Source organism: Heterocephalus glaber, unplaced genomic scaffold (assembly GCF_053883595.1).
Source record: "Heterocephalus glaber isolate CG9 unplaced genomic scaffold, H.glaber_assembly_v1.0 deba00001564, whole genome shotgun sequence".
Taxonomy (NCBI): domain Eukaryota; kingdom Metazoa; phylum Chordata; class Mammalia; order Rodentia; family Bathyergidae; genus Heterocephalus; species Heterocephalus glaber.
The window spans coordinates 23,575,274-23,647,362 of NW_028258351.1; the positions used below are offsets into that span (position 1 = coordinate 23,575,274).

Below are 72,089 nucleotides of genomic sequence, written 5' to 3' on the forward strand. Positions count from 1 at the left end.
ACTTCAAAAAGAGCCATTACCCATTAAGTAGTCACTCCCCATTCCCCTTCCTTTGAACCCTGACAACCACTAATGTGCTTTTGGTCTTGATAAATCTGCTTATTTTGGATATTTTATTTAAATGGAATCAGACACTATGTGGCCTTTTGTGTCTGGTTTCTTGTGCTCAGCAAAATATTTTCAAGTTTCATTCACCTGGCTGCAGTTATTAGTATGCCATTTCCTTTTATGGCCAAATAATATTCATTTATATGGCTATACTATGCTTTATTTATTATGCATTGGTTGATGGACCAACGCAAATTGGTCCAACTTGTGACTGCTGTAAATAGTTCCCCTATGAATGTGCATGTACAACTTTTTGTTTGAACACTTGCTTCCAATTCTTTGGGGATATATATAGCTAGGAGTGGAATTGCTGGCTTAGGTGACACATCTTGTTTTACTTTATTGAGGAACTGTTGAGCTGTTTTACTCAGCAGTTACACCGTTTTACATTCTTACTAGCATTATGTGAGCATTCTCGAGATCCTCAACAACAAGCTATTTTCCATATTTTTGATGAAAGCCATCTTAATGCACATGAAATAGTATTTCACGGTGGCTTTAACTTTCATTTCCTTAATGACTAATGATCTTGAGAAACTTTTGTGTACTAGTTGGAAATTGGTATCTATCAAGTCCTTTGGGGCATGTCTTTCTAACTTGGAAAAGACACCATTTGATTTCATTTTTGCCCTGTACCCAACTAGATGGTAGTGGGGAGGAATCATCCTTTATTGAACATTAAGAGACCCCTCTGGGACATTCCAGAAGAGCTTTCTCTTACACAGACATTTTATAGTTCCAGAAGACAGTGATTGCATGTATTTTCTCACCGGTCTCACACAATCTTATGAAGTTAAAAGGGCAGAGATGTTTTATTCTAGCTTGGTTGCATCCTTCTTGGACAATCCCTCTAGCACCTTCTTCTTCTTCTTCTTCTTCTTCTTCTTCTTCTTCTTCTTCTTCTTCTTCTTCTTCTTCTTCTTCTTCTCTTCTTCCTCTTCTTCCTCTTCCTCTTCTCTTCTCTCCTCCTCCTCCTCCTCCTCCTCCTCCTCCTCCTCCTCCTCCTTCTCCTTCTCCTTCTCCTTCTTCTTTTTTTGGTACCTGAGATCGAACTCGGGACCTTGCTCTTGTGAGGCCTCTAGCACTTTCTTAACCTAAAGTGTTGCCTCTAACAACAAAGATGCTTGGGTACCGATCAATCACAATACATATAAGTATTCTGGTGGCCCGCCAGGGGGCGCTGTCAATGCCACTCTTCACTGAATGGTCTGTCCTTCCTTCCTGGGGCTTCCTGGCACACCTTCTTAGTCCCGTGAGGTTGACAGCTTTGCTAATTTGAGTTGTGTAAAATTTTAATACTCTGATAGAAATGTTCGTAAAATTTCTCTTATATGCAGCATTAGAAATAAAGCGAATCATCTCTTCCTCCTTCCCCTGCAATACACAAAATTCATCATCAGTCCCATAATTTCAAAGCTGCTGAGCTGAGTGAATTGTAAGCTGAGTTTTTGCTATTGTGGTTTGGTGGGAGAACTTTATTGGGAAACTGAAATACCTACCATCCATTCAGAATATAAAACTGTTACTTTATCATTGATTCTTGCTGTAACCTTCTTTACAACCTTCTCTTTTTTCTTTTTTTAAAAAATCCCCTAAGAGTTGTCTCAGCTTGCATTAAGTGGTACCACTAGAGCTAAGAAAATATGCTCTCAAATTAAATAGAATTTATTTAGTATAAAATATGAAGAAGGCCAAATGACTACCAGGAGGCTAGCTAGTTGAGGAGAGAGCTTTCTGTAAGCTTTTAGATATAATGCTGAGAAAATGAAATAAATATAATGATTACAGCTATTTGTCTATCTACTGTGAACATACACCCTCTTTCTTATGTTTATTTCCTTAGGGAGTCTGGCTTGCAGGATACAGCTTTGACCTTATGCAAGGTCTTTGGGGCTGCTGTCATTACATAAAATTCAGTTGCCCTGAGCCTGTTTTCTGGCCCTTCTGAATTCTGAGTGTGTTACCATCAGTAGTGTCTGTCTCAAAGGTGAGTTCATGGACTCTGAGCCAGGAGCAAGCTGGCAGCACTGTGGTCTCAAAGAAATGCACCACAACACTAGGCTTCCCTGCTGCACAGCAGATGCTGCTCAGATTAACAGGACCTTTGTCCGCCCACGCCAATGGTCTATCCATTCCTCAGCTCTCACTTCGGGACAATTCTCCTGGACTGAACATATGCACGAGTTCCTGTGACTCTTCACAGGGTCAGACCTGACTGGGAAAGCTCTCTGCTTCAAGTTGGCACTTGGGCCAGAGACTTGGGCAGGAGTTTGAGCCTGGCTCATCCATACCTTTACAGCAGCATGCACAGGGAGAGAGGTGCCCAGGAGGCCAAGGCCCTGCTTCCCTATGTCTGATTGGTGGCTGGGCTGGGAGGCTGAGCCATTCTTATCATTTTCTGAGCCAGAAGCAAGATCCTGAAATGCAAATTTTAGCATTATTTAGCAGTAGGAATTAAGGTCACGTGACACAGAAATGTTAAAGGAGAGACCCTACATATAGTTTTGATGCTGGCATTCCAGCTTCCCACCTATGTAAATAAGCACCAGCCTACTCTTTCCAGGAGGATAACACCAAATCTGTCATCCAATTGAGCATACTTTTGATACAGATGGGGGCATTCTTTATAGTTTATGGTGCTGAGAGCTGAGCTACATCCCTAGTCAGTCTCTCTCTCTCTCTCTCTTTTTATTTTTGAGTCATGGTCTTGCTAAATTGCTAAGTTGCCCAGGGCGGCCTTGAACTCATAGTCCTCCTGTCTCAGTCTCCCAAATAGCTGGGATTATAGTCATCACCACCTAACTTTTTATTCTTAATGATTCTACAAGACAGGTGTAAGACTGGCTTGTTCTGGGACATCTTGTCACCCTTTTGGAGGGTTTTACCTATCTGTGACATGGTACACCTGTTGGACATAATGAGACTAACAAAGAAAGCAATAGGGAAGAATGAGTGTAGGACACTTAGGAAAAAAACAGAATAATAAGCAAAGTGGAGGAAAAACATGTTAATAACTAGAGGAAAAGTGTGTGTGTGTGTGCGCATATGTGTGTATGGGTACATGTCTGTGTAGGTAAATGTATATGTACGAATATGTATTTGAGTGTGGACATGACTGTATATATGCACATTTGCATATGTGGATCTCTCTATATGTTGGGCATATACATATGTGTGTATATGTGTCTGTATGTCTGTGCATATGTGTATATTCTACGTTTTTCTGTGTATACACACATGTTGGTATTTGGCATATGTGTGTGCATGTATATGAGTATGATGTTCCTAGTGTGTATACTTGCATGTTTGTGTATATGTATATGTATATTGGGTATATTATAAATATCTATGTATTGTGCATATATAAGTATATATATGTGCATGTCTCCATGTATATGGGGATATACATGTGGGTGTGGATAAGTGTATATGTATGTATAAGTACGAGTACATGTCTGAGTATGTATATATGTGTGTGCATACATGAATAAATGCATTTATATGTGTGTTGTCTCTATGTGTATATGCATATATATGTACAGGTGTGTCTCTGAGTGTATATGTGTCTCTCTATATGTGTGTGTGTATGTGTGTAAGGCCAGGCAAACCTCAGTGTCCTCATCTGTCAAACACTGTTCTTGGGTGAAACAATGTAAAATGACTTTTGCATTTCCCCCAGCATTGTTCTGTGTTTTGCTCCCTTTTTCCCTTTGCATAGCATTAAGCAGAAAATAACTTATCTTCTCTTTAAACCATTTAAAAATCAGAAGCTGAGGAATTTACTGTCAGAATAATATGTGCAAATGGTCTGATAGACTGTTTGATGTTATCAAAGAAGTTGGCTGCAAAGACCAGCTGTGGCATTCAGGGAAAGAAAAAATGCTTTGATTATAAACTCTTGCACAATAAACACTTCTTATGTCTCCCCTTTCCCTTCCATTCCACATTTTTTTCTTGGCAGCTTTAAGTTTGCTCTGATAGAGTGAAGATGGGAATGACAATGACCAGAGACTAGCCTGGTTTCGGGAAACAGGGCTCTAAACAATGAGCATTGTAATTATCCCTGATATCTGTATGGTGCTTTGCAGTGGGGGAGGGGGTTAAATGTAGTCTGAGCATCCTTAATCCAAAATTCCAAAATCTGAGATGCTCTAATATTCGAAACTTTTTGAGGCTACACAAATGATGCCACAGGTATAAAATTCTATACTATGAAATTTTTTATGTAAAAAGTTATAAAAAATGTTCTATAACAGTACCTTCAGGCTATATGTATAAAGTACATAAGACATAGATGAATTTTGTGTTTAAATTTGGGTCCCATCCCCAAAGTATTACTATATATATATATATATATATATATATATATATATATACATGCAAATATTCTGAAAGCTGAAAAAAATTCCAAATCAGAAACACTTCTGGTCCAAGCATTTTGGAGAAGGGCCACCCAACACTAAACTCTTCTGAAAGGGAAGGAGATGGAGATGGTCTGGAGAGTTCTCTTAGAGCTGGTACATGGCAGAACCAGAGCGGGAAGCATTTCTACATCTTGTGTCCACTGTGGCACATCTCCTACCCTCTCATGTGAGGCTGCCCTCCCACATTTCATGAATACCACGCTAAGCCGAGGAAGATTCTCATCAAGTTTGCATAGAGCTTCTGGCTTAGATTCTCCAGGTATCACTGATGTTTTGCTGTGATCCTGAAAATCATAGGTACCACACCTCATAGAGCTTTAGTTTCTCCTTTGTCAGAGTGGACATTATGACACCTACCTAGAGGGGACTGTGATACTAAATGAGAAGATATTTGGAACGCGCCTGCACTGTTCCTGATCCCAAGTGAGTGTCATGGCAGTAGCTGTTGTTTATACTCATCATTATTCTTCATAAATGTGCTTTATGAGTGTTTTCAATCTATGTTCCAATTTACATTCAGTATGCACTACAAGCGCACGTTTAAATATACATTGAAGATTTGTGGATTGTCCAAAAAGAGATGGCAGCTATGCTTGGATGAGGTGTGGATAATGATTTTGTAGTGGGTTGGTAGTCAGTCACTGGTTATGGACTGGACACCTTGCTTTGTACCATCGGCACTTTCTTCTCCCTGTTACCTGAAAACCCTAGAATGACTCTTTAGTATAGGGAAAACTGTGGACTTTGAAATCCATCAGTCCCACTCCAGCACATCAATCCAGGACACTGGTGGTGATTTAACCATTTGGACCAAGCCTTAGCTACTCCATTCATGAAAATGTACATAAAAGGCATCTACTTGGCAGAATAGATACTCAAAAGAATAAAGGACATAGTTCTGAGAGTTCGCTTTCTGTGTTTTCTGGAAATTTTTTTTATGACATACAGATTCCCTGGCTGAACAGAGTAAGAAAAGACATCAAGATGATGTATCATCAAGAGACAGCTCTGGTCTCAGCTGTCTTGGAGAAGGAGGAGGCAGAAGGATCACAAGTTAGCTCACATCCAACTTGGGTAACTTGGTAATTTAGGAAGAGTCGGTTTCAAAATTACATAAGAAAGAGGGCTGGGGGTGTAGTTCAGTATGAATGAAGGCCCTGGGTTCAATTTCTAGCACAGAAAACAGAAACAAAAAGAGAGAGAGAGAGAGAGAGAGAGAGAGAGGACATATTCTGTGGTTTCTGAGCAAAACCAACTATAGCAGTGTTAATTTTAAAACTATAAAGAGATGACAAAACTGATACTTTTTTTGTACCTGGATTGTCCCTAGAGAGCCTGCCACAGAGGCTTCACTGGCTTTAACATCTGGGGGAGATCCCACTGAGCTGTGGGGGTCTTTGCTTCGAGCCTGATCTGGAGAAAGCCCATCACTTCTGCTGTCTTCTTCAAAGGCAAATGCATCCGTCAACTTAGAGAAACTCACCTGGTTGCCTGGGGGAGTGAAACCAGAGACCTGGGTCAGTGGTTTAGAGGTATGGCTGTTTTAGAGATGCTTCTGTGCATAATTCCCCTGAGTGGCACACATTTCTTTCCTCAGATTTATTTACAGTTCAGGCAGGAGTGAAGATGTTTTTTAAATTATTAGGTTCCCCATATGAAAACTTGTGTTTAGGAAGGCGGTCTGTTTGGCAGGGAAAAGTGAGTGATGTGTTAAAGACTGATCATCATTGGTGAAACTTTATTTTGAGGCTTCTGCATTTCTCCCCATTTTCTCCCCCACATCTTGGAACTGGGGATTGAACTCAGGACCTTGCACTTTTGAGACAGGAGGTGGCACCACTGAGCTAAATCCCTGGCTCCTCACCCACATCCTTTTGAAACCAAGTTGGGGATGGTGGAGGAGAGCAAAGGGGATGTGGGTACACAGAGAGTGCAGAGGAGAATGACCGCCATCCCCTCAGGCTTGTAGATAGAGACAGAACTGAGTTGACAGCATGCCATTTGCATCAGCGTCAAACATAAAGCGGGGCACACATCAGAGTCAAACACACAGCACAAAATGTTTAGCAGGCTTTGTTAACAAGGACAACCCCAGCCAGCTACTAAGTTTAAATTCCTAAAAGTCAGAATTAGCTAATGTCATTGGAGGGTCCCAAAGAGCATTCAACAAAAGCCTGCTTATAAGAGCTATAAATGTGCCTCAGAAACTTCACCCTGATTTTCATTTTGATTATTTAGATTTTCTTTTTATTCCTCATAAGTTTGTTTCTATTTTGCAAGTCCTTAATGACTCACACACAGAGATTCTTCCTCAGTTCCCTGCATAGTCTTTCTAGGGTGGCAGATGAATTGTCTTAGGGACAGAGGCTATCAGACCAGATGGGACCATTGTGACATCCTCATACTCCCCTTACATTTTGTGTTGCCCACTTTCCACTGCTTTATTGTCCAATTGCATGGTACACACTGTGCGAAAGCTACACAGCTTTCCTGAGCCGATTCCAAGCACTGCTCTACCAAAGGAATTTAGGTATTATCAGGAAGTTTTCCAGCCCAGTATTCAACAATCACACTCACAAGAACTTTTGACTCTCTGCTTGCTGCAGATAAGGGAAAGGAGCTCTCACCATGGTGATTGGGAAGTCAATGAGGAGGGAGCTGGAAGTAGTGGAACAAATGTGGCACTGGGCCTGTCATCGCTGCCACTGCTGGCATCTGCCATGGAACTTGCAGACATCCAAGTGTCCAATCAGGAAAGAGGCAGGCAAGGACAGGGCAAGTGGAAATACAACCGTTGGCCCTATGGACAGCCCACTAACCTGGAGGGGCTTGGACACCAGCCTTTGGCTCCACAGACCCTTCAGAAAAGTCATGATTGCTTAGCTATGACTGTGAAACTAATTATGCTTCTCATAAACATTCATAGCACACAAAAAAGCCTACAGTACATAATATGCCTCTGTTAATAATTTGTTGTCTCTTCTAGATTTAACCCTATGCAGGTAGTAAGACATACATTTCCACATTTAAAAAGCATTCCATCCTGATAGGGCAGGGAAACTATACTATTCAGGGGCTGGGGCTTAGCTCAGTGGTAGAGTGCATGTCTGAAGCTCCAGATTTAATCGCTAGCATAGCACTGCACAAAAGAAAAGAAAAAGCAAAACTACTTTTTTTTCACTCTACTATATTTCTTGGAGTCCTTTCCATGTGAGAATAGAGGTCTTCTTCATTTATAAAGAATACCTGCCCAATATTCCACTGTGCTAAAGGGAACTTACTATTTTCAATTTATCCTTGCATGTGTTTTGACTGTAAAAAAATCTAAAATAATAGATGAGTATAGAGAATAGAAATATCTATTTATACAAAACTTGAAATGAATAAATATTATCATTTTCTCATAACTGCGTTTGAAAGATATTCACATAAGAAGAAGGAGATTTCATTGCACAAATGCTAATGTTTTCTTTGAGATCAGGGGTCTCTCCTTCCTCTTTCGTACTCTGGTCCCAGATGCCTCTCTATCTACTTTAAGAGTTCAGAGTCAGGGTATACTCTTCCTTTTTCATTTTCTCCTAGCTGCATCTAAGCTTTGCAAACAGCCTTTATATGTCATTTTTGTGTAATGTGAATGACTCTATACAGCATTTTCCTTTTTGAAGATCATTTGCCTGAAATCACCTAGGGAAAGTCCTTTAAGTTACTTCCATAAATATATGTCTATTGTCATATAATCCAGCTATTCTTTCTTTAATAATTTAAATCCCTATTTGTTTGTGGGATTAAAGGCTTTGTCCCTGTTAAAAGAATAGCACGTATGATTGAGGGGCAGGAAGGCAGGGGATATGTGGGTGGGTATCAGGCACCTCACGGAGATCTACTTGGCCTATGCTCTGAACCAACACTGTTCACAGTTGCAGAGAATCCCATACATGACCCCATTAGCCCTTCTGAGCAGCCAATCCTCTCTGCCCAACAGGACACCGACTGAAAGCTTCACTGTCTTGTGTCCCTTCCCATTTCCTTCAGTGTAAATAGGGTGGGTCTTTTATGTGTGATCTGACACAGCATTTGAAAAAAGGCTCCCACCCAACTCCAACAGAGCATCACATCCCAAATGTGTACAATTAGGGGAATAAATCAAATTGCAAATTTGCTCTGTATTCTATCATGTGAGTAGAATGTTCAATAAAATGGAGAGGAAATGATTTCTCTTCTTATCTCCCAATAACCCTACTTTAACGGTGTTAAGGAGAGAGAGAAAAATGACTCAAATAGCAGGTTGTCTCAGCAGTTTACCTAATAGTGGCAGAAAAAGCAAAACTAGTCAACTTGTGTAGGACCTGGGAATAGTTTAGGAAGTTAGAGAAGATGAAAGTTCTCTCATCTCTGTTTTGTAGATAAGGGCATTGCAAGGTCCATTCTACTCAGCTCTGTAGAAACTAAACTGGGTGTTAATTCTCAGCCTTTGACAGTTCTAAATTCAGAGCCACACTTCTGGGTGGGGGAGGTGACAAAACAGGGATCTCCCCAGCTGCTTTCAGGTGGAGCCATCTGTTGCTATGGAAACACTGGTCAACCTACTTGGCTGACTGGGGGCCAGGGAGGGCAGGAGAAGCAGAGAAAATGATCTCTTATCTGCACACATCATGTCCTCAGGACACCCCCATAGCACCACAGGATCTTTTCCTTGAGTTTTTGGGATTTGAGGGTCAGAATGTGACAGTGTAATGCTAAGGAGCAAATAAGGCAGAGTAGCCTCAGGAAGGACCTGGAAGGTCTGTGGATGCCTTGCAGTTGCCCGCAGTAAATCAGCATGCTCCTTCTACTCTGACATCTGGCCCTTATTGACCCCAGGTTGAGGTCCTAGAATGATGTGGAAAAGTCTGGAAGTATAGTGTTTCAAATAATGGAATAGATACAGTCAGCTCTCAGTATCTGTGGGTTCTGCATCCATGGATTCAACCAATGTTATATTAAAAATATTTGGAAGAAACATCGCAAGTGGGCTGGGGATGTGGCACAATGGCAGAGTGGTTGCCTGGCATGAGTGAGGCCCTAGGTTTGATCCCTTGCATCACAAAAAATAAAAAAAATTCCATCTGTGCTGAATATGTACAGATATTTTCCTCCTTGCCATTACTCCCTAAATAATCTAGTATAACAACTTTTTACATAGCATTTAAATGGAATTAAGAATTATAAATAATCTAGGGATGACTTAAGATATAAGGGAGGATGCACGTAGATGGATGAAAATATTGTGCAATTTTATAGAAAAGACTGGAATGTCTATGGTATTTGGTATCTATGGGGTTGGGGGCCCTGGGACTAATTTCCAGCTGATACCAAGGGATAAGTATATAAGTGGCACTATAATCAGTTCCATTTTCTCCAGAGCTTAAGAGAGTATTCCACAATTATTTCATTCATTTGCAGCCTCCAGACTTTAAAAGCATGATCAGATAAGACATGGTGCAGAGAAGAGAAGGCCAGTATGAGAAAGAGGTCATCACTATGTCTCCTTGGACACAGTCAGAGAATTTTTCAAGGGGTAGACTGCCTGGTGAGTGTTAGAGGTGGAGAGACAGAGGAGATAGGGAGTTGTTCAAGAGTCTCCTGGAAGAGGTAGGATTGAATGGAGCCTGAAATGACAGCCCCCTGTGGACAGGGGAGCAGAACGGGAGCGGAGGGTTGTGCTGGTGATGGGGAGAGTGAAGGAGAGATTATTGGATTTTGCAGGACTGGGGTGGGCAGGGTGAGGAAGGAATTCTCCCTGCCAGGGGAATTATGTTAAGAACCAATCCCTGGAGAGATGTAGCCTCAAGGAGTGCACTTTATCAAGTGACATGAACCATTGAAAGTGGCCCCCTTGCTTAAATCAATGTAGCAAGGAAGACATGAGTACATACAACCAAATACACAGCAGCTTTTTACATCCAATGCACAAATAAGATGAGCATCAGTGGCCCAAATACAACTCCTGTCTGGTATCTAAAAAGTGTGATGCTGTGGGTCAGAATATGCGGACAAGTGTATTGAGGACCACTTTTGGCTGTCCCCCAACATGGGGCTTGCTAATACTCACTCCTTCAGGGTTATGAGTGGTTTGGATGGGCCACTGCCAGGGCAGAAAAGAAGGGAAAGGGCAGGGGCCCACATGTCACACACATTGTCCAGTTCCTGTTGATAACAAACCCCAACAGTGGAGGAGCCCCGAGGATTGATGTGGTTGTACAGGGTGGTCCATAAGGGCTCTCAGACACACCTTTTGGTTTGTCCCCCTTTGGTTCTACCACATCTATGGGAGTGTGACTGTTGGAAAATTATTTAACCTCTCAAACCCTCAGTTTCCACATTTATAAAATGGAAATAATAATAATAATATAATAATAATAATAATAGCAACTACCGCTCAGGGTTTCAGGGATAAAAGACATAAATCTTTAAGCTTAGTCCCTGGGGGATATATGTCCAATAATTTCTAGTTGCTATTATTGTTGTTAGGAGCATCTGTTGGTCTCAAGTTTAACATTATCAAAAACAAAAAGACCACCCAGGATGCTGTTTAGTCCATGGTCAGCTTTGCAAAGGTCAGCAGGACTCTAGAGCCAAGAAAACTAGTTTGTCTTGAGAGGTTCATTCTGGGGAAATAAAGACCAGACTGAGCTTCCCCAAAGTAGGAGGAGTGTGGTTGGATATATGGACATGTTACTTCTCTCCTTCCTGGTTCAAGCCAGGCTCAGGAAGAGAGGGACAGAGGTCACCTTACCTGACATCCTCTGGAACAAGTGATTCTATCACTTGTGTTGTGACCCTGGGCCTCTGCTCCAATTTCCTACAAAGCGTGGTTGGCTGGGAGCAGCTGGAGAGCAGAGTGCTGGATATTGTCCCTGCGGGCACCAACCAGCGTGATGACAAGGACCTGCTTTGGGAAGTCCTGACTTCATCATTCAGCTATGCCCATGGGGCTGGCTCTGGCCACTGGCCCCTGGGGGATCTTGGGCTGGTGACTCTGAGCTTTCTCTCTCCCTTTTGGAAATGATTAGCTGAATGAGTCAATAGCACTTTCCTCTGCAAAAACATTTAAAATTCCAAGATTCAAGTGAGATAATTGGAGTTCTGGTTACCTTTCTGCTTAGACCCACACTAAGGGCTGGAAAGTGTGAAGTGGAATGTGAAACTACATCTCCTTTCTTATCTACTTGCAAGCTAGCCCAGGGCACAATACAAGAGCTATTTTAAGGCATGGACAGACCACCCTGAGATCCTTCGGGAACAGAATGGACTGAGGTCTCTTTACTTTCCTGAGGGAGAATGGCAAACATGTAAAATCAGGTATTGCCTAAATGTGGCTCTTCCTTAAAGATACTTAAACAGATCTAGCAGTGTCTACCATAGTCAGAACTTATTGCTTTTATGATAGAAATGCATATTAGTAGATGTTTGAATGTAAAACAGAGTTTTTCATCTCAGTTCACTAGCACTTGAGAAATTTGCCATTAGTTTTTTGACCAGATCCTAGGACTGTCCAAGTCAAGAAAAATAGTTGACCAGTGTAAATATTTATTCTCCATCAGCTGTTGAAGTTAAATCTCTAAGGACAAAGAATAAGGATCCTTAGCCCTGTCTCTCTCTTTTATAGGACACCACTAAGCCTTTCCTATTTCCTCAGATATCCAAGAACTTCTCTCCAGTTCTAGTCACTCCCAGTGATGCTGAGAGTACATCAACAAGACCAAAGCCTTTCACAACACCACATAGCACAAGCAGAGTCAAGGAGCTGCCTCCTGCTCTGTATTCACCCTTTCCTCCCCAAAGCTCGCACAAACCCCAAAGTTATTGGCTCCTGGATTTTCCAATCTCACCCTCATTTCCCAGAACTTTTCTTCAGAAAAGTATCTGCCATATATGCCTTGTGTTTCTTTCCCCCAAGGATCATTTGTACTCTGGAAGTGATTTCTCATTGTGGAATGATAGATTTTGTCCATGAGAAAGTTATACAAAAGCAAACTTTTAAATTTTTATGCCAAAGCAAACAATCCTACTATTTAGGTTAGAGCCATGGTTACTGTATGTCTGTCTTTAAAATGAATGATCAGTGTCAAGACTTCCAGAGTCTCTGAAGAGTGACTGGATCCTTAGTAACTAAGAAGGCTGTGTTGTAAAGTCTGAGCCTGGGAGACACAGATGAGGACAGATGAATATAGAATCTTTAGAAACATAAGTGATAGCTGGAAATGGATGACTTCCTCACTGGCTCTGGGGCCTGACATGTTGCCTTCTATAGCAAAAGGTTATAGTGACAAAAAGAACTAATTTATCTTTGACAATGGGGCTCTATGTTTTGAAGAATGTTTTGGTTAAATGTGTTAAAAAGTAGCTAAAAATCTGACTCACATAGGAGACCTGGCCCGGTGCAAGGACAAGATAAGAACAGGTTAAGAGGAGGTACTGGTCCTCTGGAGCTGAAAACTGGGACCCTTCTACTGTTTGAAGAGTTGGGATATCCAACTGGATTCTGTTTCATTCAAGCCAGAAGTCAGGCATCTGGAACATACATGGCTTCCTAGGCACTAAAGGATGTTCATGTCAAGGGAAGAAAATACTCCAATAACAAGCTAGAAGAAGACATTGGGGTCTCACAACTCACAAACATTTATGTAATAATGGCAGCTGGTAACTGAACAAGGCCATGGTAAACTCTAGCATATAGTCTCTGTACTTATAAATTATCACTTGTGGATAATATGCTGGCTGTATTCAGTGTTCTGACCTGATTGATAGTTTTTTAGAAAAGGGAGACAGGTAATCAATTGGGCATGGTCTCTGAGATGTGCTCACTAGGAAGCGGCAGCCACATATTCCTGCAGAGTATGTCACCCTAGTGTGATTGGTCTGTGTTTCCTCCAGCTGGAGCCTACAAAATTTTACTGATTCTGCCAATAAGCTCACAGGTTGAAAGCAGGACACACAGTTGGCACTCTAAAGGAGGAAAGTTTGGTGCAGAAAAATTTGGAGAGAAAAGAGCTGGTTTGGTCATTCATTGGACAGTAAGAGCAGTGACATGTGGAAATGAGAAGAAAAATATCAGAGGTGTGGGATTCTGTCCAAAATGTCCTTCCCTGTGTTTCAAGAGACGTTCTAGATTATTCTGTCTTAGGGTTGGGGAATTGTTGGTCTTTAATGAAGTTTGGAGGGAGGGAGATGATGACTGAGTGGTCCTCTCAGGCTTGGCAAAAACACAAAAGTACAGCTGCAGGGGCAGCTGGAAAATGTAAACACAACTGGGCCAGCACGTGAATGGAGGAGGGAGGATACACAGAGGCCTGATCACAAGCCCAAGTCTGCACCCTACAGTGAGGAGAGAGGATCACAGGAAGTGGCAGGTGCAAGAGTGAGCTGGGTCATCTTTGCCACGGGCAGGTTATTCCAACTGCTGCCGCCAAGCAAATCCCTCTTCCTTTGTAACCTTTTACAGTATGTGGGTTCTTGCCCATAAAACTCACATGCACATTTAAAAGATCGCTGTTAAAGAGATGGATGCATGGATTCAGAAATAGGTAGTGAATAACTCATAACTAGTCTCTACTACTGGCTATTTCTTGGACTAAGCCAGTTTATGTCCTCCACTTCCTTTTCTAGCCCTTTGGTTCATTCTGCATAGATTCCCAGCCTCTACATTAAATACTACTGTGTGACAGTATCATCCCCAACACTTTTCCTTTTAGATATCTTCCCATTTTCCCCCTGTAGTCTCTTCCACTGGGTGCGCAGGAATTCTTTGCATCCCATACTACTTCTGTTTACAACAAGTATCAACTTTATTATAACATATAATAATATTTACTTATGTTTTTGTTTACTGTCTATGTGTCCCTGACTAGAATTTCAACTCTGTTAGAGTGAAGTCTTTGTATGGTTTGGTCACTGATATATCCCAAGAACTTAAAATTAGGTCAGGCATACAGAAGATACTCAACAAATATTAGGTGAAACAAATGAATGAAAGGGAAGTGTTGTCTAGCCTCTCATCTTACATTACCATATACGCTGAAGATTCCCAACTCTGCAGCTGTAGGGAATCCTCCCTCCTGAGCTTTGCTTCCATAGAATTCAGGGTCTACTTAATCTCTTCCTAGGGGACCCTCAAATTCAACAGTTTGAAATGAGAATTTGTCATCTTTCCCCAAATCTTGCCTGCCTATCCTGATAAGTGATGGCATCATTTTCCCAGTTACCTGAAAGGAAAACTTGGATGTCACATTGCCAAAATTGGTATATTCTATCATCACCTAATCATGCAAAATCACCTCTCTCTCAGATTCTCTTGTTTGCATACTTACAGCCAAGACTCTCCTTCAGGACCTCATCCGCTCTCATCAATAAGCCCAACAGCCCCTCAGTGGACCTCTCTGGCTCTGTGCTGCCTCTTGCAAGTTGACTTCTCATTGCAGCCAGAGAGGCCTTTCTACACATGCTGTCCCTCACCCTATGCAGACACGCAGACACACACACACACACACACACACACACACACACGCACACACACACACACACACCACACACTAACAGAGCTCTGGCTCTGTCCAGAAAACCCTTCCCATGCCTCTCCAATGCTTTAAACTTGTGCTTATCCTTGTCAGGGAATTAGAAAAATGCTTATATTTATTTCCTGAAGTGATGAGAGCTTATCTGAAGTTGGAACCTCTCTGTGCTTTGAAGATACAATTTAAGCTGCTTTTATTTCCAAACTGGCATTTGCCTCTCCTTATTGCATCTCTTACCCCTCTTCTCTCAGGGCTCAGCCAATAAGCCAACTCCTCCAGGATGCCCTGGATAGGTGCACACATATGTATTCCCTCTGGGATACATATCTACTCTCTTGATATGATAGTTTTCTCTTGAAATGATAGTTTTCTTCTCCCATACCTCTTCTCTGACTTCCCTGAAGTCAGAATGGAAAGCAATTCATAAATATGTCTTTAGTGTCTAGTCAGCTGTTTACATAATTTCATTGAAGCCACCTAGGAAAAAAGTCCCAAGGGAGATAGTCTCAAGGGAGATAGATTACTATTATTGGAATTTTATAGACATTTTATAGATAGGGCAGTTGAGGCACAATGAGATTAATTGATTTTTCCTTGGTCACCGATCCAGGATCACAAAGTCCTGGTTCAAAAACCAGGCGGACGGACTCCAAAGTTCTGGCTGGAGCCTGGGAGTGCAGCTCAGGGGCAAAGCACTTGCTTAGCATGCAAGAGACCCTGGTTCCCCAGCACAAAACAAACAAACAGACAAAAATAAATAACAACAACAAAAACCTCCCAGCTTTACTGCCTTCAGGCGGCTTCATGTCCTGTGCATTATTTTTTCTTAAACGTCCTTCATCTTTGTCATTTGCACTCCATATCCATTGACAGGGCTGCTGCTTACACCTTCTGCCTCCTCACCTTAATGGGTACATACTTTTTAACCATTCCCTCTACCTCTATTCTTTTCCCCTCACCTGTAACCAGATTCCCTATTCTCGATCTTCAGCTCTCCTTGTGCAAATTCTGCTCAACAACCCAGACTGTATGTAAAATTGAATTAAGAAAAGATACAAAACCAATACAATTTATAAATAAAATCATGAGTTGCTCCTTTGTAAAAATCAACTAGGAAGACTTCTAGCTAGCATAATGAAAAGAGAGAAGAAGAAAGAAAACATACAAATATTCAAAATTAGAATTAAAAATTTAAATCTACCCCAGGTTCAGGGAAACAGAACTGCATACTACGTGAGCCCAATTAACTTTGAAATTTAGGAACAGAAAGAGAATTTCTAAAATAAGTAAAGTGTGCAAATTGACTTAGGGAGAAAATTTGAATACACAAATAACTATGGACAAAAACCAAGAAAAGTGAGCAGAGAAGTCCTTTTAAGTAAGGATTTGGTCCCCTATGATGTCACTAAGCAAAGTTTTGCAGCAACGGATCATTGAGATCATACTGAAATATTTCCAGCACGTGAACACATACAAAAAGTTAGCTCTAAATTATTTTGTTAAATATGTACAGATAGATTTTCCTTGAATTAGAATGATTCAGCTTATGATTTTTTTCTTTTACAATGAGGCAAAAGCACCAGGCATCCAGAAGAAACTTTACTGCAAATTTTGAATTTTAATCTTTTTGCAAGCTAGTGATAAATGGTATGACAGTCATGAGGGAAATGACAATATTGTACAGTGCAGTGTTGCTGAGCTATGATACTTGGCAGGTTAGGTCCAAGAAATGCATTTTCAACTTAATCATATTTTCAACTTAGGATGGGTTTATTGGAACATGACCCTACCCTAAATGAAGGAGAATCTGCATAACTCACCATTTAAATCTGAGAAATGTAAGGTAAGAACATAGCCTGGAATTCTTTAGGAATATTGGAACAGGACTAGCTGTGTATCAAAATTTATGCTGCCGCTTCTGCAATATAGAGTTATTGTTGAGCAATGGCTGCTCAGCCAGGGATAACTTCTTGGCCATATGTTCTGTTTTCACAATGGAATTTGAATGGAAGCAGTGTGTTCATTTCCAGGCTGAGGCTGTTTTAATAAGTGAGTGGGGTGGTCTCAGTTTTGTTTTCCCCTTTACTGGCTCGATTAAGAGGATGGCAGAGCTTTAGGGCACACAAATGATGAACTGTGGGCCCAGGGCATATTTTTGTAAATAAAGTTTTATTGGAACACAGCCATGCTCATTTGTTTAGTTATTGCTATGGCTACTTTCCCACTACAGTGGCAGAGCTGAGCAGTTGTGAGAGAAAAGGCCTAAAGCGTTTACTATCTGGTCCTTTAAGAAAAAATGCCATCTCGCTCTAGGGCATGGTGGGGTAACTAGACAGTGTGCCCCAGAGGCCTTGTAGTAGAAGAAAACCCTGAACTATTTAGGGGCAAGAGATAATCTTCTTCTGTTAAAGTGCTAAATTTTGTGGTTTGTTTTGCAGCTAGTGTTGTTCCAACTAATAACACAACAGACACAAATATCTCAAATAAAATAATAGCAATTTCTTTAAAAATTCATAAAAGATTGTTTCCAGAAATTTAAGGACAATTAGAAAGGTAGCAATACCACATGACTAGGCTGAAAAAGAAAATTCATGACATCAACTTTTCACACAATATGGAAGCACTTTAAAAACTCAGCATCCATCTTATAAACTACTCAGCAGAATAGGAATAGAAAAATACCTCTTTAGAATGCCTATCTAATAGCAAAGTGAATACCATAGAAGTGAGGGACTACAGATATTCCCACTTAACAGGGAATATGAAAATATGCTCTCATCAATATAACATAGCACTATGACAAAACATAAAACATAACACAACATATGGAGTACCTTTTAAAGCTAACTTACCAATTATAGTCATATTCTACTATGTAATTTGTCCATAATTATTAAATATACAAAGCTTATATGTGCTTTATATATCATACAAATAATTTTATTTATAAGTATTTATATCTGCTAATTTTTATATAATATAATTTGTTTCACATAATATATATGTAACTTATATATAATTCATATACTTTATAAATAAATGTATGATATAATTTATAAGTAAAATATGACATAATTTATAAATAAAACATGAAAATTATATATAATTTATTATTCATATACTATATAGACTTTAAACATGATATTAGGTAATATGTTACTATAATGGTGTTGGTTTTCAATGACCAGCCAGTGGAACAAGGCAGAAAAAAAATTAAGGAGGAAATAAATTTCTATTTTTTATTATGGTGTACTTAAAGAACTTAAGATAAACTAAGAAACTTTTGGAACTATGAAGGAAATCTTCAAAGATTATAAAATAAAGTTATAAAATAAATATATAAAGTTATAAAATAAATATATAAAATCAGTAAGTTTCCCATAGGCCAACAGTAATCCATGTGACTTTACTTAAATCCACATCAAACTTTGCTAAGGGAGATAAAAGAAAATGTCAATAAGTAGAGAGGGACACTATATCTGCCTTGGAAGAATCAGCATCTTTTAAGCATATGAATTCACCATAAATTAACTTATAAGTTCATTGCAATTCCAAACAAAATTTTAACAGGACTGAAGTTGGCATATAAAAAACTGATGATAATTTTCATTTAAAATTCATTTCTGAGAGTAGCCAAGAGACATTAGGGAAATCCGACCAATGTGAAAAACCTTTTAAAGATGGATATTAATAAAATAGTGAAATATATCACAAAATTGAAGAAAAAATAAAATTAGACCTGTTTCTTAAAGAAATTAAATAATTTCAGATGTATTCAGGATTTAAGTGTAAAAATAAAAGACTGTACATAAATTGTTAAAAGATAGTCTAGGTAGAAGATCTCTATATTGTCCTCCATTCTTGATCTAGGAAATATTTTAATTTAAAAATTCAGAAGCAACAAAGAAAAAGACAAATAGAATTTTATATGGAAAGTTAAAACTACTATATGTAAAATCACTATTCACAAAATCAAAAGACAAAGGACAAATTCATCAGAGGCTGAGTGATGCCTGTGACAGATGGAAGATGCTTCCCTCTATAAAAATAGCATTTACAAAGCAGTGAAGAGGAATACGCTCAGCAGGAAGAAAGAGGAAAGGCTGTAAACTGGCCATGACACATAATCACATGAAGAAATATAATCTCACTATAAACCAAAGTAAGAAAATTTTAAAAATTCTTTCACCTACCATACAAAAATAAATCACAAATTTATAAACATGGACTAGGATGCTTTACGAGATGCCCAATGGAGATTTTTTCCTGTCTGAGATTGTATCAGAGTAATGATGGGGAGTCAGTGCACTGTTGAGTACCCTAGGCTAAGTTCAAAGGCACAAGATACTTGGCCATTTAGTGCAGAGAGTAAGGAAAAGAGATCACAATGGGGCTTTTGGGAGGCAATGAAGGGTGGGCAAATTTACACACCTGGAGTTGGTATTTTCAATTTCACATGGTCTCTATATGGATGGATGAGAGAGAGATTTTAAAATGCAGATAAACTTGATAAATTTCATAATAAGCTTCATTTTGGATACAATGCCCTTATACATAGGTTTTGACAATGTGTCAAAACATTCAAAAACATATCACTAAATAATAGTTATCAGTATTCTCAGAGCTATTTGTGGGCCTAACTGGAAGAAAGTCAGTTTCCCTACGAGGGTGTCCACCTCCCTTTTCTCCCTTCTATCACCATTTCCCCAGGTTGCACCCAAAACTCTCCACAAGTGAATTCAGCACCTGCAGACTACATGGGTTCATTTGGTGTCAGTTGTTCAAAAAACTTTACAAAATGACTTTATGAAATTTATGACAACATTAACGTTTATGGCTTCTCCATGAGTATTTGTAGTTTGACTTCATAGACTGTGTGAAAGTTGTCAAGAGTGTTCACATGCATCATGCAGTATCAGCTTCCCTCTCAAGAGCCTGAGTAGGGCAGATAGCATCACCTCCATCTCAGCCAGGCCAGGTGACTTGGGTGAGCCCCAGCATACAGCAGCCAGACTAGGCTGGGAGTCCAAGAGTTATGGTTTCACCCTGCTTTAGAAAAGGAAGCTGAGGGGGGCTGTGGCCATGACTCCTAAGAGTAGGACCATGTAGGGGAGATGTTTTAAGATTATATCTGGTCAGGTTCTCAACCTGCCCGAGGAGTGTAAAATTGGCCTGTGTTGACTTAACCTTTGAGTGCACATGGATGACTTTGTTCCTCATCCCTAGGCCCTCTGGAAGGAGGGACATCCTGGGAGAGTGACCCACACCACACACCACACTCCTGTTGAGAGCCCTCAGCCTTACAGCCCCTAGCATGTTGGACTTCCAGCTGCTCTTGGGCCTTACAAGCACCAGAGACAGGCATTGTATGTGTTCTACCTTTTATGGCTTCTTTCACAGCAGAATCCACTGGGAGGATGTTCTTTTCTACCAGTTCCAGTGGGCCTGGTCGGAGAGCAATCTTTTTGTTGAGATCATTGGCAAGGAGGACTCTTTTCAGCTTCATCTGAGCAGTTGGAATGGACCTCTCTGTGGTGGATACTAAACGATTGTAATGAAAAAGATCAGTTTTAGAGTTTGATGTCTTTGTTCTGCTTTGTTTTTGGCTTGTGGCTATAAAACAGTGTGTCACATCGTGCCCTAACATCCTAATAATGTTTCAATGGAATCATCATCACTTCCCAAGGATTAATGCTGAAGACTAGATACTTCTAAATAAAGGCAAATAGAGAGGCACAAAGAAAATTTGGAGAAACTTATTTTGCAAGGATCTGTGAAAAAATATGCAGTTTGGAGATTCTGCAAGCAAGCATTCCGTGGGGTCCACATTACTTGCCTCACTCTATGCTGCAGAGTTTGGATGGTGAATGGCTCAGGCTGAGCTGGCAAGAAATACAGTGTACAGTTAGAATGAGTAGTAGTAGTAAGACTTTAGGGTTTTAGACTTGTCAATGCTGTGATGCTGGCTGAGAGTCAAATGCTCAGGTTGTTTATAAAAGAAAAAAAATCCTTTGAAGCCGTTGTTTAATTGAACAGAGGGATTTTTAAAGACTGAATTTGCCTAACAGGTGTTTTTAATCATTTGGAGGGTGAGGAAGGTTACATACAGGGCCCTAAATCCAACCCTATATGGCTGACATCAAACTTCTTTAGAGAGGGCCCTGACTCATTTCTGTGGAAACTTGGGGAAGAATCCGGCTAACTTTTTCTCTAATGGAAAAATGTAAGCTAAGATTTGATAAGCATCTATAACTTTGTTCTCAACTTTGTGAATTTAGCAAATAATGTGTTAATAGACAAGCCTTCCAGCCCCATTATTCAGTCATTATCAAGCTATGACTTCAGCCCATGTGTCTAATGGCTGACCTAGAATTCTAGGAATGGCTAATCAGTTGCAACAAGTTGGGTCCTAAGAGGCCTTTGCAAAGATTCCTTGCTAGACTCCCTGCCTCAGGGATTTCTTGTCCATTCTGCACACCAACCCAGTACTAATCTTCAGAAGTCCCTTCCATTTTGTATTCTCCCTACAAGATGGTCCTCTTTATCCAAGCCTGCTACAAACCGAATCCATGTCCTTTCATGACTGGTCACTTTCCCTACCAAACATGCCATCCCAATGAGTCTGGTCTTGTTCTTTCTGCCTCCCCAATCTGTTGTCTTACTGAGCTCACCTTTGTGCCTTTGTACCATTGCTTCCCCACTCTGTTCCCCACATACAACTCCTTTTGTTTAGGCCACCATAGAAAGCCTTCCTGTTCTTACAGATCCTAGGTTTGTTTGACTCCCTCTAGCAGTTACAAGCATGGGCCCTTCATTTTATATTGCTACTTCTGAATTTAGGTGATAAACTCCTAGAGGGCTGGGGTCATTTTGCATCTAGCAGGTCTGTGGTGCTAATCCTCTATTTCTTTTGGGCAGAAGAGAGGATTCCATGAAGCCAGAAGCAGTTTGATATTTTAATGAAAGACTGTAATGATGTAAGAAATAACTTTTACAGGTGGTTCTGAGGATTGAACCAGGGCTTCATACATGTTAGGCAAGTGCTCTGCCACTGAGCTACATTCCTAGCCTTAGAAATAACATTTTGTATTATCTATTTTATTATAGCATTACTATTTACTCATTACCATAAGTGTTAAATATGCCAAAAAGTTTGCAAAAGAACTCAAAAGCCTCAGGAAACTCCTCATTTATTTTTATTTTTATTTATTTTTTGGTACTGGGGATTGAACTCGGGTCCTTGTGCTTGCGCAGCAGGCAGCCAAAACCGCTGAGCTAAATCTCCGGCCCAGGAAACTCCTCATTTATAGTCAATACTTTTTGTACTTGGCATCTCTCTTAGTTATGGTATTTATTAGTAGGTCTACATTTTTTTCTTCCCAGAATCTGTCTATAAATGTGTCTTTATCTATCTATCTATCTATATATATATATATATTTCTTCCCAGAATTTGACTATAAACATAATTTTTTTCTGCTCTTTTCACTAGGCATCTTGAAAGCCTTTTCTTATTCAGTCACTATTCTTTGAAACCCTTGCTTGTAGTAGTTATGTGGTATTCAGTTGCACAGATGATCCCCAATTTATTCAGCTAATCCCCTATTTTGGACATTTTGCCATTTTCAATGTTTCATTTTCTAAAGTAATTCCATGATAAACATCATTGTACATAAATCTTTGCCTGTGTGATTATTTTCTTTAAAGAAAATATGAGAAATCACAACACAAGCTAAAGGATAGATATATTTTTTAGAAGTTTGATGCACATTGCCAAATAGCACTATAGAAACGCTGACCCAATTGTACTCCTACCAGTTGTGGGTAAGAATGTATGTATTTCCCATATCCTTGCCACGCATGATATTTATTTTTATTTGTTAACCTGATCCTTGAAAAGTCTGTATATCATTTGAAATAGCATTCTTTGGATTATTTGTGCAGCTGCAACTTTGTGTTGTCTCAGTAGCTGCTTCTAGGGTCTTTGCCATGATATTTTTGTAGAGGAGGTAAGAATCTGTTACCTTCTCCTAAGAGCCTTTGGTGTCATTTAGTTGTCTCATCCAAGTCTAAGCCTTGCAGCTTACACAGCCTCTCCCTTGAGTGCTGCATTGTCCTCCCTCTCTTTCATACCCCAAAAGCAGTTCTCCATCTTATAATATTCCACCTGTCCCAGGGGTGGAAAAAGTCAGCCTTGGGAGACTGGATGTACTAGCAATGATACTGATTAAAGAACCAAGATTCACAGCTTTCATGATATTTCAGGACCATTTGTGCTACTTAAAGCTAGCATACAGTTGTGTAAGGAAATCTGCATTCTAGAGAAAAAGTGCTGGTGTATGTACATACTGTTCCCTCAGCCTGCAAAACCCTTCCTTTCTTCTTTCTTTTCATGGTCTGGCCTTCACATTGCAGCTCATTTTGTTGCTCCTTCTCCATCAATTCTGATTCAGATGGCTCTGTCCTGTCATTCTCTATGCACCCATAATACTGTGGATTTTCACTCTTTTCCTGCTGGATTGTAAATGCTGAGTCTAATGTCTGCCTCCTTTTACTATTTGAGAGAAACCTTTAAAAGTGGGAACCTGGGTCTTATTCATCACCATGTGCACAAAGTCTGACAGATCAGCTAGCCTCTAGTTTGACATCCAATACAATACTTATTTGATGAATAAATATTTTATAGCTACATCATTCAAATAGAAGGTAGACCCCTTTGAACTTGGGCACCAGTAGTCTGTGGGAGTCCCATCTGAGGGAAGGCAACTCTTGAATTAGTAGAAGCCTCCCTGCTCTTATTCAGGTGTTTGCTCTGAGGGGCAACTAGGTGTTTGTCCTATTTCACCCTCCTCAATGTAAAGGCAGTACCTTAGGGTGGAACTAGGCTTGCACTAATTAACACTGATCTTCTTTGATTATTTCCTGCGCACCAGAATATAAAGGAATCAGAAAGCAGGATCAAGCAGTTCCCTAATGGGTATGGAAGCAGAGCCTCAAATGCATCCCAAACTGAATGATGGTCCAGATTAATAATCACCAACACATGTCAAACACTTCTTATGTGTTCAGAGAAGCTTTGTGACTTGCCCTGGCTTTAGATTCAGGAAGTGGCACAGATGAGACTGGAACTCAAGATTGAAGGCTTACTGTGGCTTTCTAATTTGATTTTCAACAGGGCTTAAAATGGCTAGATGACTGCTTGAAACTTCCTCTATAATGTCAGGAGAGACATTTTAAGGGTGTTTAGCAATTGCGCAGAGACAAAGAACTCTGGAAAAAGCAGTCCACCATTTGATGGACACCCACTAGTTTATGATTTTATGCAGACTTACCTTGGAGTATGTGCATATTAACCAAGTTGCTGGGGTCAGATCTGTTCCTGCCCTTGCGCCTAAGGGAATCTTCAGTCTATGGAACAAAAACATGGAGAATCACCTAGCTTTAACTTTGTAAAAAAATTTCAGTTTCTATTAATGGGAAAAACTACTCTCTTTTTGTGACAAATGGAAAATAGAAATATCCTTGGTCTTCCAGGTTTTGATGAAGAAAGACAATGACCATTCCAGGAGTTTGGGAATGGGAAAATAAGATAAAGAGGTGAAAAGCTTGGGTCCATGTCAGGATTACAAATTTAAAAGCTTTGAAGGTCCAGGGAGGTATATGTTAATAAAATATTGATACAAAAGTTATGATACCAAGTTACTTGTATTATAATCAACCCTATTCTATTGCCTTGTAAAACAGTCAAAATTAATACAGGTTAGAGACAAAATTTTGCATAAAAACATCTGCTACAATAAGACCACTTTCAGCCCTCTCCATGATTCATCTGGCTTCTCTCTTAGGACATGGGAAAATGCAAAGCCTGCAGATTTAGACTTTAGAAATAGATCATTTTCTGTATCTCATCATCTTGAGGGGCGAGCCACTCAGTGATGGTGAACTTTTAGAGCTTTCTATGATAACAAACAGCCTACTTCAGCACGTGTGCCATAGGTTCACCACCGAGGCTGTCATAGGGACAATCTAGGCTTGATTTCTACTAATAGGCTTTTATCTTACTATTTTGGCACCCTGAAAAAAGGCCTGGGGTTCTCTCCAACTCTGATAAAAAGACACTCAGCTGTTGTTTGTTATTTTCTAAGTAGTAGGAATAACAGCCACTCACAAGCAACTTTGACGAGTTGCAGAGTGCTGCTCTTCCTGCCTTCCCATAGATAAGCAGCAAGGCCAGCACTCTCAGACAATGACACAGATGCCCCAGGCCCTTCCTTCTCACTCAAAGTGCCAATGGTGCTAAATGGTATTTATACCATTGATCAATTCAGACTGCAGAGGTTCCTTATGATGGTACAAAATATGTGAATTTTCCCTAGAATGGAAAACAAACATTCCCTTTGCCTTTAAGCAGCTGCAAATAAGCTCTGTATGCACAGACCTTGTCTTCCCATTGAATTACATTTAAGAAAATCTGTTGGTTGCTAAGAAAAGACTGCAATAAAAGGTAAGGCAGCTTGGAACCAACCTTACCACCCTTCTCAAGGTCTTTTGATCCTTGGTGCATCCTTGCTGTGATTTTCCCTAAAACCAAAAAGATTAAGGACATTTTGTTTAAATGCTAAAAATAACAGTTTCAAAGCTAACTTAGAGGATCCCATCTCCACCATAATTAGTGCAGAAAAGTGAGGTTCCATACAGTTTGGGGGCATCAACCAGTTGAAGTTGGTTGAAGAAATTTCACATGCTTCAGCCAGAGTTTAGCATCCTGAGGTCTATAACTAACAGCTCAAGTTCAGGAAAGGCAGTTTGCAAAAATTACCTTGTTACTATTCAAATTTTTTCTTTGCTCATGGAATGCAGTTGGACTTTTCAGTGCTGAAACAGAAAAACAAAGACATGAGCAGAGGCTGGCTCAGGGGTTGGTCAGCATTGCAGGGCTTGCTGCTATGTTGGCTGAGCTATGCACAGTCTGGAAGTGATTGTGTTGTGCCCAGATTGTGAAGTCCCAAAGACCACCAGGAGGCCATTTCCGATGTAAGCACACGAGGGTCATTTATTCAAGCTCAAGCAGGGACTCTCAATTGTCACCGACAAAGTGAATCAAGATTGAGAGCCCCGAGTTCCAAATTAGCAGGGTTTTTATTGAGATTACAGCAAGCTTCAGTCATTAGCAGCCATATGATTGGTTAACATTTAGCAAGTATGAAGTGTAGAATTTTGATTGGCTAGGCTCATTAGGGGTTGAAGGGGATTACGTATAGGTTTTTACAAGAAAAATGGGGACAAAGGTTAGTGGTCTACTGTCACGTACTGATGGTCAGCAGACATCTTGACTCATGGTCATGACCACCTTGTGTGGATAGTCAGCAGGTTAACAGATTGTCCTATAGATAGTGGGCCCGGGACACTTGTTTCTAGGGCAAACAGATGGCTGGGTAATGAGCTTAGGAATCTTGAGTTACAGATCATGTCTTTTGTCCCAGATTAAGCACATTTAATCATTAATTTGAAAGAACAAAGGAGACTGCTCCATTTTGGTCCCACATTCACAAAATGGAGTCACTTTTGGTCTCACAATTGTCACTATGAGGCCACAAGCAACGAAAGAGGAAAGGCCTGGAGGATGCCAGCTGCCTGGAAGCCACAAGAGCCAGAAGAAGGTAGAATTCAGTCCTCAACCAAGAGGAGCAGCAGAGACAGAATGCGTGACAGGAAGAGGAGTGGTGGAGGCAAGGACATTCCAAGTTCCTTAGGAAATAGAGGGGTCAGAAATAACATGGTTTAAGAGAAGAGGTAGATAGGTAACTTAACACTCTCTGCAACTTTGCTCTGCTCTTGAGTTCAAAAGCTGGGTGGTCTGGGTAGGGGTGTACTGTAGGAGGGATGTACTTTGGATAAGGGATGTGGCTGGTTGGTCATGAGCATGTAAACAAAGGTGTTTAGTGAGAAGCAGATAATCAGACTTGAGGGCTGGAAGGAGCCTTGGAGACAGGAAAGTCCAGTCCTGAATTAAATGAGGAAACTGAGGTCCACACAAATGGATTAACTTGCCCAGAATCACACAAGCAGGGCTTGGAGCCTACATCCTCTGATAACCCTAACCTCTTTGTAAGTGTGCTATTCAAATTCCTAACAATCAGCTAACCCAACATTGGTCGGTCACATGTAATACATAGTAGCTGTAAACCACCAGAACCAAATACCTCCACTCTTTCCTCTACATCCTCCCCATTACTCATCTGAAGCACCTCTTCACGATGATTCAATCAACTCTTAAGATGTAGCAAAAGAACTAGAATATTCAGCAAAATTCTACATTTTGTATTGATTTGCCTAGTCCCCTGGAACAATCTCAATCAGGAGCCATAAGTAATCGCTTTTCATTGTAAATGATGAGGTTGATCAGAGGTTACAGAATTGGATTGATTTCTCTTGAATTTTAAGTCCAGACAAATTGATGAATCACATGATGCAGAGTTTTACAATTACTCTAACAGATGTTTACTCTTAAATTGCAGGCAATGAAGTATTCTTCCAAATTTTGGCTGCCATAAAAATTAGTTTTCTGGTCAGATCAGCACTTGGGGCCATGTGTGTGCACATATTCCTCATTCAGCTCTTAAGACCATGCATGTTAAATGTAAACACAGTTTTCAACAAGGACAGTTGGACATCAAGCTATAATAATGGTGGATACCACAATGGTGGTTAGCCTATTTTCCTCTATGTAGGATGATGCTTGGCAAGTTACTAAGACAAGTTCTCCATCAATTTCCCTGCCTCACTGGTAATTTTGACCAAAGAGGCATGCAAAATAGTCCCAATGACCTAGGGCCCAATATAGTTGATATCCTCCCTTTTCACTTGGGCTGGAGATTGAGAGATCTGATTTTTATTACAAAAATAATTCTTTTTGCATATGTATCATATTTCCCACCAGTCTGGAAACTGATTCTTTAGCTTCTCTTTGATTGCTGTCTTTACTCTTAAAACGGGCTTCTTTGTCACACCTGTTACTGTAGATGGCCCCTTTCCTTCCATTTCTCCCCACTCAGTGACTCTGGAAAATAAATGTGCTGCTCTCCTGTGTGATTCATGCATTTCCTTTGATTGAGGTCTGGAAGGAGGCATGACTTTTTCTGCTTTGATCGCAGTTGAAATTTATACTGAAGGTGTCTGAATATTGGTTTCCTTTCCCCCAGCAACTGGATCACAAAGTCTGCTCAGAGAACAGTGGCCCCTGGTGAACCTTCAGGCCTTCACCTCTGTCCCATCACCTGGGGATCATTTCACTGGGTATTACATATTGGTGTGGCTTGACTGCTTACATCATTCAGAAAAAGAACTGGCTTTAGAAATGGGATCTTAATTATTAAGTGGTTAAAAAGAGTAACACATCCTTTTACTTAACAAATTTTCCAAAGGGAATAATATGAATCTATCTTGAGATATCTCACACATTCCAAACATGATTGGTTTTAATTAGTCTTGGAACTTGAGAAGGATTTCTGATTCAAAAATGAAGACCTTTGTTTCTTGTTGGTGGAGCTTAACTGTCTTAAGAAACACTGCTTTTCCTACATCTTAGCTTCATACAGCTACAACTCATCACTTTTTTGTGTTAATAACTACTTTGTGAAATGATTCACATGGTCCAGTTCTCTGATGCCACGGGCACAAAGGTCTTCTAGAACCTTCTAATTGTGAGTGGGAAGCTATGTCCATATAGCAAGGTCTTGGAAAGAATACCAAAGAGGTCCACACTCTGCTTTTCCCACATGCTTCTCTCTTCAGGAGTTAGTGGGGGTTTTGTGTTTTGTGGAACACTGAGTTGAGGTCTCCCAATGGAAAACTCCCCTGTAATGCCCTGGGGTTGAGGTTTGTCTTCTGCTTGACTCCAGAGAACATGGATTTTAGCCATCTTCCCTGCAGGCCTGCAACAATCATAATAGTTGGCACCCCCAGTCAGGGTTTTGGAAAATACACAAAGGACCACTTGTGTTTACCAGCCTGGGGAGTATCAAATGGTGAAATTTTGTATTTAAAGGACATTGACATTTAAGATTGAAAAGGAATTTGGATTCCTAAATTTAAAAAATAAGTCCCTGTGATTTCAAATTAAAATATGGTTATAAATCCAGTCAGCCACACATTTGACTCATTTCCTCTAGAGGAAGATTAATCGCTCCTCACAGGGGAATTCATGTTCTCGCCTCAAAGTTTAGTTGCTGGCTATTCCTATTTCTGTCTCCACAGCTCCAGCTAATGTAGGTCAGCTGTGTGTATAAACATGTGCTTACTTAAGAGTTCAGCAAACAATCCTGAGATAGAACAGGCTTCTTGTGGTCCTCCTCACTCTAGTCAAAGCCCAGGCCTCTGAGAGGATCCCAGACAGTGAAGAAAATAGGCCATGTGGCTGCTAAGAATCCATTTAGGGCCAAGGCCTGATCCTTATATATAGGGCTGGGAGCTGGTGTTGGGCAGGCTCTGATAGCCAAGGCAAGGTTGTTGCCAGATGTGATTTCACCCTAGGGACCCCTCACGAGCAGGTTCAGTGAGAGCCCAGCTCCATTTGTGATGAGGATAAAGACCAAGAGGCAGATTCAAGGAGCCAGAGAACTGGGACAGCAATCAGACCCATGATTCTCAAATCATGGTCCCCGGGCCAACCTTCTCACTATCAATTGGGAACTTACTAGAAATTCCAATTCTTGACCCCCACTCCAGAACTACAGCATCAAAAACTCTGGGGATGGGACATGGATCTGTGTTTGAACAAGCTCTCCAAGCTGATTTTGATGCCCAAGTGTAAGAACTTCAGCCATGGCCTTTATAAGGCCAGTTGGTCCTGATCTACAATCCTTGGGGATTTGTAAATTTAAAAAGGGAGCAATGGATTGCCAGGATTGATTTTCAGCATTTCAAAAAGATAAAGAAAAAAGTATGTCTGCTCAGAGAGAGGATGCTTAGGCTAATGAAACTTTCATTTTTCATTGCTGCTGTCTGGAATGATACCAGTGTGGGTTAGAAATGGGTATTTTCATCAAAAAGCACTGCCTGGTAACTTCATATGCCATTAATTAATTAAAAACAGAAATATGGTTTAATAATTAATGTGGATAGTGTTCTTTGGGAGGAAAAGACAAAACTGTTTCAAACATAAAACCTACAGCAGTGAAGGATGTAACCAAAAAAGTCCTGAGTAAATAAAAACTTAAGAACCATTTATCTGAGGCCTGTCGACATTTTGTCATCTGTTTTAGATATAATTCTGAATTAGTCCAATAGGTTTCCTGGGCTCTCAGTTTCCCACTTACAAAATGGGTTCTCTTTATCTTGGTGTAAAGATAGACCGAGTCATGGGCATGTTTCTTCTGAGATCATGATATTTGCTATGTGAAATTATATTCTCCTTTTATAGCGGTAATAAATAGCTTACTTATTCCATACCCAAGTGATAGTCTTAGGGATCTAAAAACAGTGACCTTTTTCCAATGCAGCTTTGTAATATTTAAGACCTGGTTTGCACACTTGCAGAATTTGATGCAACATATGTGAATTTCTCTGATTTGAACATTGGAATTTCTCTGAAAAAGGAAACAAAGACAAATTCAAAGTATGTCTATAATTATTGGTTTTCTAGTTTCTAAGAGACAGAGAACTGGAAAACTGAAAGAGAGATGGAGGAAAAGAAGAAAGTTATGATTGTTGATCTAAATGGACTTGGCAAGAAAATTCAAGGTACTTTTTCCTATCTCTGAAGTTGAGATGTTAGAAAGAAAGGAAGAGGCAGATAGATTAATCCCATTGTGCCACATTCTGCTCAGACAGTCAACAGTGTGTGGAAGGGTGCTGTGGGGAGAAGCCAAGGCAAATGAATGCTCTGAGAAAAAGAAGAGAGACTTTGTCCAGTCAACTTCTCAAAACTATGGTGAAGCTGCATGGGGTGTGGGTGCAGGAATTGCCCAGGTCATTCTTCTTGCTATTCAGGAGTATCACAGAATTCAGGGATTTACCAAGGCTTTGCAGTAAGTATGTGGCTGCTGGAGCTTGAATTAGTCTGTAAAAAAAATAAAGGCAGCACCATTCATACACAACTCATTGTATCTTCAAGTTCTTTTACACTGATCAGATCGTGGAACCATTCTGTCCAAACATCTCATTCTGGCCAGCTGTGGCTATCTGTGAGACTCTGTTGCTAAGTAGCAGCCTCTTTGACTTTAAGTTCTCTAAAATCTATTTTAATTCTCCTGCTCTCATCTTCTGTATTCCAGGAGGTAAGATTTCCCTCCTGTCCCTCTTGGGTTCAAACCTATTAGACTCTCTTTAGTAGCAGAGAGGAAGAGAAATTGTAATTTTTAACTTTCAATCCTTCCAGTACCCATTCTCATGTAGGAGCACAAAGTTGCCTAAAATTGTTTCTTTTTATTTTTTTGGTACTGGGAATTGAACTTGGGTCCTTGCACTTGTGCAGCAGGTGGCAAAACCACTGAGATAAATCTCTGGCCCCCCAATTTTTTTTTTTTTTTTTTTTTGGTGCTGGAGATCAAACTCAGGTTCTTGCACTTATGCAGCAGGTGGTGAAACCACTTAGCTAAATCCCCTGAAACTGTTAATAGAAACAATTAAATGGGGATAATTTTGGGCCCCTTATAAACTTCAGGGTCTTAGACACAGAAATCATGTTTGTGTTCTCTGTGTTTTCCCCAGAAGCTTCCTCATAGCAGGTGCATAGTTGAATATTGACTGAATTGCTCTATGGCCATTTTATTCAGTGTAATCCACATAGCTTATTATCCTTCTAAAGTTAGGCCTTGGTAGTGGTTAGAATCCAATGGTGTCATTTAAAAGATTCCACGTAGAAGAATGATTCTTTCCCAAAGAATCTTTCCCAAAGAAAGAATTCTTTCCCAAAGAAAAGAATTGTAGGGAAGAAAATACATATGAAATAGTGATAAACAGATCCAAGCCCCCAGAGATCTATGAGGGAGGAAGTTGGCTCTGCCCTAAAGAACCAAGCCTTGAGTATGAAAGGGAAGGACAGTGGAGTCAGTCCCTTTGAATCCTGGTTTTGGCGCCAAACCCAGCAATTCAAAATCTCCATCCTGAAATTCAGAGATGGGTTTTTGAGGTAAGTCCAAACAATAAATCCCTAAAATAATATTTCTAAGAGAATCATGAGATAATATTTCACCATGAAATGAGGATTTCACATTTTAAAAATGTGAATTTCACAACTGTTATAAACGTGAAGGCAGTGTTAGGATGAGGCTTGGGGCCCCACTTGAGGATCAAGAACATTTTCTTACTGTTTAAAGTTCTTTTAGGGGCTCTCCAGGGCTTTAAATCCCTACTCTTCACTTTTAATCAAGACATGATGCCTTTAAATTCATGGCATGAAATGGAAAGAGGGAAAAATATACTAAACTATGAGCTTACTATTGTTAAGGTATTGTTCACCAATGAGAACAAAGTGAATGGAAAAAAGAAGTGATGGGGTGGTGTTGTAAAAAACGAATTTATTACTGGTGGCTATGGACTCTTTGTTAACGAGCAGCAACCTTAAATCTTTCAAGATGAACATCCAGAAAGAAGGAAGCAGGTAAAATGAACCCTGTTGCGTTAGTTTTAGTAGCCAACTGAAAAGTACACAGGTCTCAGCTCATTAGAGTAAGTGAGAGAGAAACCTTATAACTTAGTTATCAACTTGGAGTTCAACTGAAGTGAGATTTATTGTAGAGCTAATTCAGTGGAGGTTTTCATTCAGCGTTGGCCATAGTAAGACAGGTTATGATGCAGAACTTGAAGTTCATTTCATGAATACCACTGGTTTATCCTTGGCATTTTCTCACTTTACTTTTTTAACTTTTCAAATTCCAACTGAATTTTTGATCACAAAAGATGTAAGTGTTTTAATGGTCCACTGAGTTCTTTTGAAAATTTGAGAAGAGGAGCTTACTAGGGATCAGGAGGCTCAGATTTGGCATTTGCTCTGCAACAACAGGGGAGAGTTGTGGGTTTTTTGTAGTATTTGACAAGATCCAAAGACTTAATGTAAAAAGCAAGACTGATTCTGCCAGTGGGTGGCTGGTGTTTCTATTGACTGTCCTAAACATAGCACTGCTACAATAACCTAAGAACAATAAGTTCCTGGGCTGACAGTTTTGAATTTAGGCAAATTATGAAAAGTTTTAAAATTTTGGGAAGGATTGCAATTTTTCCAAATTTCATAGCTAAAGGGACATTGTATGAATAATCTTATCCTGCAGACAGTTACATTCTTATAAATTAAAACTTCAAAAATGGGAGCATGTTGGACCTGGCATTGGGACATTTGAAAACTCTCTTAGGTCTCCTCAACCTCAGTTTCATGAACTTCAAAGACAAATGAGGAATTGATTAGTTCAGGGTTTTTTCTTTTTTGATTCTGAAGAGGACTAGAACTCAAATGAGGATTCTTGAGGGATCTTCGGGAAGGTATAAGGAGAGGCCTAGAAAGTGAAGCAGAGGCCCTAAACACTGCCTGTGTCAGTGTGTGTGTGTGTGTGTGTGTGTGTCAGTGTGTGTCGGTGTGTGTGTGTACAAATGGGTGATGTGTATATAAAGGATAATGAAATATAAGATGGATGTTTAAATAAAAATTATTACAGTAAAAGACACATTGCCATTAATTCCCCTCAAAATATGGAAACAAAATCTATGTAAATAGGGAAGAGTGGAGGGGATAAAGGGTGCACAGGTAATGGGGAAAAAAATAAGAACCAAGGGGGTGGGGATTTAGCTCAGTGGTTCCACCGCCTGCCTTGCAAGCGGAAGGACCCAAGTTTGATCCCCAGTACCAAAAAAACAAAAAAGAACCAAGATACATCATGTACAGTACAAGCACCCAATGATAGATGCAAACGTATTGTATACCTAAAATGTACCAATAAAGAATTAAAAAGAAAAAAAAATTTCTCCTGCTTTGAAGTTCTTCCACCTTCTGAAGCAGTTTTGGAAGTCCTCTTCTGTGAGTGTCTTTATGAGGCATGATAAAAAATACAGTGAATTTTGCTGCTGAGTACCATCCAATGGAAAGGCAGGGTTGTAACAACATCATGGTCATCTATCTTATTTACCAGATCTGACATGGGGCTGCCTTGGGCTCTTCCCCAAAGTCCAAATGACCATGAGAGATAAATTGCTTCAGGATATCATGGCAGCACGAATAAAGAAATGAAAGATGCCTTCCAGAACTGTTTCACAAGATGACAAGAATAATGGGATAAGTGTGTTAAATGCCAGGGGGAGTATTTTGAGGGGGATTAATGACACTGTCTTTTACGATAATAAAGTTTTTTTAAAAAATTAAACACATACAATAAATTTTGATTACACTGTATATGTATGTGTGTGTGTGTATATATATATACACAATTTCTTTAACAATAAAAAATTAGAAAAATCACAGAATCAGATGACCTCTGAAGGTATTAGGTTTTCTTCCTTCCATTCTCCTTCCTTTCCTTTTCTGTTCTGCTTCAAAAAATTCAAGCAATAGAATATAGAAATAAAAAATTCTTTTATAATTGTACTTATCTTTGTTTCTTGTCACTTTTCCCCTAACATCCGGGGACACTCTGAAGGACCACTTTGCTTACTGTTGTCCCTTTAATGCCTGGCATAGTACACTGTACATAGTCTGGTTTATTACAAAATTTGTTAATTTATATTGATTTGAAAAGATCATGAGTCTTGGCTCTTCTGCTCTTCTCTTTGCTGTTGGTATTTGCACATGTACCCGCAGGTCTCGGAGGAACACACAGCTCTGCCTTGAATGTCAACTGCATGTGTGGTTGGGGGTTGGATTGAGGGGGCTAACCAATCAGCAGGTGCAGAGATTTGCCCTGGCTTTAGATTTCTGAGAAGAGCTAAATGGAATGAGCCAGCCCAGGCAGGAACTACAGTGTGAGCCAGACCAGTACATGCACATTCATACAGCAGAACCTACACACTTGGAAAGCCTGGTTGAAAGGAGAAGGCTGAGTACTTTGCCATTTGCCTGACTTATAAAAATTATTTCATTATTTGCAGGGCTTTTTATTCTCAGAAATCATCTTAGTGATGCAATGGACTATGGATACAAATTTTCTGCCAAGCAGTATTTTGTTTATGTCTATACAATTTGATTTTGGAAATCCTGGAGAGCAAAATCTGGTATCACCATTGGAGTCTACTGTACAAACAGATGCTTGACTTACACAGCTGAGATGAGAGGTGTTATTTAAAAATATATTATAGAGTTATTCTGTCTTTACTGGTTGTTTTTACTGATTGCCACATTGAACTCCATATTCCTAACAAAAGTTTATTCTTACCCACATGCCAGCTGCAAGAAGCAGGCTGAGTATTCATGCACTAAACATTATGAACTGAACATTAAATCAATTGTGAAGCAACTTGAACTAAGAGGTCTTGGATCTATCTGCTCCATTTACCTTTCCAGAATTAAGGAGAAAGAAACATGGGCAAGGGCCTAGATTGTCAGATTTGAGTGGAAGTGCCTTGGCCTGACCTGATGTCTGCAGATCTTTATTTTCCCTTTAACACATTTATTGGAGGGCTTAGATGAAATAGACCACACATAGACTGGCTTCTTTGGCTTCCCATATACTTGAAATGTTGCTGGAAAACTCTTGAAATTGCAGGGGAACTGTTTCTTTTGTGCTTAGTGAACCGCTACAAAAATTGTATTTTAAAGTTACTTACTGTTTACTGTTTGTAGAGCTTAGCCATCAACAAAGAGTTACTTTTGACTTAACAAAAGTCTTGAAAAGCTCTTCCTCTGTTCTGGCTCTGAAGCAGAGAATAAACTTACAAGTACCTGAATTTCTGTGTCATTATGAATCGATTTAAATAATTTTATTGGGGAGAAAGATAGTATGATGTACAGAAGCTTAAACCATGATTTCATTCATTGAAGCTCTCTTTTCTTCATTGCCATAAATAACACCAAGTTAGCTTTAATTGTTGAACTGGTAAAAAATTTCAAATACTTCTTCTAAAAGATATGATAATCTTTCTTCTCTGATCCAAACTATGGACAGTGATTCAATATTATATAATTTGTGCCACAATGGTATTACTACTTAAAATTCTAGAAAAGATACACACTACAGTGTCCAATTAATTGTGGAATCAAGCTCCCCAAGCAGAACTGAAACCAGGGAGGTGAGAAAAAATAATTATGTGATTGATGCTTCTGGAAAGAATAGTAATTATGCCCAAATTTAAAAGGAAGCAACAGTCAAGGATATCCACAGTGAGGTGTATTTACCTTAAGAACAGCCCTGTCCTAGTGGAATTTTAAACCCTACCTGTTTGGCTTAGAGGGAAGCACCTTGCAGGTGAGTGCCAGTAGGGGGCAGAGCATCCAAAAACTGAGTTTCTGTTGACACAGATTATGTAAATCTCTTGGAAGATCTATATATTGGCTTAGACTAAATGACCTCTGAGGCACATTCCAGTTCTCAAATTGCATGTCCTTGGCAATCTCTTAGTAAGTAAGAGCCATAGGTACTCACGTGGTATTAAGCCTTGGTTAGCCAGTTGCTCCTGGGTCCTTCTCTGTTGAAGTCGTAACTGTAAAACTTAGAAAAGGAAGTGTTACTTTGCGAGTTGGGCTAAAATGATTATGATCACTTATATTTTCATAGCTCTTCTCATTTTATTTCTAGAACAATTCTGAAAATTATTCTTGAGTCTTTTCATTTCTGCTATAGATGCAGAGAGAGAAAAATGAGAGAAACTGAGGAGCTGAAAAGTCTGCAACTCCTCTGTGAAGTGAATATTATTTTTACAGGATCTCTCTCTCTCTCTCTCTCTCTCTCTCTGCTGCATTATTTGAAATGACAGATATCATCAAATTCTACTTGGGTGGTAGCCTGTGATTTCAAAAGGGGAGAGAGTGAAGAAAGAATAAGCTTTGGATTTCCATATTGGTTGAACTCCTATCTTTCACTCCTTGATAGGTGTGGAACCCTAGGCATATTGCTTAACCTTTCTGACCCTCAGTTTCTTTATCTGTAAACAGGAACAATGCCAGCTTTCCAGGGTTGCATAAAGTCTGATAAGTTAAGTATATGCACATTACTTAGCAGAATGCCTGGCATACATGATGCCATCAATAAATGATAGTGTTATGAGAACCTGAATTCTTTTGGAAATTCAAAGAAGAACTACTAGAGTTATGCCTTGCTTTAAAAAATTATAAAATTATTTAAACTCAATATCATATATATATTCCATATATTAGATATCTGTAACATGAATAGATTATACATCATGTACATTTAAATAGTAAACATTAAATGGTATAGAATTATTACACTATGAATGTGGTTTTTATAATTTTCTCTTTTCTCACTCTCAAACATATTCCTTCTCCCTTTCCAAAGACAAAGACCCATGTTTTGTCTTTGGACAGTTAGACTCTCCCCTTCCTGGATATATCATTTTCTCAGGAAGATTCTGAGTTTGCCATCTTAGTTTCTGCATTTAAGTTGCTCACAAGAAGAGTGGTAGGAACAAAAGTTTGCAAAGAATAGGATCCACTGCTGTACAGTGAAAAAGGAGACCATGAATTGCTCCTATAAAAGGGAAATTAGAATAGGAGGAAGAGAAAAAGTGAAAAGGCTATGTGTGCTGAGTTTCAAGTTCATTTGGTATTTTAGAGTAAGGCTTCAAAGCAAATACAGTTATAAGGTAAAATGAAAGTGAAGGTAATAGAGAAAGATAATTTTAAAAAGTGTTGCTGTGTGTTTTGAAATGGATTCTTATCGACATTTTGGGAGAGACCAATATTGTTTAAATTACTTTTAACTAATTTTGGTTGCTAGACTGTGCTTCATCTAATAAGCCCCATAAGACTCCATGTAAGGACAGGACAACAAAGACGACTGAATTATTTTAAGTTGTGGGGAAATGAAAATGATATGAGACTTATTTTAAGTTCACCTTTAGACCAACCCTCCTGGTTAAAACTGTAAACACTGGGCACACCATAAAGAAAATACTACCTGAGGATTCTAAACAGTAAATGAAGTCAGGCAAATTGCAGAAAGGAACCAAAACTTGGAAAACTGACTTGAGTGGAGCCTGAGCTTGCTGTTGAGGGAAGTTTGCATTGAGAGTGGCCTATAGTCATGGAGAGGCTGGTCACAGGCAACTAAAACTTCAAAGTAGAACAAAACAGCCAAAAGAATCAGGGGATCCTGGTCAGATGACCATGGCTTACTGCCAGAGGAGATAGGGAAATCAAGCAAAAGAGAGCACTGGAGAAAGTCAGGTTCCCTAATTCTGGGTCTGAAGCCTGCAAGGTTCACATTGACTCCTTACTAATGCTTCTGTGGAACAGGCCCACAGCAGCACAGCAGATCTGAAACCAAACTAAGATTTGAACCTCTGTACATACAGGCAAAAGACAGCTTAAAAATTAGATCTACCTGAATTAACTATCTGCTAAAACAAATGAAAACCCCCAGCATTTTCCAGAGGATTATAACAGAATCTAGTACTACATAACAAAAGACTCACCACAATGTTCAGGATAAAGTCCAAAATTAGTCTCCACTCAAAGACCTAGGTGGTTGTGACCCATTCTAATTAGAGAAGGCAAAAAGACAAATGCTAATCTCAAGATAACTCTGAAGTTGGAATTATTAGATGAGATGTTTAAGTAATTCAGCTATGTTGAATGAAGTAAAAGAAAGTATTCTTGAAATGAATGACAATACAGAAAATCTTAGCAGCAAAATACAACACAAAAAAGAAACCAAATAGCAGTATTAAAACTTAATAGTAGAATATATGAAATAAAAATTGTTTTTTTAAGAATAAAAGGTGGTACATGCCTATAATCTTAGCACTCTGGGGGTGCTGAGACAGGAGAATCACAAATTTGAGCCCAGTTTGGGCAGCTTAGTGACTCAGCAAGAATTATTACCTCAAAATAAAAATTTTAAAAGGGGGGGGGGGAGTTGCGCTTGCAGCTTTGTGGGAAGGCCCTGGGTTCAATGCAATTTCAAATACTTCAAAGTCAAAATCAAACAAAACCAAACCAAATGAAACCAAACACCCCCAAAAGACAACAGACAAACACAACAACAAAATCCCTAATGGGTTTAATAGATTAGTGAATATCACAGGACTAAGTGAGTATCATCAAGGATACAGCAAAGAAAAGGAGAGAAAAACGATAAAAATAGAGCCTCAGAGACCTGTGCGATAATACAAAAAAGTCTAACACTGGATAATTAGAGTCCCAGAAGAGAAGAGGAAGAAATAACAGTTGAAAGTACCCCAAATTTCACAAAAGAAATAAATGTATAGACTCAAAGATTTCAATAAACCCCAAAGCAGGCATATTGACAGAAACCTACACTTAGATACATAATAATTCAGTGTCAGAAAATAAAAGATAAAGAGAAAAATCTTAAAAACAATGCAGTGTAGAGAGGAAAATGTGGATTTGAATAAACATTGACTTTTCATCAGAACCCCAGGAGGCCAGGAGATAGAGTTAAAACCAAAACCAAAAAACCTGTCAACTTGGAATAGAAAAGCCTTCCAGGAATGAAAACAAAATAAAGATATATTCAGGTAAAGGAAAATAAAATAATCTGTTGCCAGCTGACTTTACTGCAAGAAATGCTTGAAAAGAAAATTCTCAGGTCAAAGGGGAAGTAACTAGAAGGAGACCTGGATATCCAAGAATAAACAGTTTCAGATATGGTAACTATCTGGATAAATATTAAAGATTTATCTTTTTCTTCTTAATTTAAAAAAGATGACTATTTAGAGAGGAAATTTAATATTTTGTTGTTGTATTCAGATGTAATCACATACAGAAGCCCAGCTATAGGGTGGATTTACAATGTCCTCAAAGACCCTTGCATTGAAACCTTGATCCCCAGTCCATGCTATTATTAAGAGGTGGTGGACACTTTCAGAAGTGGAAAGGAAGCCAGAACGTTGAGACTGTGCCCTTGAATAGGATATTGGGAACTAGATTCATTCCTCTCTCTCTTTGCTTTCTGACTGTCATGAAGTGAAAAGCTTCCTCTGCCATGAGCTCTCACTGTGTTATGCTGCTCCGCCGCAAGTCCAAAGCAACTGGACTAATCACGGACTAAAATTTCTGAAATGGAGTCAAATGTTTCCTCTTTATAAATTGATTATCTCAGGTATTTTGTCATGGCAAGAGAAAGTTGATTAAAACGGGTCCTTATATAAGTTTGTATACTTTACTTGCAGTGGTATATTAACTATCAAGGATAGAATGATATATATTAGGAATCCTAGAGCATTAATTTAAAAAACCCAGAAATAAATATAGCTTTAAAAATCAAAAAATTATCTAGGCATAGTACTGCATGGTTGTAATTCTAGCACTTTGGGAAGCTGAGGAAGGAGGACTGTGAGTTCAAGCCCAGCCTGGTCAAGGCAATGATTAGCGAGACCCTGTCTCAAAATAAAAAATAAAAAAGAAGGAAGGATGTGAATGCCCTGGTTTCAATCCTCAGTACTGGCAAAAAAAAAGAAATTAAAATAGAAGTCTAAAAGAAATCAAAATAATTCAAAAGAAAACAATAAAGGAAGAATATAGGAACAAGAGAGACAAACAAATCAAATAATGAAATCATAGCTCTAAATCCCACTATCCCACATCAGTAATTGCATTAAACTTTAATGTAGAAATGCCAAAAAGATAGACATTACAAGAAGGGATTCTTAAAAAACAATATTCAATTACATATTGTCTGAAAAAGATACCTTATATATAAAGACACTGATTATAAGGGAATAAAAAAAGATATGCCACTAAAACAGCATTAGAAGTCTAGCATGACTATATTAATATCAGATGGACTGGGCTTCAAGTCCAAGAGTACTAACAGATAAACAGGTGACATTTTATAATTACAAAAAGGACAATTCATCAGGAATACATAGCAATTATAAATAAATATAAGTCTAGTTACAAAGCCACAAAATATATGAAGCAAAATTTGACAAATTAAAAGGATAAATAGGCAACTTTAACAGCATAGTAAGAGACTTGAGACTCTTGTCTCAAAATTTGATAGAACTGAATAAAAATATCACCAATGACAGAACTTGAACAATATCAACCATCTCAGCTTAATTGAATTACTCATATTGATTAAATTTATCTTGATTTAGTTATAGAGCACTACAACCAACAATTACAGAACAAGTTTTCTTTTCAAGTGTACATGATGGATTCACCAAAGTATATTGGGCCATAAGAGAAGTAAATCGCAATCGCAAGTGAGAAGCAATCACAAGTGAGCCTCAATATTTTGTAGTCGTTCTTCTGCAGCCTGATTACCACAATCTCAAATATGTCCTGACCCTTGAATTCCTTCAGGTCTAGTCTGTGGTCCATATGTATTCATAACTCTAGAAACCTTTACATGACGTTTAAATCCAGGGTAAGGTGTAAAATTGGCATCCGTTATTGCCCAACTATTTTCTTGATTGCAATCAATAACATTGCAGAATTCTCTGACATTGTTTTCATCGATTTCAGCTTTCTTTCTTTCAATAAATGCAGATATTCTTCTGTCAATTTCTGGTTTTCCAGCCTTTATTTGAACTACTTCTGGATCAAAATGGACTTGCATCTTTTTCACATCTCCTAAATCACAATCTTTGTATTTTTCTTCTTGTCGGTCACCAGTGGGAAATTTGGCATTTAGTTCATTCTTGTTCCTTGTTTGTGTTTTTCTTATCTCTTCAATAGCAGCTGAATTCCCCTCTTTAATCATAGGCTGAAGTTTTGCTAAAAAGGGCTGTAAGTATAAAATGTGTTGCTCAAGGGCTCTAAAGAACAATGCAGGCTGGAATGCTGAGAGGCTCTGGAGCTTGTTCCAAGCGATTGTAATTTTCACCACATCATCTTTGCGGTTAAGCATTTTAAAAGGCCATGAAGATGCAGCACTTCATAAAAACTAAAAAGACATCTCAAATTTAGTGGAGTCATAGGTCTGTGTAATGGGACCATCTTAGAGGTGAAACCATCTGTCCAGCCAAGGTGTGCAGGGAGCAAAAGATTGTGCACAGCACCTCTTGGGAGTGGTTGGGGCTGCAGCTTTGCTCTAGTCTCCTGTCATTGTTGCTTGGACTTTTAAGCTTTGTGGCAGCAGCCATGACACCTTCACTGGCCACCCCTAATACCACCGAGGTACAATCACAACCCCACCCCCACCATATTTTGGTCGCTTAGGGGATGACTTCACTGTGGTATGATGTTCTTAATTCTTCTACTTTCATTTTTTTTTTTTGTCTGATTTTTTTTTTTTTTGTACCAGGGCTCGAACTCTGGATCCTGTGTTTGTGAGGCAGGCTCTGGAACCACTGAGCTAAATACCTAGCTGATGTTTTTAATTCTTTCAGGAAGATATCAAGGAGGGCAATAGTTGGATCAAATGATACCTCTAGTTGTAGTTTTTTGAGACATTTCCACAGTGGTTGTACCAGTCTACACTCCCATCAACAGTGGAAAAAGTTTCCTTTTTCTCCACAGTCCCTCCACCATTTGTCATTGGTTGATTTCTTGATAACAGCCATTCTTTCTAGAGTGAGATGGAATTTCAGTGTTGTTCTAATTTGCATTTCTCGAATGACCAGTGATGTTGAACATTTTTTCATATATTTAATTGATGTTTCCACCTATGAAGAGGTAGCTGAGATGAAGCTGAGAAGTGTCTATTCATTTCAGATGCCCACTTTTGGAATAAATCTTTAAATTTGTGGGCTCTGACTTTTACAAATTCTTTGTATATTCTAGATAGTAGTCATTTGTCTAGATAGTAGTCCACACTGTGGGGTGTCTCTTCACTCTGTTGGTGGTTTCTCTTGCTGTGGAAAAACTTTTTAAGAGCCAGGGATGTAGCTCAGTGACACCATGCCTGCCTGGCATGCTTAAGATCCCAAGTTCAATTCCCATGACTGAAAAAAAGAAAACAAACCCACAACTTTTTAAAAAGGTGAAGTCTCAGTCTTTGATTCTTTGTAGTATTTCCCATGTGGTCTGGGTTTTGTTCATGAAGTCTTTGCCTACTCCTGTGTCCTCAAGCATTCTACCTATTCTGTCTTCTGGCAGATTTAGTGTTTCTGTTTTAATATTTAGGTCTTTCATCCATTCAATTTTAGGTTAGTGCATGGTGAAAGACATGGGATTAATTTCAGTGTTTGGCATATGGAAAGCCAGTTTTTCCAGCATCAATTTTTTTTTGTATTAAATTCTTTGATTGGTACATTGTAGGTATACAACACAATTACATTTCTCATTGGGAATTGTACCTTTACATAATGCATCTTGGTTCTTATTTTTTCCCCATTCCTAGCCCTCTCTTCACGCCCTCCACCCTTCCCTATTTACAAAGACTTTATTTCCATTTTTCCCATTTCTCATCATTTTTCCTTTCCCTTCTTTCCTTTCCCCTGCCCCTCCCACTACCCCTACCCCTTTGCACCTTTTCTTCCTATCTTACATTATCGATTATTCATTCTAATCATTGGTACATTTTAGGTATACAATATAATGACATTCATCCTTGGAAATTTGCACCTTTACATAGTCTCTCTTGGTTCTTATTTTTCACCCTTGCCCAGCCCTCCCTTCAACCCCTCCATTCCTCCCTATTTACAAAGATTTTGTTCCTATTTTTCCATTTTCTCATATTAATCCCATTCCCTTCTGTGCTTTCTGCTAGCCTTCCCACTTCCTTCCCCTTTGCCCCCTTTCTTCCTATTTCACATTACCTATTATACATTTAGTCCTTATTTACACTTTCAGTTTCTCACACCAGAGAAATTATTCGGTATTTACACGTGTGTCCTATTTATTTCACTTAAGAATATCGCCTCAATGTGCATCCACTTAGCTATAAATGTCTCTAATTTCTCATTTTTTATGGCTGAGTAGTACTCCATTTTATAAAAACACATTTTCTTTATCCACTCCAGTTGATGGGCATTTGGGCTGTTTCCAAGTTTTAGCTATTACACACTGCGCTGCTATGATCATGGGTGCACATATATCACTGTGGTATGATTATTTAATTGTTTGGGGAAGATCCCCAGCCAGTGGAATAGTGGGGTCAAATGGGACTTCCAGTCCTAGTTCTTTGAGGGATCTCCATACTGATTTCCACAGTGGTTGCACTAGTCTACACTCCCACCAGCAGTGGAGCAGGGTTCCTCTTCCCCCACAGCCCTGCCAGCATTTTTTATTGGTTGATTTCATGATAGCAGCCATTCTTTCTGGAGTGAAGTGGAATCTCAGCATTTTCATTTGCATCTGTCGAATGACCAGTGATGTTGAACAGTTTTTCATGTATTTATTTGCTATTTCTACTTCTTTGTCTGAGAAATGTCTGTTCATTTCAGATGCCCATTTTTGGATTGGGTGTTTAAATTTGGGAGGTCTGATCTTTTTAAGTTCTTTATAGATTCAAGATAATAGACTTTTGTCTGAGGAAGAGCAGGTGAAGATTTTTTCCCACATTTTGGGTTGTCTCTTCACACTGCTAGTGGTTTCTCTTGCTGTACAGAAGCTTTTTAATAAGAAGAGATCCCATTTGTTGATTGTTTGTGCTAGTCCACAGGCAACTGAGGTTTTGTTCATAAAATCTTTTCCTACACTGATGTCTTCAAGGGTTCTACCTAACCTCTCTTCCAACTGGTTCAGAGTTTCTATTTTAATATTTAGATCTTTAATACATTTTGATTTTAGTTTAGTGCATGGTGAGAGATACAGGTCTAGTTTTAATCTTTGGCAAGTTGAAGCCCAATTTTTCCAGCACCATTTATTAAAGAGGCTATCTTTCCTCCACTGAGGGTGTTTGGCTCCTTTGTCGAAGATGAGATGGTTGAGTGTGTCTGGTATTGTTTCTGCATCTTCTAATCTGTTCCACTGGTCCTCAAGTCTGTTTCTTTGCCAGTATCATGCTGTTTTTATCACAGTAGCTTTGTAGTAGAGTTGCAGGTTGGGGATTGTGATACCCCCTGCCATGTCTCTGTTACCTAGAATTGCTTTTGCTCTTCTGGGTCTCTTCTTGCTTCAAATGAATTTTTGGATTGTTTCCTCAAGGTCTATGAAGATCTATGAAGATCTGCTGGGATCTCAATTGGAATTGCATTAAATCTATATAGCAGTTTTGGAAGTATGGCTATTTTCACTATATTAATCCTCCCTACCCAGGAGCAGGGGATGTCTGTCCATTTTCTGATATCATCTTCAATCTCTCTTTTCAGAGTGTCATAGTTTTCAGAGAAGAGGCCTTTGATTTCTTTCATTAGGATGATTCCTAGGTATTTCAGTTTTTTGGATGCTATTGTGAAAGGAATTATTTGCCCTATTTCTCTCTCAGTGAGTCTGTCATTGGTGTAGAGGAAAGCTATTGATTTTTGTGTGCTGACCTTGTAACCAGCTACAATTGACTGAATTTGGTTATTAAGTCTAGAAGACTTTTGGTGGAGTTCTTGGGGTCTTCTATATAGAGTATCATGTCATCTGCAAATAATGACAATTTGACTTCTTCATTACCTATCTTTATTCCTTTTATTTCTTTCTCTTGTCTAATTGCCGTGGCTAATGTTTCCAGAACACTATTGAACAAGAGTGGTGATAGTGGACATCCTTGTCTTGTTCTTGATTTTAGTGTGAAGGATTTCAGTTTTTGACCATTTAGCATGATATTGGCTGTTGGGTTTTCATAGATGGCTTCTATCATTTTGAGATAGAGACCATCTATTCCAATTTTTTGTAGGGTTTTTATCACGAATGCATGTTGGATTTTGTCAAATGCTTTTTCTGCATCTATGGAGATAATCATATGGTTTTTGTCCTTAGCTCTGTTGATATAGTGCATTACATTAATTGATTTTCGTATATTGAACCATCTCTGCATCCCTGGGATGACTCCCACTTGATCAGGGTGTATGATCTTCTTGATGGTCTTCTGCATTCTGTTTGCCATTATCTTATTAAGGATTTTTGCATCTGTGTTCATTAGTGAGATTGGCCTATAGTTCTCTTTTTTGGTTGGGTCTTTCTCTGCTTTGGGGATCAAAGTGATGCTTGCTTCCAGGAATGAATTTGGGAGTAGTGCTTCCCTTTCAATTTCACTGAAGAGTTTAAACAGTAGTGGCAGCAGTTCCTCTCTAAATGTCTTGTAGAATTCAGCAGTGAAGCCATCAGGGCCTGGGATTTTCTTAGTTGATAAGTTTTTAATTACATTTTCAATTTCATTGGTTGATATTGGGTTGTTCAGAATTTTTAGGTCTTCTTCATTCAACTTTGGTAATTCATATGTATCTAGGAATCTGTCCATTTCTTCTGTGTTGTCCATCTTATTGGCGTATAGGTTCTGGAAGTAGGTATTGATGATCCTCTGGATTTCTGCTGGGTCTGTTGTAATTTCACCCTTTTCATTCCTAATTGCATGGATTTGGGCCTTTTCTTTCCTTTTTCTGACAAGGTTGGCTAAAGGTTTGTCAATTTTGTTGATTCTTTCAAAGGACCAACTCTTGGCTTCATTGATTTTTTTGTGTCATTCTCTTAGTGTCCATTGCATTGATTTCTCCTCTGACCTTTATAATTTCCTCCCTTGTATGAGCTTTGGGGTTGTCCTGCTCCTCTTTTTCTAGAAGCTTGAGGTTCAGCATCAGGTTGTTTAATTGGGCTTGTTCTGTTTTCCTAATATGTGTATTCACTGCTATGAATTTCCCTCATAAGACTGCTTTCATTGTGTCGCATAGATTCTGATATGTTGTACTGTCATTATCATTGAATTGAAGGAACTCTCTGATTTCTTCTTTAATTTCCTCTGTGACCCATTTGTTCTTCAGAAGTGTGTTGTTCAATTTCCACATGTTTATGAAATTTTTTGAGTTTCTTTTGCTATGGCTCTCCAATTTCATCACACTGTGGTCTGATAATATACAAGGGATAACTTCAATTCCTTTGCACTTACTTAAACATGTTCTATGTGTGAGTATGTGGTCTGTTTTGGAGAATGACCCATGTGCAGCTGAGAAGAATGTGTATTCTGATTTTGTGGAGTGGACGACTCTGTAAACATCTGTTAAGTTCATTTGTTCAAGAGTTTGATTGAGTTCTAGTATTTCATTACTTATTTTAAGTCTAGTTGATCTATCTATTTGTGACAGTGGGGTGTTGAGGTCCCCCACTACAATTGTATTAGTGTATATATGACTTTTCATGTCTGTTAGTATTTGTTTTATATAGTTGGGTGCACTAGTGTTTGGTGCATAGATAGTTATGATTGTCATCTCTTCCTCTTGGATTCTTCCCTTTACAAGGATGTAGTGTCCTTCTTTGTCTCTCTTAATCAGTGTTGGTTTGAAATCTACTTGATCTGCCAAGAGGATAGCTACTCCTGCTTTTTTTCAGGTTCCTGTTGCATGCAGTATTGTTTTCCACCCTTTAACTTTCAGTCTATGAGTTTCCTTTTGAATTAAGTGTGTTTCTTGTATGCAGTATATTGTTGGATTTTGCTTCTTGACCCATTCTGCCAGTCTATTTCTTTTGATTAGTGAATTGAGACCATTAACATTGATGGTTATAACTGAAACGTATTGACTTGTCATTGCCATGACATTTTCTTTTTGTTGGGTTCTCCCCTTTTCCATTTAATTTCTTGTCACGCCGGATGGGTTCATTCTGCTTTGCTTCCTGGGGTTGTGATCCTCAATGTCTGTTCCTAGGATATTGTGTAAAATTCTTTGGAGTGCTGGTTTGGTATTCACAAAGTTCCTAAGGTGCTCTTTGTCATGAAAGTATCTTACTTCTCCATCCATTTTGAAAGGTAGTTTACAGGGTACATCAATCTGGGTTGGAGGCTGTTTGCTTTTAGGGCTTGGAATATGTCACTGCAAGCTCTTCTTGCCTTGATGGTTTGTGTTGAGAAGTCTGCTGTGATTCTGATGGGCTTTCCTTTGTATGTGATTTGTTTCTTTTCTCTGACTGCTTGGAGAACTTTGTTCTTCTGTTGTGTTTCTGGAATCTTAACAATTATATGCCTATGTGTAGATTTTTTTTGATCAAGGTTATTTGGAGTCCTATATGCCTCACTTATCTGTATGTCAAGTTCTTTCCCTCCTTGGGAAGTTTTCTGCCATCACTTCTGCGGACTTTTTTAATGTCATCTGCACTCCCTCCTGTTTCTTCATTGACTCCAATCAGTCTTATGTTATTCTTCTTTGCATCATCTAGCAGCTGCTGGATTGATTTCTCATGTTCCCTTATAATTTTGAAGCAATTTTTCTTTTCCTGGTCACTAATTGCAATCTTATCTTCTATACCTGAAATTCTGTCCTCACATTGGCTCATTCTGCTGTGTAGACTTTCAGTGGAGTTTTTCATGTCCTGGAAATCTATTTGCATCTGTTTTATGGATTCCATTTGTTTCTTATGTTGGGATTCCATCATGTTCCTCAGCTCCTCTCTAGATTTATTAATCATGTCTTGCACTAGGGGCACAATTTCTCCTGTTATCTGAGAAATTATTTCTGATTTCATTTTTTCCAGATCCCCTTTTGTTGCCAGTTCAGTGGGTCCAGATGGTTGAGTGCCAGAGTGTTCCATCTCATTTCCCTTTGAGGTTGCTGTAGGTGATCTGGAAGTCTGGTTTTGAGACTTATTTACATGTTTTCTCATTTTGACTGGGGTGGGGGGCTGTTAGCACCTGCACGGCTTACCTCCTCTGAGCTGGGTGAGGTGGGCCAGGGGCCACGAGCAGAGGTAGGGATGGTGACCCAAAAGCCCTTTCCTGTGGGCTGGGAGCAGCAGGAGGGATGGTGGCTGGGAAGCCCCTTCCTCTGAACCAGGAGCAGTGGGATGTCACCTCATTAGCCCCTCCCTCTGGGCTGGCAGTGGTGGGAGGGATGGTGGCCTGAAAGCCCCTTCCTCTCCGCCAGGAGCAGCAGGACAGAAGGTGGCTCAAAAGCTCTTTACTCTGGGCTGGGAGCAGCAGGAGGGATGAGGTATCCGGGCTTTATTTTTTTAATTCAGTTTCTGGGGATTAAATTCAGACCCTTCCACTGAACTATATTAACCTCTATTTAAAAATTCTTTTTTATTTTGAGCCTGGTTCTCCATAAGTAGCTACATTGCTGAGGTACACTCTTCCACATCTATGTGTGTATGCAGGTTGCTGGTCATGGACATGTCATTTTCAAAACAGAGATCCACCCTGCAGGCATTCTTCACACATCATGTATTTTCTTTGTGATCAGATTCCTTGACCTCTTTCCCTGTGGACCCAGAGAGACCCAGCTGAGCATCCCCACAGCTTTCTCTGGTTCCCATAGCCCTCACTGATCCACCAGACCCTCTACATGGAGGTTAGGGAGGGTCCCAGTTCCTTCCTATGTCAAACAGTGCTGTGAACAACAGTCTTGAAATCTTAAAAGGTTGCGCTGCTCTCTATGTGGGATAAATCTCTAGCCTTGGCCCTGTGAGGTACAAGGACACATGTGTGGACCTCTGATGGGAGCTGCCGAACAGAGCTCTGCTCTGCCGCCTACATTCTCACCAGTGCTGTTCAGCACCAGCCATAAAAACTGCCAGTCAGATGGGGACACAGGACATCTCAGCGATGTGTGCCTGTGTGAATCCACATTGAGAGACTGAGCATTTCATACATTGTTGGCTGTATGTGGTTGTTCCCTTTTGAATTAGAAGAGTTTGTCTTTTCTCTCACAAAGTGGACTTGTGAGACCTGTTTGTACCCCTGCAATATAGACCCTCTATCTGGCTGTGGGTTCTAAGGTACGCTTTTCTGGTGTAAGTTAACTTTCTAATTTCCACGTTTTCTTCTTCCAGTTTTACCTGAGGGAAGAGTCTGTCTTTTTTTCCCCTGCCTTATAACACTGGAATCATAGAAAAGCTCTTCTAACATCAAAGGATGAGTAGATACACAATGGTATTTACTTTTACTGAAAACTCTCTGGGTTAGGATTAGGGTTAGGGTTAAGCTCCCCCCTGCTAACCTCCTCTCTGAGTAAAAAGGTTTTTTAACCTTTGAATTCCAGACAGTTGATCCTTCTCCCTGTCACACTGTTGTGATCCTTGTGCAGGACTAGATCTCACCACTCATCCCTGCCAGGCATCAATGTCAGCTCAGCGAGGCCTTCCCAGCTGCCCCCATCGTCATCTCAGCCCTCTCTCATGGCACCTGCTTTAGTGGGTTATAGCACTTGGTCTTCCCTTTCACTGCATTCTTTAGTGCTTTGTCCATCTCCTTGTCCAGGCTCTGAGCTTCTGAAAGGCAAGGACAATGTTGGCCTTTTTCTGTGCAGATTCTAGGCCTAATTCAGTCCTAGGAACAAAGTGAGAGTGTGAGGCATTTGAATAAATTAGAACATCTCAGAACTATTGTGGTTTTGTTTGTTTTGTTTTTCACTTTTTGTTTGTTTGCTTTGCTTTGCTACTGGATATTAAACCCAGGGTTGCTCTACCACCAGCCTACATTCCAAAGCCCAAGTTTTGTAGGCTGCACTCAAATTTGCAATCCTCTCTGTTTCTGCTCATAACAGAAAAGTCAGTTTTCATTGGTGGCCTGAATGGCCAGAATGGCCAGATCGCCTCTGATGTCTCTCCCTGGCTCCAAGTTCTCAAATAGAGCCGAGTAGACACAGCCTCCCCTGGTGGGCCAGCGAAGAACTGCACCTAAGGAGGAAAAACCACCACCCAAGACAGATATTTGCTTCAGTGACTCGAAAGCCTCAGCTAACCAGGACCCGTGGGATCCAAGGCCATCAGAAGGAAAATGTGGGTGTTGAAGGAACTGAAAGAACAGTTGAATGGCTGGAGTGGAGGGAACAAGGGGAAAGAAGTAGGAGATTAAAACAAGAAAGCATTTATGTACATTTTCCAACAATCTTCTTAAGGCAAAATTGTGACCATGTGTGTATAACTAAAATCATTTTTAATATTTTGCCTATGAAATATTTTGGGAATAAACTTGCTTTGTACATTCAGTTTCTGAAAGATAAAGTGCTTTGTATTTTGTTGAAGTCAGTATTTTGTACCAGCATTTATAGTGATCCACTTATGTTTAGTGATGAAACCTAACATGAACATGCTATGCTGTTTTTGTCAGTTGAATGTGGAAGGAATTTTTTATTAGAGATGAAAAGCAGTCTTCTGAGCACAATATTAACCCTAAGGGTTTTATCACTGAGCTGCTCATTTCATGAACTTTCATGGCATAAATTTGGGGTGCCAGGAATACTTTCCATGTTGGATACTGAGTTATTCTAATGCTTTCTAACCCAGGGCAGTAACTCCATGGGCTTGTCACTGTTCCTTCTCAGAGTCACCCTGCTTCCTCAACATGGTTCTGTCACAATAACAGTACTCCCTCCCCCCACCTTTAGAGCTATCCCCACCTACCTTGTTTTTCCAGCCCTCAAATGACATGGCACCCTGTTGAACTTTTCTTCCCAGTGTCAGCCCATGTTTCAGGATCAAAGCTGTCCTCTTTGGAGATGGATGATGTCTCTCCTCTAGTAATACAGTGGTTCCTAGTTTGTCCTTCCCCTTCCCCTCTATTAGCACAGGCAGTTATTGCTGCAGTATTAGAACACAATAAGCATTGGGAAACTGAAACTCCTCTGAGGGCCTTGATGTTCCCACATTTCTCTATGGTGGACAACCCCACTTTGCTCAGTACTTTAGCCATATTCTAGAAATATACCCTTTCTTGTAGACATTTTAAGGTCCACCATTTTGGGAGCCCACACCACAATTCCACCTTTTCATATGTTAGTATGGAATCTTGGTAAAATCTGACCTTTGAGACTAAAGAAATTTAATTGGGCAGAACACTTAGGCTTGACTCTTGAGTGTCTCCTTTTAATATGGAATGTTTCTGGGCCAGTTCATCCCAGCTCTTATTGATTCATATGATATGTTACCTTCATTTTGCATATCATGTGTAAATTAGAAAATAAAAAATGTGTGGATAACATTGTATGAAATAAACCTGTTCTTGTGTTTTTCTCTAAAAAAAATAATAATAGGCAGGCAGTTAGGTCGTGTAGGTCATTGGAAAGACTCTAGGTTTTTAATTGAAGTGAGATTGATGTGGGGGCATTGCTTTAGGTTTTTCAGTAGAGACAGGACAGGATCTGCAGTATGCTGTGAAATCATCTGTTAACCACACTATGGAGACTATGAGGGCAGAATCAAGGGGGCCTGGTGTGGAGGCTGCTGGGAAGATCCAGGTGAGAGAGGAAGTTGGAGCTTGAACCAAGTGGTCCTGGGGAGGTGATGAGAGTTGGTTGGGTTTAGGATAGATTTTTTTAAAAAACTTTATCACTCTTTCACTCACTCTCTCTCTCTCTCTCTCGTCTCTTCTTCCCTCCTTTCCTCCATCCCTCCTTTCCTCCATTCCCTCTTTTTTTCCCTCATTTCCTTTTTTTCTGTTTTTTTTTTTTAGTACTGAGGATTGAACCCAGGGCCTTCACATTGAGCTACATCTTATTTTCATTTGAGCTCTTTTTTAAAATTTTTATTTATTTATTTATTTATTTTATTTATTTAATTTCTTTTGGTACCGGGGATCAAACTTGGGACCTTGCGCTTGTGAGGCAGGTGGTGTGAGCTCTTTTTATTTTTATTTTGACACAGTGTTTTATTAAGTTGCCCAGATGGGACTTAAGACTTTTGATCCTCCTGCCTCAGCCTCTCAAGAGTGCTGAGATTACTGGCATGTGCCACCACATCCAATGACAGCTTCAGTTTTCATCCTTGCTTTTGCAAATTGACTTCCAGAATATGGCACAACTCAACCGGATCTCCCCTCATGTCCTATTTCTTGATCCTTACTGAGTTTTCTGCTCCTCATTTGTTCTTCTCTCTCCCCTACCTACCTGTCCTCTTCCCAGGTCCTGATCTAGAGTCCCCTGCAACTTTAGCTCCAAAACTTGCAAATCTCCCTCAAAGATCAAGCTCTTTAGTGGTTCCAGTTCCCGATATCTGCCCTGATTGAAACACAAATGCTGCTAAAATACTTGAGTTTGCTGTGTACTTGTCCCTGAAATACCTGAGCCTTTGGAAATGGCTAGACTGTGCCCATCTGTGCTCATGTCAAAAGTTCTGCTTCTCTAAAGTTTAATCTTTGGCCTGTATCTCTGCCTCTCCTTCCAGACTACTTTCTGAACATTGAAGTCCATGTTCATGGATGGTTTCCATATCCACCTGCATGACCTTGCCCTCTCAGTTCACTTCACTCATCTATCCAGAGAGTGTGGGCAGTGCTCAATCCACACAGGGTACCCGGTGGAATATCTCTACTTCATGCTTGCTCTGGGGCCATCTTTCTATATGCTGTAATGAAAATATGTATGATGGACTGAGGGTGGGTGTTGTGGCATACACCTGTAATTGCAGCACTCTGGGAGGCTGAGACAGGAGGATTAAAATTTGGAGCCCAGCATGGGCAGTTTAGCAAGTTAGTAAAATCCCGACTCAAAACAAACAAAATTTTAAAAAACAGGGCTGGAGATTTACCTCAATGCAGAGGACCTATATTTAATCCCCAGTACCCTCACCCCGAAACACAGTCTTGGTAAACTAAAAGTTTATTTCTCATAGTTCTAGGAAGTTGAATATCAAGGCAGGTGTCTGGTGAAGGCTCACTTTGTGGTTTATAGATGGCACTTTTGCCATGTCCTCACATGACAAGGGAGCTCTTGGACTCTCTTTTATAAAAGCACTAGTCCCTTTCCCGAAATCACCAACCTAATCACCTCCCAAAGCCTCCCCTCCCCCACAAACACCATCACCCTGAAGACTGGGCTGCAACAGTGAAATTTGAGGGAGACACAACCATTCACTCTGGCACCATTCATTCGTTTCCTCATCTGATCAACAGAGATTGTCCTTATTCTCTTACCAAAAACACCTCTCTTGCTGGGTTTTCTAATTACTTAAGTAAGATAAAGAAATTTGACATCCTCAAAAATTCTAGACTGCTGAATGTCGGGAGCAATGCTACATAATTTTAGGGTAAAATCATTTGGTTAGCCTAGTTCTCCTGCCTACAGCCCAGCTATGGAATTCCGAGACATAATTGCCTTTTGGACTATGGTCACAACTGAGACCTCAATGATCCGATGATGCTGTGATTCTCCAGGACAAGAAACATCCTGGGAGCTGAAAACATCGTGGGAGGAACAAACATCTACTTAGTTCCTCATTGTTCTTGGAGTGTTACCATCTTGTTTATGCAGATGTACTGAACTCTCTGCAAGTCATTTGTTACATTTGTTTCTCCTTATGTACTGAGTACTGAATAAAAGGTGCGGTAAGCTGGGGGCTTTCTTCTTTGCTGCCCAGGGAAGCACTAATCAGACCCAAACCTCAGCTTCTTCTCAGTCTCATTTTTCTACCTTTCCCGTAATTCATTGTGTGCTGCCGTGGCTTGCAGGAGACCAGGACTCACTGCAGAAGTTCTGGTAACGTCCCCTTCCCCTGTTCCCTATAGCTGAATCTACTACTTCCTCCCAACTACTTTGTTCTCTCTTTACTTCTCTTCTTGCTTAGCTTAGATCCCAAGATTATTCTGCATTTGTCACACATAGACACACACACACACAAACACACACACACACACACACACACCTGCCCATCCTCACAGATAACTTCCTTCCTTCCTTTTTAGAGAAAACTCCTTTGACTTTGCCAAATCAAACCACCACCCTTCCTGCGTTCTTCACTCTTAAGGCAGAGGCGTTGTTGCTGCCTGGGAGAGGGTCTCCCAACCTCAGCACCTGTTGACATTTGAGCTGGAGCAGTCTTTGCTGTGGGGACTGTCTTCTGCATAGTAGGATGTTCAGCAGCAACCCTGGTCTCTACTCACTCGACGCCAGTAGCACTGCTCCAAGTCGTGACAACCAAAATTATCTCCAGACATTGCCAAGTGTGTGTGTCGGAGAAAACTCTTCCTGGTGGAGAACGACTAGCCAAAAGCCCCTCACCCTATGTGTGGCTGGGGTGACACTTTCCCCTTTAGGGCATATACAATTTGCTCTGGACTCATGCAGTATTAGCTAGCTAGCTCCCTATCAACTAGATTTTTTTCATAAATATTTAAGTGTGCTAATGCTTCTCCCATAGTAAAATAAATAAACAAAACAAAAAAACCCTCCAACAGTACTTTCACCTCTAGCCCACCACGCCCTGCCTTCCCCTTCCCATCACCATCTCCCAAGAGTTGTTTTTTATTGTTGTTGTTGTTGTTTTTCCATGCCAGGGATCAAACTCAGGACCTTGTGCTTGCAAGGGAGGTGGTAGGACCACTGAGCTAAATCTCTGGCCCGAGTTGTTTATGTTTCATCCTTGCTCCCTCAACTCTGACTCAAGGTCCTGCCATGTTAGCTTTCAATGAGTTTCATATCTATAAATACAGTGAATGTTCTTCAGAACCCTGATCATAAAGCCCATTGGAGGAGAACCAGCTTGAGGGAAGTAGAGGTCCTGGGTTTTGTCATGACCTTGAGTTTTGGGTGTCTTGGAGGCAGGCTAGAGATGTTGTTGGGCATGGTATAGAGAGGAGAGGTTTTGGCTGGGATATAAATTCCTGCATTTCCTGCAGTTTACCTAGGGGCACACAGGTATGTATGTATGTATGTATGTATGTATGTAATTACTGTACTGCCATAGGAATCATAAACTCCTTGTAGAGGGTAGGGGGAAGCTTAGTCAAGTTCTCAAACTCGGAATCACTTGAGGTGCTTGAAAAAAATGCAGATGGCTGGGACCCACCTTCGGAGATTTTTTTTGGTTGTTCAGCTTTTATTTTATTTTATTTTTGGTACCAGGGATCGAACTCAGGACCTTCTGCTTGCGAGGTAAGTGGTGGAACCACTGAGCTCAATCACTGACCGTCTTCAGGGTTTTTAATACAGTAAAACCAAGTAGACCTAGAGGTGTAGCTCAATGGTAAAGTTCTTACCTAGCAAATGTGAGGTCCTGGGTTCAATTGCCAGTGGCACAAAAACAAACAACAGAACAAAAACAAAATAGCCTTGGTAGGTAGGAGAATGTGCAGTTTTATCAAGTTCCTACGTGATGCTGAAGCTATTGGTCCCAGTACCTCACTTTAAAATTTTTTTGTCAATATTGGGAATTTTAACCCAGGGCCTCTGCACTGATATATATATATATATATATATAGAGAGAGAGAGAGAGAGAGAGAGAGAGAGAGAGAGAGAACTTGTCTCAACATATATATGTTTATATATGTATACAAATTTATATATACATAGCATATACATATATATGTAAATATATTGAGAGACAGGGCCTTCTAAAGTCATGAAGTTGCCCCAAGCTGAGCTGAAGTTGAGATCCTCCTGCCTCAGCTTCCCAAAGCAGAGATTACAGGAGTGACCCACTGGTTCCACCCTTTAAGAACACTGGTCTGGAATGCCAAGAAGAGTGGGGGCCAGGTATTTCAGTGAAACGCTCCTACATCATCCAGGAGTGGAGGGTGAGTCCTTGAGTAAATAGAGGAAGCAGCGAGAAAGGCCGGAGCACCTGCTGCTGGCCGATGCAGGTGGCGCCCAACAAAGATGCAGACTCTTGGACTACAACTCCCAGGGATCCTCACGGCGACTCGCGCGCGCTCCCTGAAGGTGCACGGAGGCGTGGGTGGGCCCACGGGACCTTTCGTCCAGCATCTCCGAGCTCAGAGCTGCGGTGGCTGCGGGAAGCTGCGGCGTCGACGGGAACGGAGGGAGAGCTGAGCCTGGCAGGTTAGTAGGAGCCACACGGGGGCCAGCTTCTCTGCGCCTCAGCAGTGTCGTCTAGGTCGGGCGTGCCAGCGCAGGAGTCCGGGTGCAGGGACGTGGGACGCCACTCTGGGAAGACGCTGCGGTCTCGGGCCGCTGTGGCCCCGCTGCTCCTTAGCGCCGCGGGTCCTGTCCCCAGCGGGAGAGACAACCTGCCCCGCCTGGCCCGGCCTGGGATCAGAGCAGTCTGTGCTGCAGGTGGCCTGGGCAGGCGGCCGCCCCCTCCTCTCGGGCCCCCGCGGGCAGGGATGGCGCAGGAGCCCGAGACCCGGGGCCAGGCGCCTACTGGGGGCTGTGGCCGGGGGCGGGGGGGTCACTCGGGCTCCCGCCGCCGCCGGGGTGGGTGCACCGCCCGGGCTCCTGGGCCCGGGGAGCCTTCCGCACCCTCCTTGGTGCCGCCCGCGGGGCGCTGTGCGGTGTCAGGGACCGACAAGCCCTTGGTCATCGTCCTGTCCTCGGAGCTCCTTGACTGGGAAGGGCGCGGTGCCACAGCGCGGTCCACCGGTGAGCCCCTTCAGGGTGTTTGCGGATGTCCTGCTGATGCAGAGCCTGTCATAAGTGCAACAGCCACAACCCCCTTTACCAAATGCCTTTCAAACTAAACTAGTTCTACATACTTAATCATTTTTTAAAAGCAAGTTTGACTCTGAATATCTTATTTTTATTTTGTGGGATCTCCATTTGACAGCACGCAAGTTTATATAATAAGCAGTAGACACTTTGAAAAAAAAAATTCTTGTGAAGGTGCTCTTCCTTGGCCTCTATCGGCCGAATTATGTTGGACTGGTTGACGTGCTTATCCATTAGTAACTGCAGTGGCTGGAGGCCAGAGATAAAGTGTTTTTAAGTAGAGTCCCAGTGCAGCCCTTCAGAATGATTTTTGGTTTTCGAAGATTTGGTTATCCACTTTCAAACAGCGTGTCCTTTCAGCGTTTAAGATGGGGAAGGAGGGTAGGGGGGTACAAATTTGTCAATCCTGTTAACTTACTCTACAAAAGATAGCTTGGCATGATTAACTCCAGAACAAGCACGTTTCGTTTGGTAGATCAGAAGCAGAGCCTCTTCCATACTAAACTCTGACTCAGTTTTAATGATCATTTTTCTAGTTAATTTGTTTGGCTATACCAAGTGGAGAATTTTATTGTTTGTTAGCAACAACATATATCTCTTTCTCATGTTATCCTTATTTCTTGTTGTCCACTGGTCCCCCTCTCTACATTGTTGACTTTGAAGGTTAAGTAGGACATCTTTGTGTTGAGATTGGTTCTAGGAAAATACTTCCTTTCTATACTCACTAAGTCCTGTATACTCCATCGTGGTGGGTTTTTATTCATACATAGTTACTGAAAGATTTAAAGCGTTTATTTTTTCCAAATGCATTTGTATAGCATGCATTGATATGACCGTGTAGGTTTCCTTGTTAGAATTAACATTAGTGACTACGTTGGTAGATTTTTTTTTTTCTCTAAAATCCCGGGACACTTTCAAAGGCACTTTTGGTTAGTTTGATAGTTTTGATGTGCTACCTGATTGTTTAGAGCATTGGTATCCATATTTGTAAGTGAGATTGTATAGTTTTTTTCTCCCCTATTTTTGTGAGTTCCTGATTAGAATTATGCTCTCCTTGATGATTAAATCAGGAAACTTTTCATCATTTTCTGTGCTCTGCAACAGAAGAATAATCTGTTCCTGAAAGTTTGGCACAACCTGACTGCAGATTGCCGGTGTTTTGTCTCGTTTCTGTCTTGCAGTGCTGAGGATTGAGTCCAGAGCCTAGGCCAAGTGAGGCAAGTTTTCTACCACTGAGTTGCACCCCCAGCCCTACTGCTGTTTTTGGAAAGTTAACTGCCTTTTAGCTTTTTTCCATGACCATTGATGTTTTTCAGATTTTCTATTTCCTCAAAGTCAATTTGATACTTTTAATTGGGCCAGAAAATCATTAATATCATTGAAGTTTAATATTATTGAATTTTAACATATAATACCACAGTTTTATATAGTTTGATGGAAGAAAATAAACTCATGTATCTGTGATGTTATCTTTTTTAACACTAATGACTTTTTATGCCTTTTCTCTTTTTTTATTGATCAGACTTGCTTAGTGATTGCTTATTTTATTAATCTTTTCAAAGAACCAGCTTTGGGATTTATTGGTTAATGCTGCTGATTTTTATTCTTCTACATCAGTAATTTCTGTTCTTAATATTTATCTTTCTACTTAATTTAAATTTATTTTGTTCAAACTGTAGCCTTCTGAATTTAAAATTTGAATCATTTATTTAACCAATTGATCCTCCTCCTAAACAAGGCAAGGACTTCTAATTCATTTTGTTCACCTCACATTTTTTCCCCCCAGTACTGGGAATTGAACTCAGGTCCTTGAGCTTGTGAGGCAGGCACGGCACCACTGAGATAAATTGTATTTAACTTTAAGTGTATTCCACCCCCACCCCCACCCAGTACTGGGGATTGAACTCAGGACATTGTGCTTGCCAGGAAGGTGCAGCACCACTGAGCTACATCTCCAACCCCACTTTAACTGTTTTTTTTCTTTAACTTTTGAATTAGACATTGCAATTGTGATTATTTTCTAGGTCAATATTTATCAGATTTATCTACCTATTTACCATTTTCTTCACTTTCCATTTCTTCTTATATCACAGATAATCTTCTTTGGACCATTTTGCTTTTCCAAGTTCCTTCAGTGATGATAAACTCTGTTTTTATAAAACCTGGAAATGCCTTTTGTTCTGCATTTTTCTAAGATATGCCACAGATTTGGCTTCCTCATGTTTCTCTTTTCCACTGATTTCAAAGTCATTTTTACATATTTTTCTAGCATTTTAAAAAGATGATTTGTAACTGGAAGCTTTTGACAGCTCTGTGTTGCCGCATTGCTGAAAGAAAAAGTTTAAGAAACAGATGCCAATTTGTAGTCTATAGAATCGTCAATTTTTGTGACTGTTCCTAGTAGCTTTCATATGTTGGGTACAAAATTATGTATTTGCCTTAAGTTCATGATAATCATTTAGGTTCTTTGTTTTCCTATTTTGGGTTTCCAGTATTTGATCTATTGATTCTGAGAGTTATGTTAAAGATTCCACTATGATTTATGTGAGTACATCTCTCTCTATATACAGACACAACATGGATATATTTCTAATGTTGTCAAGCTATGTGGGTTTGGGTTTTTTTGTTTGTTTGTTTGTTTTTGTTTTGTTTTATTTTTTTGAGACAGGGTCTCACTATGCAGTTCATACTGGTCTTGAACTCATTATGTAGCCCAGGCTGACCTCAAACTTGCAGTTATCCTTCTGCCTCAGCTTCGCAAGTGCTGAAATTACAGGCATGTGCAACCGTGCCCAGCACTTTTAAGCTATGTTTTTAAGCACTTAAAGTTTGTAATTCCTGTCTTTTTGATGAATTGTACCTTTGGGAATAAAATAATCAACTCATTTAATTATTTTTGCTTTTAAGTTTGTGTTATCTGATATTACATAACATTGCTATACCTACTTTTCGTTGGCTCTTTTCTGGCATGTCTTTCCACTTATTTTCAAATTTCTGTGTTTTCTTTTAGTTGTTCCTCTTGTGATTAGCTACTAGCTAGATTTTCTTTTATTAACACAATATTACTCTCTTAATCATTTTTTGTTTGTTTGTTTTTTGGGGGTTTTTTTGGAACCGGGAATCGAACCTGGGTCCTTGTGCTTGCGCAGCAGGTGGCAAAACCACTGAGCTAAATCCCTGGCCCTCTTAATCATTTTTAAGTGTACAATTCACTGGTATATTCACATTAGTGTCCAGTCATCTCCAGAAGTTTTTCACCTTGCAAGCTTGAAACTCTATACCCATATCCCCTTCCCCAGCCTTGGCAACTCCCCTTCTACATCCTGTTTCTTTTTGGGGTTTTTTTGTTTTTTTTTTTAGTACCGGGGATCAAACTCGGGACCCTACATCCTGTTTCTATGACTTCATGTATTTTAGGTACCTTCATGGATTTCAGGTATCTCACGTAGAATCTCATATAGTACAGTATTTGTCTTTTTGTGAACTAGCTTATTTAATTTACACAGTTTTCTTCAAAGTTCATCCATGTTGTACCATGTGTCAGAACTTTTTCTTTTTAAATTAATTTTATTGGTACATTTTAGGTATATAATATAATGACATTCATCATTGGAAATTTGTATCTTTACATAATATATCTTGATTCTTATTTTTCTCCATTCCCCTGCCCTCCCTTCAACCCTCCACCCCTATTTACAAAAACTTTGTTTCCATTTTTTCGTTTTCTCATATTAATTCCATTCCCTTCTTTCCTTTCCCCTATCCCTCCCACTTCCCCTTCCCCTTTGGACCTCTTCTTCCTATTTCACATTATCTATTATATATTTTGATCCTTAGTTACCCTTTTAGTTTCTCATTACACAGTATTTACACGTGTGTCCTTATTTCACTTGAGTATTGCATCAATGTGCATCCATTTAGTTATAAATGTCTCTAATTTCCCATTCTTTATGGCTGAGTGGTACTCCATTATATATATTTTAAAAACCCACACAATTTCCCCTCTTTATTTTCCCCTCTTGAGCTTTGGGTTTGTCATGCTTTTCTTTTTCTAGGAGCTTGAGGTTCAGCAGTAGGTTGTTTATTTGAGCTCTCTCTGTTTTCCTAATATGGGCATTCACTGCTATGAATTTCCCTCATAGAACTACTTTCATTGTGTCCCATAGATTCCTGTATGTTGTACTGGCATTATCATTTTCTTGTAGAAACTGTCTAATTTCATCTTTAATTTCCTCTGTGACCCATTGGTTGTTCAGGAGAGTGTTATTCAATTTTCATGTGTTTGTGGGAGTTTTGTGGTTTCTTGTACTTTTCATCTCCAATTTTATTGCACTATGGTCTGATAACATACAAGGAGTAACTTCAATTCTTTTATATTTACTTAAACATTTCCTATGAGCTAGCATGTGCTCTATTTTGGAGAATTACCCTTGTGCAGCTGAAAAGAATGTATATTCTGATTTTGTGGGGTGGAACACTCTGTAAACATCTATTAAGTCCATTTGTTCAATAGCATGGTTCAGTTCTAGAATTTCATTGTTGATTTTTTGTCTAAGTGATCTATTTGGTTTTTTTGGTACTGGGGATCGAACTCAGGACCTTGTGCTTGCAAGGCAGGTGTGGTGCCACTGAGCTAAATCCCCAGCCCAAAATGATCGGTCTATTTGTGATAGTGGGGTATTGAGTTCCCTCACTGCAATTGTATTAGTGCTTATTTGGTTTTTCATGTCCATTGATACTTGTTTTGTATAGTTAGGAGCATTCGTATTTGGTGCATATATATTTATGATTGTCATCTCTTCCTCTTGAATTGTTCCCTTCACAGGGATGTAGTGACCATCTTTGTCTCTCTTAATTAGTTTTGGTTTGAAATCTACTTTGTCTGCAAATAAGATTGCTACACCTGCTTTTTTCTGGGTTCCTGTTGCATGGAGAACTGTTTTCCATCCTTTTACTTTCTTTGTTTCTTCTTTCAAATCATTTTTATTTTCTTTTCTCAATGAGAATACATCTACATATAATTCTTTAGAAATGGCATGCTTGACTGACAACCAAGTTTTGTTGTTTTGTACTCGGTCCTATGCCCCAAAATACAGAAAGGAGTCAAAAGAGGGGAGGGCAGGGGAGAATACATCTGTATCCCTTCACAGTGCAGTACTTCCTGTAAATTACCTTATATCAAAATAACAAAGTATAATCCTTTTTTATTCTTCTTTTCCAAAATTTTTAAATATTCTTATTTCTTTACATTTCCATCTAAATTTTGATGTTAGATTCCCTGTGCCCATATACTGCTAGAGTTTTTATTGGAACTGTATTAAATCTATAAATCAAATTGGGAATGACTGACAGTTTTTATATGAACATAGTATACTTCTACATTTAGGTCTGTTTTGATTTCCTTCAGTACTATTTAGATTTCAGCATAAAGATCAAGTGTACATGTATGTTATATTTATACCTAAGTATCTGTTCCTTTGGAACTACTGTAAATAGTACTGATTATTCCATGTTCCTATTGTACATTGCTAGACAGTGGTTTTTTCAGTATCCACAAGAGAGTGGTTCCAGGAAACTCCACAAATATCAAAATCCACAGATACTCAAGTTCCTTTGAAAATGGCATAGTATTTGTATACAACCTATGCACATCCTCTTGTATATTTTAAATCATCTCCATATTAGTTATAATACCTAAGACAATATAAATGCTATATAAATAATTGTTATATTCCCTAGGGAATATGACCACAAAGGGCTTAGTTCAGACACATGCTTAGTTCAGCCACAGTTTTTTTCACATACTTTTAATCCATGGTTGGTTGAATCTGCAGACAATGAACCAGAACAAATGGAGGGCCAAATGTATAGAGAATTAAGACTGGGATGGGGATGAGTGTGTGTGTGTGTGTGTGTGTGTGTGTGTGTGTGTATCTTATATCCTGTGACCTTGCTAAACTCTAGGTTTTTGAAGATTCTTTGGGACAATCATGTTGTCTGTCAATGGAAACAGTTTTATTTCTTCTTTCCCAGTCTCCTCCTCTTTTATTTCCTTTTGTTGCCATATTAATGCTGACCAGGATTTTCTAGTAAAGTACTGAACTGGAGAGAGAGGTTAAGAGTAGACATTCTTGCTTTGTTCTTGTTCATGGAAGAAAACTTTCATTCCTTCACTATTAAGTATGATGTTAGCTGTAGTTTGTTTTGATTATGATTTTCCTTTTATGAATAGTGGAATTTAATTTGCTTTTTTTTTTGAGGATTTCTGCAATATGTTCATAAGGTAAATTGGTCCATAGTTTTCTTTTCCTTTGTCTTTCCTTTATTGTTTACTGTTTGTCTGGTTTACATAATCAGGTTAATTATGGCTTCATAAAGAAAGGTGGAAAGTGTTTCATCATCTTCTAAGTTCTGATCCACTGAACTGGCTGCTTCCCAGTGTGGTTGGTCTGGTTTTCCCACTATTAACAGGTGGCGAAAACATGGCACTGAAGTACAGCAGGTCACTCAGCTCCTTGTTGGTCCCTATAGCAGCCATGCGCTGTTGTTGGGGATTCATCTTCGGCCACTTCTCGCAGGTCTAGCCTCTGGCGAAAGTTCCCTCGGGCCGTGCGCAGGTGGGCTAGGTGGCCACCTTCCTCCGGGTGAGCTGTGTTCCCCCCACAGAAGTTGTGGGTCTCCTCAGACGGACATTTTTTTCACTCCATCCTTCTGCTTTCAGCCTATGAATTTCTTTTTGAGTTAGGTGTGTTCCTTGTGTAGAGCATATTGTTGGATTTTGCTTGTTAATCCATTCTGCCAGTCTATTTCTTTTGATTGGTGAATTGAGGCCATTAACATTGATGGTTATAGTTGATAGATATTGACTCATCTTGTCATGATGTTTTACTGTTGTTGGCTCTTTTATTTTTTATTTTTCCCCCTTTCCCTTTAGTTTCTTGCCTTGCCTGCTGGCTTTGCTCTGTTGGGCCTCATGGAGTTGTGCCCTTCATTGTGTTTTTCTAGGATATTGTTTAGAATTGTTTGGAGTGCTGGTTTGGTGTTCATGAAATTTCTCGGGTATTCTTTGTCATGGAAGTATCTAATTTCCCCATAGATTTTGAAAGATAATTTTGCAGGATACAACAGTCTAGGTTGGAAGTTATTTTCTTTTAGGGCTTGAAATACTTCACTCCAGGCTCTTCTTGACTTGAGGGTTTGTGTTGAGAAGTCTGCTGTGATTCTGATGGACTTCCCTTTGTATGTGATTTGTTTCTTTTCTCTAACTACTTGTAGGATTTTGTTCTTCTGTTACATTTCTGGGATCTTGACTATTATATGTCTAGGTGTAGTTTTTTTTTTTATCGTGGCTAGTTGGAGTTCTATATGCCTCACTTATCTGTATGTCCAATTCTCCACCTCTGTCTGAGAAGTTTTCTACTATTACTTCTGTGAACAGTTTTTAAATGTCATTTGTACTTTCTCTTGCTTTTTCATGGGCTCCTATCAGTCTTATGTTATTCTTCTTTGCCTCATCTAGCAGCTACTGGATTGATATCTCATGGTCCCTTACTATTTTTAAGAAATCTCTGTTTTCATGGTCACTAACCTCAATCCTGTCTTCTATATCTGATATTCTATCTTCACATTTGCTCAATCTGCTGTGAATACTTTCAGTGGAGTTTTTAATCCCCTGAATAGCTGTTTGAATCTGTTTCATGGATTCCATTTCTTTCCTATGTTAGATGAACATGATTTCCATTTCCTTCTTATGCTGGGCATTCATGGCTTCCAGCATGGTTCTGAGCTCATCTATTTTTTTTATCTGTTTCTGTTCTAGAGCCTCTACTCATGTCTTTCACTCTGCTCACCATCTCTGTACCAGTTATCTGGGAAACTATTTCTGTTTTGAATTTTTCTAGAGCCTCATTCATCTGTTTTGTTTCTTCCTGTGCTATCAGTTCAGGGTGTCCAGGTGGCTGATTGTCAGACTTTTCCACCTTGTTTGCCCCAGAATTTGCCTTTGGTAGGGTGGAAGTCTGGGTTTGTGCCTTGCTTAAATAAATGTCTTCTCATGTTTGTTTTTGGTACTGTCCTTGGCTTAATTCTTGTTCTGATACTTTGAAATTTCTTATTGTAAATATCTTTGTTGCTTGTATTTACAACCCTTATGGAATGATTGCTTCTCAGAGGTGACTTCCAGATATATCTGGTCTTTAAGTTTGAGTCTCTAATGACTGAGGCTATCTCGTTTTCATTATAACAGGAAGGACAACTGATTAGATCAATAACAACACCTTAGCCCAAGTGATACAATCAGTAACACCATAGCATCAAGCAGAGCTTAGAAAATGACAGTTTGTGGTAGTTATTAGTCTATCACCTTTAACTGTTCTCTGTGAATTAAATCAAAATAGAAGACCAGCCCAACATATGTTTATAGTGAGTAAGCTCTTCAATATAGCAACTTTACCCTTCAGGATGGGGAGTTAGAAGGAGTGGGGGGAGGGAGGGATAGATAGGTAGGAGGATAGGGAAAGGTTAGCAGTGAGGCCAGAGGACACAGGAAGATCATGCAAACTCTTAAGAAGCTGTTAAAGACAAGAGGAAAAGACAGAATGAGGGAACAAAGACAAAAACAGAACAACCTAACAGCAATAGGGAGACTAGAAACTGTATTTACTTTCCTTTAAAACTAATGACAATCAAGAGAAGGAAAAAGAGAAAAAAAGAAAAATAGAGAAGAAATTCGAATTAGGGCCAGAACAGGAACCAAAAGGGAAATGAAGAACAATGTGGGACAATGAGAGAACAAGAGAGTGAGAGAGAGAAAGAAAAGAGAAAAGAAAAAAGGAAAATTTGAAAAGAGTAGAAAAAATTAAAAATTAAAAATAAGAACAAAAAAATAATTTTGAAAATAACAAATAAAAATGAAGGGCTTCCTTCAGGGCATGTCTCTGCTGTCACAATAGACAACATGGGCAGCAGTGTGCAGATATAAGTCAGTGAGTCTCAGCAAGCCATTTGCAGACCCGTGAGATTCAGGCAGATTTCTGGCTGCAAGTCCCAAGTTGAGCTCCCTGTCCTCCTGCAGGGTTGAACTCTGCAAGATTCTACTGTGGGTTCCAGCTGCTCTTCTGAAGATAGTCCAGGTTCTGATTCAAGGTGATAATCCCTCCAATTTACCAAGTACAGTGGTCTGGTGTGCCTTTATTGCAGAGATTCTCTTTAATTTTTCAATGGGCTTCAATTTTCATCAAGGAGCCTGAGCGAGGCCCTGTTTCTGCTGTTCACTTCCGGTCTATCTTCTGGAGCCCAGGACAATGGTCTTTATGACCCCCTGTGCCTCTGTAGTGTGGAACTAGGCACCAGCACAGCCAGGAGGCCAGAGGTGGGAGTAGGGGGGTGCTGCAGGCACCCGGGCAGCTAAGCTGGCCCTGGGGGGTGGGGCTGGGGGGGACCTGCTGTTGGAATTTCAATTGGGATGGCATTAAATCTATAAAGAAGTTTTGGAAGTAAGGCCATTTTCACTATGTTGATCCTTCCTACCCAGGAGCAAGGGATGTCTTTCCATTTTCTGTTAGCATCTTTGATCTCTTTTTTCAGAGTGCTATAGTTTTCAGGGTAGAGGTCTTTGATTTCTTTTGTTAGGTCGATTCCTAGGTATTTCATTTTTTTGGATGCTATTGTGAAGGGAGTTATTTCTCCAGTTTCTTTTTCAGTGAGTCTGTTGTTTGTGTACAGGAAAACTATTGATTTTTGTGTCTTGACCTTATATCCAGCTACTCTACTGAATTTGGTTATTAAGTCCAGAACTTTTTCTTTTCCCTTTCCCTCCTTTCTTCCCTCCTTCCCTCCCCCCCCGCTCCCCCTGTCCTTCCTTCTCTCTTTTCCTTTTCTGTCTCTCACTGCATCTCTCTCCCTTCTTCTCTCCCTCCCTTCCATTCCAGTACTGGGAATCAGACCTGTAGGCACTCTAGCACTGACCCGTATCCCTAGTCCTTTTTATTTTTTGAGACAGGGTCTTGCTAAGTGGCCCAGGCTGGCCTCAAACTTGTGATCCTCCTACCTTGGCCTCCCAAGTAGAGGAGATTATTGGCATGCGTCACCATGCCTGGTTTAAATTTTCTTCCTTTTAAAGGCTAAATAATATTCCACTCTACATGTGTATTATATTTTGCTTATCTGTTCATCTGTCAGTGGACACTTGCATTGCTTTTACATTTCAGCTATTGTAAATAATGCTACTATAACCATTGAGGTACAAGTATGTGTTTTGTTTTGGGTTTTTTTTTGGTACCAGGGATTGAACTCGGGTCCTTGCATCTGCAGGACAGGCGATGGAACCACTGAGCTAAATATCCAGCCCTAGGTACAAGAATCTCTTAAAAACCTGTTTTAAATTTCTTTAGGGAATGGAATATACACAGAAGTAGAGTTACTGAATCATAAAGCTAATTCCATTTTTAATTTTTTGAGGACCCACCATCCTGTTTTTCACAGAGGCTGTACCATTTTACATTCCCACTAGCAATACATGCAGGTTACCGTTTCTCCACATCCTTGCCAACATTTGTTATTTTCTCTTTGTTTGGTAGCAGCCATAGCCAAAAGGCCGAGAAGCATGGGTCTTTAAATAGCCAGTTTTAACCCACTTATATTTATTCTGATATATTGATATTTGGGGCTTATTCCTACTAACTTTGATACTAGGGATTGAACTCAGGACCTTGCTCTTGCGAGGCAGGTGTGGTGCCCCTGAGCTAAATCCCCGGCCCTGTTTCTCTGTTTCTTATGCTTGTTTCTTGCCAGCCTCTACCACTTCCCTACTTTTTGTGGAATTTATTGAGTTCTTGTTCCATTTTATCCCTTTCAAGACATAAAAGTTAAAAATATTATTTTAACTTATGCTTATTTTCTGCTTATGATTAAGTACTTGTAAAATTTTGGGCAATTTTAAATTGAGGTATAAGTGTATAAAGACACACAAATTATAAATGTGATAGCTCAATAAATTTTGAGAAACTCAGCCCACGTAACCAGTATGAGAACAGAAACAACTTTTCCTATGTTCTAGGATCTGCCCTGTGCTGGCCACCAGCAAAGGTAAACACAATTTTGATTTCTAATACAATAGATCAGTTTTGCCTGCATTTCTGCTTTGTATCAATAGAATCATACAGTAAGAGTCTTTTTAAAGTGACTCCTTTCCATTAGCATTACATTGATGAGATTTGTTCATATTCTTGACTGCAGTTGTAGTTTATTCATCCTTATTGCTGTATATATTCCATTGTGTGTATATCCATAGTGTAGATATTCATTTTACCTTGATTGACATTTGGGTTGTTTGCAGTTTTGGATTGTAGTGAGTAGTGCTGCTATGAACATTCTAGTATTTGCCATTCATTGAATGAATGTGTGGCCTTTTTACCAAGATAGTGCCAAAGGTGAAGAAGGAAGCTTCTGCCCCTCCCAAAGCTGAAGCCAAAGCAAAAGCTTTGAAGGCTAAGAAGATGGTGTGAAAGGTATCCACAGCCACAAAAAGAAGATCTGGGGTCTGGGTATGTAGCTTGCAGTGCAGCACCTGTCTGGCAAGAGTGAGGTCCTGAGTTCAATTCCCAGTACCAAAAAAAAAAAGACAAAGATGAAGAAGATCAAGATCTGCACATCACCCACTTTCCACCGTTCCAAGACTCTGTGGCTCCAGAAGCAGCCCAAATACCCTCAGAAGAGCACCCCCAGGGGAAACAAGCTTGACCACTATGCCATCATTAAGTTCCCCTGACCACAGAGTCAGCCTTGAAGAAGATAGAGGACAACACACTCGTGTTCATTGTGGATGTCAAGGCCAACAAGCACCAGATCAAACAAGCTGTGAAGAAGCTCTGTGATAATGACATGGCCAAGGTCATTACCCTAATGAGGCCTGATGGAGACAAGAAGCCATATGTTTGACTGGCTCCTGATTATGATGCTTTTGATGTTGCCAACAAAATTGGGATCTAAACTGAGTCCAACTGGCTAATTCTAAATACACATTTTCTCACCATCTTGAATGAATGTATAAATTTCTGTTGAGTATATATCTAGGAGTGGAGCTGCTTGGTTGTAAAATATACTGCCAATTTTCTGTCTCTGTCTGTGTGTCTGTCTTTGTCCATGTCTGTCTGTCTGTCTCTCCCTCCCTTCTCCCTGAATTTTTAGCAGTTCTTACCTCAATTTATTTAGTCCAAAAGTGTGCGGCTACTCCACATTCTTACCCATTCCTGGTAATTTTTATTTTTCTATTTTTGTCTCTGGTGGACCCCACATTGTGATTTCAATTTTAATTTCCTGATGATGAGTGAAATTGAGCTCCTTTGTACCTTTAATTTTTATATGTATCCTTTTCACTGTTTAAATTTAATTTGTATATATTCATTCTTTATGAATCAAGGAAGAAAAAAGACCTTAACATGATTTTGATTCTGCCCCATGTTAAAAGCATATGAAATTTCTGGGTTTTGTGCATTATACATAACCACTTGTTTAAATTGTTTTATTATTGATCATTGATACTTTTATCTCATTTAATTTGCTTACTGTGTCCTTGTTTTATTTTGTCTTCAGAGATTTAAACTTTCTGAGTAATTTTCTGAATGGTAAACTTTCCAGATTCTTGTATGTTTAAAATTATTTGGCTTTCCTATGTAAATATTCTTGGCTGGGTGTAAGATTCTAGGTTTAAAACTCTGAATTTTATTTATTTATTTATTTTGGGGTTTTTTTTGAGATAAGATCTTGCTACTGTACATAGTTTAGGCTGGCCTTGAATTCAGTACATATCCCAGGCTGACTTTGAACTCATGGGGATCCTCCTGCTTCAGCCTCCTAAGTGCTGGAATTACGCTAGTACATTACCATGCCTGGCTAAAACTCTGAATTTTGAAGATAATGCTCCATTATCTGCTGGCATCTAATGTAGTTGATAGGTCTATGAAATCTGATTCCCATTCCCATTGTAGTTAGCTACAATTTATTTATTTATTTTTGATGTTTTACAATTTTTCTTTCTCCTTGGTGTTCTGAAATAGCACCGTAATCTGTTTAGGGAGCATATCATTTTGGTTCTTCCTGCTCAGCACTTGGTGGTTCTTTTTATTTTAAAGATTAATACATCTTTTTGGCACTAGAGAAGTTTCTAGTACTTCTTTGCCTATATTCTCTCTGTATTCTGTTTCTGGAATTACTCTTAAAAGGGTATTAAAACTTCTTGATTTATCTTTCAAGTTTCTTGAACTTAACATTTCCTTTTCAAATGTTTTCTGTCCTTTTGCCCATATGGGTCATATTCTGGGATGTTCCTGTGCTTGACTTTCCAGTTCATGAATCTAATGTTTGGATTTGTCCACTCAGTCCTTCAGCTCATTTATTGAGTATTTTTAATGTTTATTATCATATTTTTAATTTCTAAGGTCTCTACTTTTTTTAAGGGTCTCTACTTTTTAAAATTTAATTTTTGAATAAGTAAAATAATTAGTGTTCAGCTGAGGTGGTACACACCTGTAATCCCAGCCCTCTGAGAGGCTGAGGCAGGAGGATCACAAGTTTTACCCTAAACTGGTCAATTTAGTGACTTAATGAGACCCTATATCAAAAAATTTTTTTTAAATGGGGAATGTAGATCAGTGAGTAGGTCCTGAGTTTAATCCCAGTAATGGAAAAAAAAGATAATGAGTGTTCGATACTGTATTGAAAATATTTACAGGAAAGGTGTCCTTAACATCCCTGTCCCCGTCTACTCTGTCTCTCTTACCCCACAAGAAGGTAACCATTGTCATTAGTTTCTTATGCATCCTTCCAAAGTCTCCATGCAAGTATAAGAAAATATAAATCAGGTTCTTTATTCCTTATTTTTTGCACAAATAGTAGCCTTATTTTACATCTGTCCTTCATTTTCATTTCACAATATATTTTAGGATTATCACATATAAGCCACTTGTTTTTCATAGACACAGTGTCCCTCAAGTCTTTCCAAGGCTATCTAATATTTTCTTCTTTGTGCTCCACTAACTTGTTTTCCTTGTGTATATGTTCTTTTAAGGATTTGGTGTTCCCATATTGTGATGTGAAATTAAAATGTAGTGATTCTTAAGTCAGGAGTAGTGGTGTGCACTGGTAGTCCCAGCTACTTGGGAGGTTGAGGCAGGTTTTTGGTTTTTTTGTGACAGGATCTCCCTAGGTAGCTCAGGCTGGCCTTGAACTCACCATGTAGCCCAGGCTGGCTTTGAACTAGCTCAGCTTCCTGAGTGCTGGGATCGCTGGTATGCACCACCACACCCAGCAGGAGGATCACTTTAGTCCAGATGTTTGAGGCCAGCCTAGACAACATAGCAAGACCACATCTTCAAAAACAAAAGCAAACTCAAGACAAAGCTTGGTGATTCTTACTTTGTGTGCCCACCTTTTGAGTTTGTGAATTTGTTTTCCTGTATGTTCTGTTTGCTATAACTGGCCTCTTGTGATTGCTGAAGAACTGTGCTATTGAGTGGGGTGTGTATTCTAGATGAAGGGGATTTG

The 72,089-nt window shown here is 39.6% G+C and overlaps 1 protein-coding gene and 1 pseudogene across 5 annotated transcripts; both read right to left on the bottom strand.

Annotated features, from left to right (window-relative positions):
* Positions 1 to 1,122: 1,122 nt before the first annotated feature.
* LOC147823924 (myocardin-like) lies at positions 1,123 to 40,569 on the bottom strand. 5 transcript variants are annotated; one of them, XM_087191847.1, is made up of 9 exons: positions 36,647 to 40,569; positions 31,100 to 31,143; positions 25,903 to 25,958; positions 25,609 to 25,664; positions 24,416 to 24,491; positions 20,465 to 20,626; positions 5,848 to 6,023; positions 2,400 to 2,525; positions 1,123 to 1,482 (listed from the first exon to the last, which is right to left on the bottom strand). In XM_087191847.1, the coding sequence occupies exons 4-9, from the start codon at positions 25,645 to 25,647 to the stop codon at positions 1,198 to 1,200; spliced, it is 864 nt and encodes a 287-aa protein (XP_087047973.1). In that variant the 5' UTR covers positions 25,648 to 25,664; positions 25,903 to 25,958; positions 31,100 to 31,143; positions 36,647 to 40,569; the 3' UTR covers positions 1,123 to 1,197. The 5 variants fall into 5 exon arrangements, with proteins under 5 accessions (XP_087047973.1, XP_087047972.1, XP_087047976.1 ...); XM_087191846.1 differs by lacking the exon at positions 31,100 to 31,143; XM_087191850.1 differs by lacking the exon at positions 25,609 to 25,664.
* A 31-nt stretch (positions 40,570 to 40,600) lies between these two features.
* LOC147823925 (MAP3K12-binding inhibitory protein 1 pseudogene) lies at positions 40,601 to 42,409 on the bottom strand (annotated as a pseudogene).
* Between the last annotated feature and the right edge of the window lie 29,680 nt (positions 42,410 to 72,089).

Bases quoted from the DNA above. Each gene is read 5' to 3' on its own strand.
- LOC147823924 (XM_087191846.1), bottom strand. From the start codon at position 25,647: ATGCACCAAGGATCAAAAGACCTTGAGAAGGGTGGTAAG. The intron at 6,024-20,464 runs GTAGAACACATA...TCACTCCCCCAG, and splicing joins TGTGAAAGAAGCCATAAAAG to GCAACCAGGTGAGTTTCTCT. The intron at 2,526-5,847 runs GTACAAAAAAAG...TTTGCATTTCAG, and splicing joins GCTCTCTAGGGACAATCCAG to GATCTTGCTTCTGGCTCAGA.